General features: G+C 31.2%; 1 protein-coding gene across 1 annotated transcript; it reads left to right on the top strand.

Annotated features, from left to right (window-relative positions):
* Positions 1-3,032: 3,032 nt before the first annotated feature.
* LOC132738006 (angiogenic factor with G patch and FHA domains 1-like) lies at positions 3,033-22,357 on the top strand. Its single transcript, XM_060725419.1, has 14 exons — positions 3,033-3,160; positions 4,119-4,991; positions 6,658-6,757; positions 7,425-7,540; positions 8,116-8,280; positions 8,918-9,025; positions 9,541-9,663; positions 12,394-13,336; positions 15,053-15,204; positions 15,812-15,953; positions 17,218-17,300; positions 17,612-17,742; positions 18,288-18,387; positions 21,701-22,357. The coding sequence occupies exons 2-14, from the start codon at positions 4,125-4,127 to the stop codon at positions 21,914-21,916; spliced, it is 3,246 nt and encodes a 1,081-aa protein (XP_060581402.1). The 5' UTR covers positions 3,033-3,160; positions 4,119-4,124; the 3' UTR covers positions 21,917-22,357.
* Positions 22,358-60,948: the final 38,591 nt, after the last annotated feature.

Below are 60,948 nucleotides of genomic sequence, written 5' to 3'. Positions count from 1 at the left end.
TGCTTATCAAGCTTGTCACTCAGTGAGATTACTCGCTTTTCAATTTGTGAATATTACTCACCAAACAGCAAACAATTTACTGACGTAAATAATCACTTATCAACAAGCACTACTCACTCCGTGAACACTTCTTACACTGTGAACTTTACTCCGTGTATGTACATTGCTCACTAGGTAGTTTTCACTTTGTTAATACGTACATTTGTATAACTTTTAAACAAAATTACCCTTGTGGCTGAGAGGTTGCCTGTCAGAATTGCAGCCAACTGCGTGATTCGTAAGAGGAGACCAAATGGGTTCGAATTATTGGAGTCTATGGATCTCTTAGCTCCAGCAGTTAAGGTGGTTTTGGCCCTTGGTGTTGCTTTGAAGTTTGTAACATCGGAGGTGAGCCAAAATCATCTTTTCTGTTTCGACGCCATATGACCTAAATTTTGTTGGTGTCAAAACTTTCAGGCAACAGTTTACTGCTACTGAAACGAACATGATTAACCATCACTGAGCATTACTCACTCCATGAACGTTAACTACTCTTAATATAAGTATAGTGGACACTCGATACTGATTAAAACTCACATCATTAACATAACTCATTGAGCCCTTTTCATAACATAACGATTATAAAATGAACAATCCTTACAATATAAAAAAGTACTCACAGTGAGAACTACTCACTGACGACTAATTAACCGTAAATTCTTCATTTAGTCATTGGAAATAGTTCGAGATTCGAGAGCATAAATTTCAGAAGTTTATGTCCGCTTTACATTAAGTAATCTATAATGGACATAAAAGTTCTTCCGCAAATAGTACAATACGCATATCATTTTAATGGGTGTCTACTAGTCTGGAATTCAGGCATTGGTAGTTTTTTTTTTATTTTGCTTATTCATAATAATTACATACGCGCTATTTCGTAGTCGTTGGTGCTTTTGATAGTATGTCGATTTGGAGAACAGAATCACATAAAAAATCGGCAGACTGGAACCCAGACTAGGTGTCAACATGAAACCTGGAATACTTGCCTTTCTTTCTAATGTGCAGTTGCAATACAGTGAGTATTGTTTCCGGATCACATTTTGTAAAACGTGTGTTACATGAATGATAGCCGTTATGATATTATTTTGACACATTGGTTACCTGAGCTACGTAGATATTTTGGTTTGTGGTTTGAGTCTTGATTGTATATATATTATTAGTTATAAAGATTTTTTGACAGGCTATATGACCCTATATAAACGGTTGTTTGTAAATATAACCCGAACCGCTAGGCGAGTGTTATATTGCAAACAGCCGTTTATATACGGCCATATAACCTGTCAGAAATATTTATAACGAATTTATAATACAGCAAGCATCATTTTTAGAGGAATAAAGCGCGATTTCTTCATAAATCGACAGCAGCCGTGTATATTATATGTTATTTTGGTTTTGGAGTGATATATGTGGATATATTACCTGTTAAGATTTTATATCACCCGAGCCGTTAGGCGAGGGTGATATTTTATCTTGACAGGTAATATATCCACATATATCACTCCAAAACCAAAATAATAATTTTATTACCCTTCCCCTGCCGAGTTTAGACGATTTTTTAAAAAATCATTGCTGTTTCAAATGAAACGTCGAAATAAGATTCCCTTTAGGATACCTCTTCGTCACAACATGACGTCACATAAATACATGACGTATTTTTCCCGTACCTTACGAAAGTAAACAATAGAAAAGGAGTAGTCTGTTGAACGCACTTTTTTGTAATTAATATCAAGCTTTCACAAGGTCATATTTGTTTTCGATACTGATGGTTATATGTATCATTACTCAACTTTGGTAAATATTTATCATTTGACAGTTAAAAAGTGCTTTTAAATCGGAATTTACACCGCGTAAAATCGAACCGTACGCGCATCACCTCAGCGCATATTGTTTACAACGTTGGGTACCAAACGGGGAAATTTAGTGTGTATATTACCCGTCTGGCTCGGTTATATCAATTTCTTTCGGGTGATCAATATCCAATCAAAAAGGCGGAAAAAATCTGGAAGGGTAATAAAAAACTTAATTGACATTGACAGTTTTAGAAATTGTGAATGGAGTTGTTTCGATAGAGACATATGATTGATGATATTAAAAGTTGTTCATAATCGACTTATTGGTTTAAAGCTGCACACTGTATAGGCCTATATAATATTGACTTATTTGATGCAAGTATGCTTATGAAATACTAAAAAAGTAATAAAGTTTGGTTTGGTATAAACGACTGACTTAATTATAATAAGTGTTATGGCCTTTTCTATGCAAATTGTATAAAAAAGAAGATTTCAATGGGGTGACCTTTGAAAATCTGCGTATTTATTATATTTGCATCTCGTAGACTATTATAATAATTTCTATAGGGCCTACTCTACGTACTGTTTCAGTACACGTGTCAGGTTTGATTTTGATTATACGGTAATTTTCTAGGCCTTACAGATGCTTTTTGTGATAAAAATAAGACAAATAACGTTTGAAGGATTTTATCATTTGTATTTATTTTAGTAAGCTAGTATATTGATGAAGATTTACAGATAATATATATGGCCCAAAGATAAATGGTCGTCAGTCAATATAAGCCGAGACTGATCGTGGTAAAATTTCAAATTTGATCACAATATTAACTATTTACTAAGCCTTTAATGTATTAAATAAATAATTCAGAACCATTTTTTTATCAATGCTGAAGCAGAGTTAGCACTGGTCATTGGTTCAATCCTAAAAAAAGCAATTTAAAATACGTCTTAATTCCTTTTTATCATGTTATAATAATTATGTTTTCATAAGAAATTTTAAATTAAGACATAGATCTATTAGCACTAAGCAGATTTATATTTTTACTGAAATGAGTGAACACGGAGTAGCAATACTTATATTCAAGGATTTATAGTACATGTAATATAAATCCGTGATATATTAAAAAATACATGGTAAACCCGCAAATGACCACAGGAAAACAACACAATTTGTTCGATTAAATCAAAAATTAATAGTTTAACAATCAAGCGCACCATTGCCCAAAAAGAAAATAAAAAAGTCAATTTTTCTATCTTATTGTATGTATTTATCGATAGGTGCAAAAGAACCTTTGATATAGCATCAATTTATAAAAGTCTACATTTGCTCTGTAAGTGTTTTTGCCAAATTCAAATGTATAATACTATTGCACGTTAATGATTGTCTTGCAAAATTATTAACTTGTTTACATCGCGAAAACTGGTAACTGTCAAAATCTGGACATTATATAGACTAGTTTAGTGTCAGTGAACAGACTTAAGATTTGACTTTGTTATTTTATTCATTATTTGAACACCTATAAGTTATCAAAATATCTTTAGTTTTCAATGAAAATGAAAATATTTAATGTCAAAGTACCTGTACCCAAAGGGAACCGACACAGTGTTGGAATAGTGTAAAAAAAGTAATTCTAGAAAAAATATATAGTTTATAGATAATATATATTATATATAAACTATATATTTTTTCTATAATTACTTTTTAGCTCGACTATTCGATAAGAATAAGTAGAGCTATTGTAGTCACCCGAGTGTCGGCGTAACCACTTATGTTAAAGTTTTTGTAATAGTTCAAATATTTTCAAAGTCCATTGACATATGGCTTTGAAACTTTGCACACTTGTTCACCATCATGACCCCAACCTGTAGACAGGAGGAGGTAACTCTATCAAGCATTTTGACAGAATTATGCCCCTTTTTCGACTTAGAATTTACGTTAAAGTTTTTGTAATAGTTCAAATATTTTCAAAGTCCATTGACATATGGCTTTGAAACTTTGCACACTTGTTCACCATCATGACCCCAACCTGTAGACAGGAGGAGGTAACTTTATCAAGCATTTTTTTTTACTATCAAGCACTAAGAATAGTCGAGCGTTGCTGTCCTACCGACAGCTCTTGTTTACACTATCCCAACACTGTGCCGGGTCCCTTTGCCTGTACCTAGGAAAAAGTCTGATTGCATTGTTCTTATTATTTTTGTAAGAGTGCCCCAACTGAACAGCACCAGTCTTATCAAATGCATAATTCTGAGTTAAAAGTATTCAAAGATTTCTATGGCTTATTTTAGGTAAAAATGGCAAGTACGGAGAAGTTAACAGATGCTGAACTGCTTGGTCTAATCAGTCAGACAACAGGAGGGATACAAAACCAGGGAAGTCAACATATCACTACGGACCTGGAGAAAGTGCATGAAAGTACCTGTAGTAATGTGGAAAATCATGAGAATTCCTCTCCTCTTTCACTGGAAACCAAAGTGTCCTCTGTACTTGGGGGAACATTCATACATTCAGATAGCTCACAATCTGATATAATATTAGCAGCCAATGATTTAAATACGGAAAAACCCGATTCAAACTTATTTGCTTCAACAACACAGTCTGAATCTGACATTTCATCATCAAATGCATTTACAGTTCAGACAGCAAACCAGTCTGATTCAAACATTGTACATCCAACAGTTACACAGTCTGTATCACTATCATCTGAATCATCACTTGTAAATTCAATGTCACAGTCTGATGTAAAATTACATATAAAAGATGATATGCCATCTAATGTGAAATCATCTTCAATGTCTAATCCGAAGTCATCTGTCATAAAGTCATCATCATCTAATACAGAATCATCATCATCTGTTAAAATATCATCAACATGTGAATTAAAATCATCATCATCATCTAAAATAGAGTTGGAACCAGAGTCACCTTCAATAGCACAGCATGAAATTCCATCCACGCCGTGTCCACAGTTAGATACGTGCTTGAACAATGTCAGGAAAACCATGGATAAAAAATCAGACTGTACCAATCTGTCGAAAGAAGAGGCCATCAAACTAGTTCATGAATGCAGAACTGAGTTAGAAGCTACTAAGAAGAAATTGCACAGGAGTGAACGGCAGCTGACTAAGGCAAATGATTATAACGAGGTTTTAAGGAGTATGGTACTTAACTTTATATATACTTGACATTAGATATAACCACTTGACATAATATTAAATTATCTTCATATAATTTTCAATTAGATATAACCACTGTCTTTAAATAGTTTGCCATTTATTTAACAGAGTTTTCTACATGTATTTGAAAGTTTTGATAAAAAGTGATTTTCTTTTAACACTCTTTTAACTTTTAAAGTTATTAATAGACAGTAACTCTTAAATGATGGGCTACTTATGGGAAACACTATTTTAAGGGCAAAAAGTCCCCATAAGCAGGGCTCATCCGGAAGGGCGATTCAGGCGAAAACTTCGCCGTGTATATTTCCATTTCGCTCTCACAATTGATCAAAGAGAAGTCAACATCGCCGATAAAATCTTAATTCCCAAAGAATAATTACTTGGCGATGTAAAGAGCAGAGATTGTATACGCCCATATGACAACTGCTAATTATCATTATCCAATCAGAGCGTCGCTTTATACTACCCTTCTACCTGTATGCAAAGCGATAGACCGCCTACTCTAGACAGTAAATAATGTGAGCATCGGCCCGAAACGGGTAAAATTGTGTGACAGTTTTGCGAGTTTAATACGGGATTTGGCGATAATTATAGATTGTTTTTTCCCGATCATCTAAACACATGCAAATCTTCCCTATTTGATATACACGCGGTGTTTAACCCGAGTAAAGGCGATCTGCAATGGGTTTTTCACGGCTATCACAAAACTGTTAGTCAATTAAAAATAATCAATTTCATTAATGATCAGCGACCGGATTAAAAACTTAATCATAGTTTTGAATGATTTCAGTCTGTTAACATAAATTAGTTAACATAAATTAAAAAATTGTTATGTCGCTCACGTCATGGCTACAGGGCGAAATGCCCAAACCTAGAAGTAAAAGAAAGTTACTGATTCTGACGCAAAAATTTAAGGAAGCCAATTCGCAAAAATCTTACGATTGGTATGTTGAAGACAGTGAGAGTGTTTGGCATTGTTATCTTTGTAGAAATGCCAAATTTGACACAGCTTACGCACGTGGGCACGACATCCCGGAAAAACTACGAATCATGATCGGCATGCTACATATCAATCGTATATCATGTGAACATGTATATAACGGAAAGAAGTGTTCTTATTGTTTCAATATATATATTTGTTTTTATGTCATAAATATGACGCTCAGATTAAGATGTTTGAAAATTGTTTTATAAGCATAACTATATGTACATAAATATGACATTACAACATGCAAGATCATATAAGAATTTTCTGTAATCAGAACAGAATAGGCAGATTTTGTTTGAAACTTTATCTTCTATTAAAAGTGAGGAAAGTAAAAATATGAAATTAATTTATTCATCAAATTTTTTTTACACATTATTATCAATAAATCTACATGAAAATATATAAACAAATATGTAGAGAAAGCTTATAAATTAGCTGATAAATAGTTTAATTGTGTTTATATTATAGTTAAGGATGTATAGCCATGCATGTTAATGCATACACATTGGGCTGTTTCCCTTCTCCCTATTTTTCGCGAGGAAGTCACTTCTCCCTAAAATTTCCCCCCAGGATGAGCCCTGCATAAGGTCTAGTTTATAGGAGGATACTTCTGAATTGGTTCATTAAACAATAAAATTTAGTGATCACATGTTTATTTTACAGGTTGAGAAACTAAGTAGTGAAATTCACCGGGTGAAAACTGTACAAACATGCAGTGTACATGTACAGGTAGATAAGGAGGACTTTCTGAATTATACCACAGGTGAATTTTGTGATGAGGAAATAGAAAAAATAAATCTGACTATTATCATAGTAACTGGTGATGTAGATAATTCATGACAAGTTTGAAATATGTATGATTTAGTTAAGACACGTCAAGTATATTTTTTTGGTTAAAAAAACAGGTTAGTGTTTGTTAGTAAGTATATACATGAAATGAAATCTTGTGGCACAATGACAGAATTAATTGAATTCATGCTGACTTAATCAAGGCTCCCATAAGTGGGAGTTTGGGAGTAATTTACCCTTTGATTTTGGGTTGTGACTTCCAAAATGTAATGCTTTTTCTTCTTTACCTATATAATGTGACGTCCAATGTCGGACAATTTGCACTCTCTGACTTTAAGTTTGGAACTTAATGGAAGCCCCTACTATTTAGACAAGTTGTAGACATTATGTTTTGTATCTTTACACAGTATGATGCTCTTTTTGGAAGAATTTGAAAAATGGAACAATTTCATCGGACAAAATATAATTCTAACCAGTTATTATGTATGTTTTGTATGTATGTTAAGTTTATTTATAACAGATATTTTTATCATGTCAAATGAATAACTGCTTTTTTTTAAAGAGTGGATTGTTTTCACTGTTAGTGAGAAAAAATTAGATTTCCAGGCCCTGACTCTTAAATATTTAATGTTACACAACAGGAGTTGACACTATGCCAAAATGGAATGCCGATGATGAGTCAATGAAAATGTCTGTCGAGACAAGTGAGACACCTGATGTAGCTATAGTCACTCCTGAGATACCTTCTACACTGCAGGTACTTTGTATGTTACTTTTAAGCCAGAAAGTGTTGTAGATTTAGAATTATAGTAAATTAACTTGTATTGAAGGTACCATATTTGCTTGAAATGTTTGAATGTATTAAGAGCATTAAGTATTCCGAGATTCAATTGGCTTGCTGGGATTGTGGGTGTTACAAATGCTTAGTTACCATGGTGATGCTGTATTTCTTATACAAAGTGTCTGTTACTGTAACTCCAACATTAGTTTATTCATCAGGGCTGGCAAAATCAATTGTCCGTATTGCCCAGGTTGTCCAACAGCCTGTACAGACAAGTGAAGATTTTCAAGAATTAACTATGTAAATATCATACGGACAAAATGAAAAATGCTTCACTTAAAAACGAACAAGTATGTCAAAATCAGATTTTGCCAGCCCTGTTCATGTTAAGATGTTGTTTTTTATTTACATAGAAAAATGATAGAACGTTTGTTAATCAGTCATTTTATGAATCTGATAATTACTGTTACTTCACTGTAATTATCTTATAAATTCAGTCTTTTTAAAGAGAGAATCTAACACGAAATGGTTTTGCTTTGTTGTATTAGCAGGCAGGCTCAGAGATGGACGCTATCTCTATAGCTGACAGTATAAAACAGGCAGCAGAGGCTGTGGTACAACAACAACAGGCCAACATGCTGCAGGATCAAGGTTATGTGTATGACGATCATTCGGGCCTCTATTACCACCCAGCCACTGGTTATTACTATGATCAAGTTAGTATAAAATCTTAATACACTTTCAAGATTTTCAGATGAATGTCCTTTTTTTTCTGGTATGAATATGCAATATTGAATAGGCCCAGTAAACTGTTTTTCTTTCTTAGTTCAAACAACATACTATCATTTTGACAATTTTATAGAAGATTGGAGGTTGAAATACATTATCTTTCATCTTGACATAATGTCACATTACTAAGCTGGAGTATTCCAAATATGGAAGCTGGACAGGTCCAATTAATGAATTATTTAAAGGGTTAAACTCACAAAATATAAGTACATGACAAGTTTATTTTAAAAGAATTCAGCAGATAAAGATAGGGTTAGAAAGAGAGACATCTTTGAAATCAATCTGGCTAGGAACTTTGGAAGTTTTAGACAAGGAAGCATCCAGCTAGCTTACAAATGTCAGGAATTCTACTCAGGTGCACAAAGGGGTCAGCTGAAGTCTTCCACCTTTATTGCTGGAAGTTGCGACATAAAACCCAAAAAGAACATAAACATCATATCAAAGCTCTTTCTTAATACAATGCATTTCTTAAGATATAATGAATATAATATTAATCTGGTCAGAAATAATATTTTAAATAAAATAAGTATTTCATTCAAGTTTTATCTTTACCTCTATTTACAGCACAAGTCATTATTCTATGATCCTAAGACGGGCATCTACTATTATTATGACTATGACACTGGTGAATACCTATTTCATTCTCAGATAGAGATTCCTACACAAAGTCAGGTATGATATTTGGTTATTATCTTTCCTAGGACTTGATATTTATATGATTTTGAATTAAATCTATACACCATTTCTTGCTTCGTGGATTTTTTTCATTATGTCAGGAGTGTTCGTGGACGAGTGGTTAAGTTCGTTGATTTCAAACCACTTGCCCCTCACCACTGTGGGTTCAAATCTTGACGGGGACTTTGGATTTTTTTCATCTGAGGAAGCTATCCAGCTAGTTCTACTCAGGGGCGCGTTCCTTTCTAATGGGCACCTGAGGTCTTCCTCCACCAGTCAAGCTGGAACGTTGCCATATGACCTATACTGTTTCAGTGTGATGTAAAATCCAATAAAACAAACAAACAAACAAAATCATTATGTTATGTCAAATAAAACCTCAGTGGAGTTAATTTAAAAGTGAAAACAACAAAAGTAACAAAAAATTAATAAAACTAATAGTATATGACTGTAATGCTGAATTGTTAGTTTTGACTGAGAGCTATCAAAATTCTGCAAATTTATGTTTTAAGACAACAGAACAGCCAAACTTCATGGATCATGATCAGTCTAAGAAAAACCTTTCCAAAGTTAGAAAATCTAGAAATACAGCAAGAAAGAAAAGGGACAATGAGAGGCATTCAGCTGATGACAAAGTAAGTTCAACTCGAAACATAACAATTTATTAGGAAACTTATAATGTCTAATATTATAAAGAATTAATGAAAAGATAAAATAATTTTGACCGAGTGAAGTGGAAAAATGGTTTGAATTTTTTTTAAAGTTTGCCATCACAAACTTGTTTAAAACTTTAAAGATGAAGTTTAGAAATTGAACTGTTACATATTTAACTTTTACCATGCTAAATGTTATAACTGGAACTGTCCATATATTAATATGGACAAAACCAGTCATCAACTTAACTTAAAGGGTAAATGTTAAAGGCCCATTATGCCTCACAAATCCATATTTTTTAGCTCGACTATTCGATAAGAATAAGTAGAGCTATTGTAGTCACCCGAGCGTCGGCATAACCACTTATGTTAAAGTTTTTGTAATACCTCAAATATTTTCAAAGTCCATTGACATATGGCTTTGAAACTTTGCACACTTGTTCACCATCATGACCCCAACATGTAGACACGAGGAGATAACTGTATCAAGCATTTTGACAGAATTATGCCCCTTTTTCGACTTAGAATTTACGTTAAAGTTTTTGTAATACCTCAAATATTTTCAAAGTCCATTGACATATAGCTTTGAAACTTTGCACACTTGTTCACCATCATTACCCCAACCTGTAAACAGGAGGAGGTAACTGTATCAAGCATTTTGACAGAATTATGCCCCTTTTTGACTTAGAATTTACGTTAAAGTTTTTGTAATACCTCAAATATTTTCAAAGTCCATTGACATATGGCTTTGAAACTTTGCACACTTGTTCACCATCATTACCCCAACCTGTAAACAGGAGGAGATAACTGTATCAAGCATTTTGACAGAATTATGCCCCTTTTTCGACTTAGAATTTACGTTAAAGTTTTTGTAATACCTCAAATATTTTCAAAGTCCATTGACATATGGCTTTGAAACTTTGCACACTTGTTCACCATCATTACCCCAACCTGTAAACAGGAGGAGGTAACTGTATCAAGCATTTTGACAGAATTATGCCCCTTTTTTTTACTTAGAATTTACGTTAAAGTTTTTGTAATAGTTCAAATATTTTCAAAGTCCATTGACATATGGCTTTGAAACTTTGCACACTTGTTCACCATCATTACCCCAACCTGTAAACAGGAGGAGGTAACTGTATCAAGCATTTTGACAGAATTATGCCCCTTTTTGACTTAGAATTTACGTTAAAGTTTTTGTAATACCTCAAATATTTTCAAAGTCCATTGACATATGGCTTTTATGGCTTTGAAACTTTGCACACTTGTTCACCATCATTACCCCAACCTGTAAACAGGAGGAGGTAACTGTTTCAAGCATTTTGACAGAATTATGCCCCTTTTTGACTTAGAATTTACGTTAAAGTTTTTGTAATACCTCAAATATTTTCAAAGTCCATTGACATATGGCTTTGAAACTTTTGCACACTTGTTCACCATCATTACCCCAACCTGTAAACAGGAGGAGGTAACTGTATCAAGCATTTATTTTTACTATCAAGCACTAAGAATAGTTGAGCGTTGCTGTCCTACGGACAGCTCTTGTTTTAATTCTTTATAAATGTGAAAACCATGTGTTTAAAAATGTTTATTAATTTATTTAGAGCTAGTTTGATGTTAAAACAACTGAGGAAAGTACCACAAAATGTGCAAGGTTGAATAATGTAAACAAAGTAGTATTTTGACTTTCATACAAAATACTAATTTACTATATTTTTACTAATTGACACATAGCAAAGAAAGTAAACGGTAGTTCATCTTTATGGCAAATGTTTTTTTAGAAACTGTAACAAGATACCAATAAATAAAAGTTTTTGAAAAATGAAACTGATAGCATTTCTGAGGCATAATGGGCCTTTAAGATATTGAATGAATAGCAAACAGTGCTGTCATGATCAGATGGCACATATATGCTAACTGATCTTCAGGTCTGCACTGGATGCATGGGTAAAATGAGTTGCCACCAGTAGGCTAAACGTTATATCATATAAATAATAAGATAACATAATAAATGCTAATTTCATTGTCAAGGAGAAAAATGACAGAAGTGTAAATTTTTAACACATTGTATAGTTATGAATATCATCAAAAAATCATAAAACTTTTGAAATCATTAAAGTGCGTATACATTTATATAGAAATAAAATATTGTCCATGCCTATTTTATATGGATAAACATGGAATCAGAAAATTACAACAAAAAAAAAAGAATTCATTGTATGGGAAAGCAGTATTTGTTGCATATACATTGTAGTGAAATGAAAACAATTATTTTATGCCCATAGTCTGTTCCTTACATTGAGTAACAAAACAGTGGAATGTGTGGTATAATACAAATGACTAGATTTTAAAAAAGTATGCAATAAGCATTGTGCTATAAAAAGTATCTTTATTTAACTATGTCGTTACCATGCAAATATTTTATTGAATTAGCTTTAATAAAATGATTTCAAATTTTCTCTTGAAAGTAAGCAAATCAATTATGTTATTGAATAGAAGTTTTCAAAATTAAATAAATATCAGCCTTTATTTTCTCTTTTTCTTTTCTTCTGTCTATTCTCAGTGCAACAGAATGGATGATGGAGTGATGTGTCAAGTTTTGTTGGGATTGGAAGACTTGAAGATTTCACCGTATGCGAGAAATGCTCGGAAGCATGCCCTAGGTAACTATAATCAGCAGAGCGACCTTGACCTAGATTCATTTTATTTCAGGTGTTCAAAAACCGGAAAGAGAGAAGACAAGCAGAGAAAGAAAATCAGTTGAGAAATAGGTCACAGCATAGAAGAGACTCATATCACGAAAAAAGGGAAAGAAAAAGAAAATATACAGATATTGTTGACAGTGGTGAAAGTGGTAATGACAGACGCCGAAGGTCAGGTGAAGAAGGTTATAGGTCAGAGAGGAAGAGTAAGAGAGGTTATAGGTCATATGATAGAAATGAAAGAAGGGGCAAGCGGAGAAGTAGAAGTAGGTCTAAACGAAGACATGGCAAAAGGGAGTATGGAAAAGAGTTGAAGGAGATGCATAGTGATGAAAATGATGTTAAGGTGAGAGAAAATGATCATGGTGAGAGAACAAAAGTTAAGAAAAGAAATGAAAGGAAAAAACATACAGAGCCATCTGCCAAAATGACAAAGTCCAAGACTTTACAATCAAAAGACAGTAAGTTATCCGGTAAGGATGAAGTTGATGACGGTGATGAGGATCTTACAACAAATAGTGCTGAAGAGTTTGATCTTGACTCTGAAAATGAGTTTATTGTTATAGATGATGCAGATGAGGTTATTGAGATAGATGGTGAAGAACATGTTGATGATGATAATATGAATGATGCAAACGAATCTGATAATTTAAAAGATACTGCAGTAATCAATAATTTCAAGGATGACCATCAGTTAAACAGTATGGAAAGTAATTCAAGAAAGTCACATGAAAAGAAATCTGAAAGGAGGCATCATCATAGAGAAAGGCGTAGTGAAAGTAGTAGAAGTTATCGTAGTCATAGTGATGGTAGTGAGAATGAAGCTGAATCAGGGGAGCTTACTGACTCAGATATTGAACAGTCAAGTGAGAGTTACAGTTCTTACTACAGTGATACTGATGAAGATATGTATGAAGATATGGATGGGAATGAAAGCTATGAAGAAGAACAAGGTTTGACTGCTGTACTGTAGATATGTATTTATTATATTCACTTTTTTATCCCATAAATTAAAAAAAATATCTAAAAAGAGGAGAAAATATTTCAAGTTTAAAAAAATGACTCAATTGAAAGAGGTAAGTTTCATATGTATTGTAAATAACAATAGCACTAGTTGATTAAATTGTAAATAATTTCATATTTTAAACAACTTTATTAATTTTGTTATGAAGTTTTGAATACCAAGAACAAGCAATTGTTCAAGCTTGAAATAATGTACCACCAGATATATCCATAAACAAAACTGGAAAGTTTCCATATTGCATTTATTATGTCTCCCCCACCTCGGGGGGAGACATATTGTTTTTGCCCTGTCCGTCAGTCCGTCCGTCCGTCCGTCCGTCCGTCAGTCCGTCAGTCCGTCCGTCCATTCTTCGTTTCCGGACGATAACTAGAGTTCCTTTTGACCTACAGCCCTCAAACTTCATAGGATGATTGGTCTTATAGAGCTGATGATCCCTATTGTTTTTGGGGTCAGTAGGTCAAAGGTCAAGGTCACAGTGACCGTTGGTCAATTTCTCGTTTCCGGATGATAACTAGAGTTCCTTTTGACCTAAAGCCCTCAAACTTCATAGGATGATTGGTCTTATAGAGCAGATGATCCCTATTGTTTTTTGGGGTCAGTAGGTCAAAGGTCAAGGTCACAGTGACCGTTGGTCAATTTCTCGTTTCCGGATGATAACTAGAGTTCCTTTTGACCTACAGCCCTCAAACTTCATAGGATGATTGGTCTTATAGAGCTGATGATCCTATTGTTTTTGGGGTCAGTAGGTCAAAAGGTCAAGGTCACACTGACCGTTGGTCAATTTCTCGTTTCCGGATGATAACTAAAGTTCCTTTAGACCTACAGACCTCAAACTTCATAGGATGATTGGGCTTTATTGAGCAGATGATCCCTATTGTTTTTGGGGTCAGTAGTTCAAAGGTCAAGGTCACAGTGACCGTTGGTCAATTTCTCGGTTTCCGGATGATAACTAGAGTTCCTTTTGACCTACAGCCCTCAAACTTCATAGGATGATTGGTCTTATAGAGCAGATGATCCCTATTGTTTTTGGGGTCAAAGGTCAAGGTCAAGGTCACAGTGACCGTTGGTCAATTTCTCGTTTCCGGATGATAACTAGAGTTCCTTTTGACCTACAGCCCTCAAACTTCATAGGATGATTGGTCTTATAGAGCAGATGATCCCTATTGTTTTTGGGGTCAAAGGTCAAGGTCACAGTGCAGTGGGGGAGACATGCGCTTTTTTACAAAAGCATCCTCTAGTTATTTTCTTTTATAAGATTATTTTGTAAAAATCAAAATTATCATATGTAGCTAGATATACCTGTAGAAACACAAGAGAAGACAACTTTTGCTGATTTTTGACTTTCATATGTTTTAGTTTATTTAGAATTGATTTTAGTTATTGTAGAAAGCCAAGTCTCATTTTGTAATTTTTCCATGGAACCATCGATTGTAAAATTACCTGCTCCATGAAACAATAGCTTCCAACTGACAGGGTTTGAACCCAGTCAGCCATCAATCGTTAGATTACTAGTCTGATGCATTAACCACTCTACCACTGGTTATGTATGTGCATGCTTTAGCTAGTTTTAGCTAGTAACAGAACAAGGCTATTCAAAAAGTTGTCATAAATAAATGTAGAAATAAATAAATATATATTTTTTCAGAGGTGGCAGGAAGTTATCCCCCTTGTATAAGAATGATGGTCTTGGAGTCGGATTATCTCCCTGTAGGAACATTGCACATTGTAACATGTACTGGAGCAAAACTTGGCAGAGAAAACTGTGATATTTGTATACCAGACCTTAATGTTAGCAAGGTAAAGATTTTACTTTGGCCAAAAGATTAAGACATTGATCAGTTCTGCTTGGATGAAAGTTTTCAAGGAATATTTCAGAATTCAGGACAGTCCAACATCTTAAAATTTTCTTTTTTGTAATATATAAAAAAATGATATATTGTATCTATATTTCCTTATTTGAAAAGTAGTTAAATATTTGCAGTTGACAGTTGTGTTTAACTGATATAAGTATCAACTACACCCTTTATTATTTATTTGTTCTTAATAGATGTAAATACTTAACATCAGGTTTGGAAGAAATCAGTTGTTGCTTAGCTTGATATGGAAGATATATCTATTTATCACATTACGCTTTTGCGACCCTTGGAAATGGTATTACATGGCCCTTATACAAACAGAGTATAAAAACGTGCTAATTATAAGTATTACACTATAGGCATGACAATGAGAAAATGATTCTTTTTCACTTAAAACAGTCTTTATTTTGGGTATGTGATAAATAGAGTATTATATTCGTATAGGTTCATTACTGAATTTATTGAACTTGTTGAATAAAATATTAAATTCAGTATTGAACTTACACTCATTCAATATCCTGTATATATAAGGTATACTGTTATTTCAGGTACATGCTGAGATTCAGTACAATGAAGGTGCTAGTCAATATGAGATATATGATCACGCTAGTCAGAATGGAACTTTTCTCAATGATCAAAGATTATCACCTGTAAGTTGTAATAAAAAGTCTTTTATATTGTGGTTTTGTAGTTTAATTTTGTTGCCTCTAAAAAAGAAAACAGTATCCCTCCAGAACGTCCAAAACAACAAATTGGAAATGTTTTAAGCTTGGTTTGATTGTGCCTTTTAATGGGTCCAAGTGACTGTTCATGCCCCCTATCACTGGCTCAAGCAGAAATCAATATTTAATATGAAATTTTGTACATTTAGAAACGTTCTCAGATGCCGGTTGTCATTGAATGTTCAATATGACACATTTGCCATTCTTTGCTGTTTTTTTGTCCTAAGATTGCTTTTTGGTACCGTTTATAGTATGTCGTATTCCTTCTGAAAACAGATGTGGTTTACATATGCAATAAAAAGAATCAAACACGCTGTCAGTACATACAGAATATTAGCTTCAGTAAACGTTTTTGTGTCTTGGGGCTAATATTGTCGTCCAGAAATGTAAGATTTATACTATAAATTCTTCCAATAAAGTTTAGAATGAATATTCGTAATATCGGTAAATTTTCTGATTATAGACAATAATTGTGCATAGCTGTATTATGTCATAAATAAGTCACCCTCGCGTCTCTCAGGATATTATCTCCGTGATACTTTAATGGAAATTGGCAGGCCTTTTACAATGTTAAAATTACCCTGATAGATATAGTCTACCAAACAGTAAGTTCTTATCTATAAATCTCACATAAAGTTTGTTGATATAGAAAACATCAGATTTATAGGAATGACGTTCTACTATATTAAAATAGCATTCTAACAGCAAATTTTTAATTATTGATTAACGCCTTTAACAGATCTGAGTGAAGATTTGTTTTAAGTCAGATACATGTTAAGCCTACCAATATTCTAGTACTACTTCTGTAAAACATGTCCAGTTGAACCATGTACGTTATTGCAAGCATAAAGCAAGCAGCCACAGAATGGTACTTTTATTTTCGATTTTACCTTATTAAACTTAATCAACTAAATGAAAAAAAATTGTAGGCACACGGAAACTTTTTAAGGTCATATTGCGCCTTTACATCTGATCTGGTGGAGAAAAAACTTTGCATTATTACAGGGACAGGTAGGCTTCTGAATAGAACCTACAATATTCCTTAAGCTAGCTGGATAGCTTACTGACCTAAAAGAATCCAAAGTCCCTGTCACGATTCAAACAAGGGGCAAGGTCTGTCCTTTTCATAGTGTATTTTAACTCTTTCCCATTGTCTTTGAATAATTTTAGTTATTTAATTTAAGTAATAAGTTGATTAATACTTTTAAAATATTTATTTCATTTTAATTCAGAAATCAAAGTTTTGTCCAAGGAGGAAAGACTACGCCAAAAGAAGCAAGAATTAAACCAAATCAAGAAAAGATATGGTCTAAAGGTATGGATACATCATTGTAACAGGAAAGATAATAGGGATGAAATTTCATATCTGAATCATTATCATAGTTTATTTGATAATTAATTGTTTGATTGAATTAAAAAAGAAATTTCCAGGAGTAGTGCATTTTTTAACAAAGGCAAGAGCACAGAGAATTTTCTCAAACTTTGCATGATTTAAGATAATCATAATTGAAACAAATATTGATGAAATTAAAACTTAGGGGTCACAGTCCAACTAAGTTGTCTGCCCATGAAAGTTTGCTTAATTCTGTTGTTGTTGTTGACAATGGGCATGATCATTAATTTTAGAACTCGGCATATGAGAACAATGTAGAAGTGTTCAATAATCCTAACTACACGGACAAAGCTGAAGAGAGAAGGAAAATTGTAGGTAGTGATGTACCAGGTCAGAAACAAGAGGCACCTGCCTCTGTACATAGGTAAATTATACATTGTTATACCTCATCTTTTGTACCCAATCAATGCTTCGTATTCGTACCATGGGATCTCTTCAGGATCCAGTATATCCTTATTAAATTGTTGAGTGTATAAGACATTGTCCATGCTCGACATCCATTCTAATTTTCTGTCTGTTCACTTTTTTAGCCAACTAGGATGTTTCTATGATCTTAAAAGGTTTGATCATACTGCACACTGTTTCTAAGGAGGAACAAGGTTATATTGCTTAACCATCACATTTTCATGTTATATATAATGGAAATTTTTTTCAGTCATCTTGTATTATGTATTTCTGGTATAATCCTCTATGCCTTTATACAGCTCTAGAATTTCACTATTTGATAAAAAGGTAAATAGTGCCCACTCAGGCAGTTATTGTACTTTTTTATCAGACCGCTACTGACACCTGAAAATATCGTTCTATTTAAAAGTTTGAATATTTTTGCGAAACTTCAATAATATATGTACATGTATAAGGAAGGTAGGTTAATTTAAGGTATAATATTGTACTTTATTATCGTTTCAGACCGATATCAACAGGCAATGTGGGTCATAAAATGTTACAAAAGATGGGCTGGAAGGAAGGTGATTCTCTTGGGAAGAATAATAAGGGTATTCAAGAGCCAGTAAGTTTTCATTTACTGAATAATTCTATTTACTTAAAGTTCCACACCTCTAGATTTGTATCAACTTTTTTCAAAATATAAAAACTATTCAAATTTATAAATATATTTGTAAAGTGTACAAAAAAAATGATTGTAAGCTTTTACTTTTCATGTATGTAGTTTTTTTCCTATAAGGTGATAAAGAAGGAGCTTGGAATATTAGCTCCAAATTTTTCTAAACAAGAGCACTGACATTTATTACACTTGTATAGATTCATGCTGACTAGAAGAAAAGCAGTGTTGAAGAACTTTAACTCTTTTAACTCTGTTAAGTCCCATTCTTTTTTATTATGCCCCTTTCTGCATTTCCCTTGATTTTTTTCCTGAATTAACTTGAAACTGAACATTTTGATAGATGATGACTAGGAGAAGTGCAGTGCATAATATTTTGCTCAGCATTGTTCAATATTAGATTATCTTTTTTATGAAATACTAGATAGCTAAGCTGTATGATTATGCGATCATAAAGAATCGTAATGTTTCTTTACTTTGAAGTATGATAATCTAGGATTCTGTACAGTCTAATTTGCTGTACCATACACCCACTTAGCTCTAGAGGGAGAGCATGAGATAAGTAATCCATAGGTGCCTGGTTTGAACCTGAGGGCGAGGCATAATTTCTCCATGACAGATAATCTGGGACATTGAATATAATGGTCATTTGTCTCTCACTGCTGATTGAGAATTCATGTGGGATAAATAGCTGGTAACTTGGCCAGAAATTGGTAATGACTGGTTAGTTATCCAGGAAAGCCTGTTAGATGGATTGACCACTGAGATAAGACCAAAAACATGACTGTGTTACATTAAGATCCAGAAAAACAGACAATTACATTCAGTCAACCAGTGCTTCTTTGATTATTTTCAACTGGAGTAGATATTCACTGAAATTGTTAAAAGATGGAAAAATACCTTAATGTTAAACACCTGTAAAAATAATGAAGTAAACCAGGTTTTGTGTGATATTAAAACAAACAGAGTATGTTATTGTAAATATTTCAGCATTGTTTCACTCAATCATGACATGTCATTAAGACAAACATTATAAACTTAGGAAGTGAAAAACAATGTTCCGTTTATCAATTTGTTGTTTACAGTGCAATATAGGATCTACATCAGAGTGTTTACTTTATTTATGAAAATGTTACATATTTTGCAATACGGTACACACATTATGATGGATATTATTTAAGCTAATAATGATGCAACGCTGCTGTAGTTTAATTGTCCACTATCTTTGAAATGAAAAACAAAATAGTTTGTTTGAGACATTAAGGGTCAAATGTTAAATGGCTAACTACATCAAGCCCATCTCTCTAAATGAAATTAATTTTCACTACTTATGATCCCTTCTTTTCTTAAAAGAAAGACAGCCTCCAAAACACGGTCAGATAGCCGAAGTTTATTATGTTTTGTGCAATAAGCTATGCACAAGAATGTTTAAATTCCATTTATTATTTACATCACAATAAAATTGGCTTATTCCATGAAATTTATGCATTTTATGAATGATTCCTTTTCATACACTGGGCCAGATTTTTATTTTAAAATACAAAATTTATATAGCTGTTGAATATCTGATTCTGACAGTTTAATAGATTTATCTAAATGCTGTTGCCAGTGTTGTTGGACACAAATAGTGATTATAGAATGTCACTGTTCCCTTTCCTGGTTCTGAAATGTATGCTAAATGTTATTATGTAAAAATGACCTTTTAAGTGCTCAAAACAGAAACAGTGTTGTATGTAATTGAGTTAAGCTGTCTAAAGGGCATGTTAGTTCTGTTGACAGGGCATGTTGGTTTTGTTGACAGGGCATGTTTGGTTAATCATTGGTAGTTTTCTGACCAGAACATGAAATAAGATTTATGTCATTCACACAATCTTTCAATAATCAGCTGTTAATGTTAATTTATTGATTTTAAAGTGCTTAACCCTAAGATCAGTAAAATAAAGGTTGAAACAATTAAACTTAAGATAAATATATTTATATCTTCAAGAACTATATAAATATCTGTCCAAGGCAGTAGAATGTAGAATATGTTATACAAATAATGACATTATTATCAATGCTTATTTTTTTTTGTAAATTGAAAGCAGCAACAAGAAAAAATGCAATGAAGAATGCAATGACATTCAATTTTTATGACATAGTGTAATTTGAAAACAAATATTATCAAAAGTCTAAGGTGATAAAAGTTTTAGATGGCAAAATTAATGATTTGATAAACTAGGTGCATAAAATATGTTAGTATTAAAAATTTTGAAAATCAAAATAATTTATTACTTTATAAACTGCATTGCTTTCTTTTCCAAACGCATATTACATAACAAAATGTTTGATTGAAAGCTTGTTACGTCCTTGCAGGGTTCCCATGCCTTATGGAGGTGACAACAAGACTTTTCCCCATCTTTTCACTTTTTGTTTTTTCGTCTAAATTTTGCATCTATTTTTATTATGAGAGCTTATTCAATCTATTACTTGTGTCATTAGCAGAATTTCATAAGGGCATAGAATTTAAATGGTAATGCGTTCATTGAGAAAATAGATTCAGTAATCAAAATTTAAAACCAGACACTCCTCTCTATCTATCCCTATCCCAGCATGCTTCTGTATGTGATTGAATTTATAAATACACAAATCAAGTGCTTTTGTACCAAATCACTTAAAGGATAAAGCTACATAAGGCTGTCTATAGTTTGAAGAAGATTTGTTTGCACTTTGATAGGTATTATTCCAAATGACCTAGGTAAATAAAAAAAGAAGATAATAACTGGATTGCAGAAGTGTCACTTCTATGCATACTAAAATTGAATGTTTTGAAAGGAAACAGTTTTTACCCCAATCATATATACATTTAATTTGTGTTTACATCAGCTTTTGTTTGGGATTGAAGGGGAAGTAGTGGTTGGCTTTATTGAATATTCCCTTTTATATTCCGTAATAGGGATATTGTAAATAGGTGCATCCCTGGCCGAGTGGTTACATCGTTGACGTCGAATCAGAGAAGCTGCGGGTTCGAATCCCGCCAGTGAATTTGGATCCTTTTATGTGACGAAGATACCCAGCAAGCTTATGGAACATTAGTGGTTCTACTTCACTAGTAAAGTTGGAAAGTCGTCATATGACCTTTACAGTGTTGATGCCACGTATAGCCCAATCCAAAAAGTTTTTAGGCCCTGTAGGCATTTGTATAAAAAATAAGTAACTTAGAAATTTATAAAAATGAAAATTTCATATAATTCTAGTATGTCTTTCTGTTTGGTTGTTTTAGATTTCTGTGACATTGAGAGCTAGTCAGAAGGCAGGACTTGGATCAGCTAGTGCCGGGGCTTTTACTGCCGATGATGCTAATACTGTTGACATGAGAAAAGCAAGTAGAAGACTACAAGCGCAACAAAGGTTCAAACAAATCGAAGGAAACAGTGAGCAAAAAAAACAAACGGTTACAAATAAGTCATGGACAAAGGGAGACACAGAGTTTACTTGACAATTTAAATACTGTATTCCCTTTAAGCTTTGTGTTCATATGAAAAGGAAGCATACATCATGGAGAAAGTAAAGAATTCTGGGGAGTTTTCTTAATGATGCACATGCAAAATGGTGGAACTGAGGAGGTGAAAAATGTGTGGCAAAGCCTTACTTTCCTCTGATTAAATGGTACATTTTGAAAATCCATTTGCGAAAATCCACAAAACGCTTGATAATGTGATTCATAATTACATCAAGAACATTAGGATACCTACCATATAATGTCATTTTCGATGTAACAGTCAACCAGAATTAAGTTGAGTTACAAACAAACTGTTTGACTAGTTGTAACAGGGAAATGCTGAAAATATTCAGTATAAACAGCAAATATATTGTGTTTTTGTTATGACTACGATTATGTTAGCTTTTTATGTGTTTAAATTATAAATATGGAAGCCAATTTCTTGTTGTTTTAAATGTAACCAATAAAGATGTGTGATGCGTAAGAGGTTCTGCATGTGACCCATTTGTTAAATGTTGAAAAAAATAAAATGGACTTTCTAAAGGAAGCGAAACATGGTAAAAATAAATATGTAGCAGGCTTTGCATTATCGAGTATGATCAGAGACCGGTATGTTATAATCAAAGGAGCTTATGTCCTCTCATACAAGCACCTGATTAAGCAGTACATGTATTCAACATTGATGATTTATTTATTTGAGACATCTGCAAGATTTCCTTTGCCAATGGTCTTACAATTTCTATAAGTTCGAAGACAGAAACTATGAATTCTTCATTAGAAGAAGCTAGCTTACAGAAGGCCTGTGTTCCTTTAGAACATATGACCTCTACAATGTCTATATGGTTTATAACCAACCAAACAAGAATATACAACACCAAGGACTTTGTTCTGTCAAAATCTTGTTTGTTTCAGAATTTACATCGCACATATTTAATTTTTTATCACATACAATAAATTGTGATGAAAAGTGTAACCTGACTTAATGGAAACTATGATTTGGCTATACACCTAATATCGCTGCTTAGTCCAACATATTAATTGTGAACTAAACTAAACTGTAACTTTAAAGTCCAAGGTAAAAGATGAAATTTAATCAGTTTTACTTACGATATGTGACCGAGGTATACCCAAGAATAAAGTGTCAGAAGGACAATTGGAAATAATTAACTGACTAGATATGATATGAAACACATTTAAATTAGATAAATGGTGATATTGGTGTACTTTGAGTTGCGTTATAACCAATCAAAATTGATTTTTGATATCAAGGAGGGATTTTCCAGAGACTTTAAATGTCGCCGTTGTAACTTATGCAATTCTGAATGCAAGAATCATTAAGTGTAAAGCCAATATTAGTAGCTAAACGTGTTATTTATAAAAAAATCATTGCATTGGAATGGCTTTTTATGCCAACGGGAGGGGGAGGTGGGGGGAGTTCATATTTTTTTCAGAATTTTATGATTATAGTCAGTAATAAAAATTATGACAGTATGATCAATTCATTAGGCTGATTTATGAATTTTCAAGGTAACAAATGCTTTCACTAACAGAAAATGTAAATGCAAGTTAACAGTTAGATCTTGTTCGAATAGACATTGAAAAAATCAAACGTATATTTTTTCATGTCACCACATAGATTATTATCAATTTGCAGCAAGAGTATATTAATGTCGTATTTCACGTTTCATACTCCTTATACATTAAGGTTTTTTACGTTATGTTGACAAGATAAACAATAAACATCATCAAGTGTTGTTGATCTTGTTTATCTTGTCAACATACCAGTTTCCTTCTCTTACAGAAGATATAAAACGATCCCTGTCCTTAGTCATAGAGCACCGTCAGTTCAGCTTTCGATTATGTACTACTCAACTTTTGCTAAGCACCATAAGTTAAATATTATATTATCACAAGTATAAAACAGATTTTATTTCCAATTTTTGAAAATTCTGATGTAGCCAATGCTTTGAGATAGTCCCCTGGCATGAATCGGTGTTGACTAATCGTTGCACATCGTCTAACATGGAAAGCATGCATCCCAATATTTTCCTGTTTTTGATCGGGTGTACAATCACATGTGACGTCTTTTGCTATATTGCGACTACCGGCTTATTGGTGTACACCACACCGTCTGGGAGATATAATGGCTATATGGTACGCCCGCCAGGAGGATGCTGGAGATAGGAAAAGGGCCACACGCCAGCTCAGCATCGGCCTTTGGTAGTTAAGGCACGTCGTGCAAGGTTTTCGACAGCAACTTCTCTTCGAAATTACCTTGCTAATGCTTCAGGGTCCGTTTTGTCACGCAGACGGTACGTAGAAGGCAGCATGATGCTAATTTGATATCGAAAACACCTTGCATACGTATCCTCATGACGCGTTTACATCGCCAGACCCGTTTGTAATGGACCATGGAGCATACACGGTTGACCATGCAACACTGGAGACACGTTCTTTTCACTGATGAGTCAAGGTTCTGCCTAGACTTCACAGATAGGCATGATCGACACTGGAGAAGACGAGGTGAACGGTTGCAGGATGACTGCTACGGAGGTGGGTCAGTTTTGGTGTGGGAAGGCATCAGCTGGGATGGATGAACCGACCTGGTTGTGCTAAGTAGAGGCACATTGGCAGTTCAGCGATACATAGACGGCATGTTAGACAATCAGGTTAGGTTGTATGCTAGTGCAGTCGGCGATCAGTTCATTCTAATTGATAATAATGCTCGCCCCATAGCGCCAGGATGGCCCAGGACTTCCTAGAGAGAAAGTCTATTGATCGCATGGACTGACCAGCTCGCTCACCTGATTTTAATCCAATAGAACACATGTGGAATCAGCTGCAGGTTAGAACTTCATCTCGTCAGCTGCAACCAATAACTATCCAGGACCTTGGAGCCATATAGGTCCAAGAATGGGCAGCCATATCCGTTAAAACGATCAGAAATCTAATAGGGTGTTTGAGAAGCCGCTGTTAAGCTGTCAGTGATAGTCACGATTCACAAGAAAACAAGAAAAAAAAAAATTTGAAAAATACGCTGCATGTTCTAAAATCTTTAAAAAGGGGATCCTTTTCCCTAGCACAAAATCAGAGTAAGACTCATTTATATGGTTAAATTCGTTCTTCAGCTGAATTGATAAAACATTAAATCAACATTAAATAACTTTCTCACGGCGTTAATAAAATTATCCCAAAACATATTCACACTCAAACATATGGTGCTTAGCAAAAGTTGAGTACATGTAGTATATCTAGCAAAAAAAGTTGAGAAAATATGTTATTTTTTGTTGAGAAAGAATTGTAGTCAAATTGTTATAAGTTTGTTGAAAATGCATAATGTCACTGAAGATCTTCCACGGCAGAATTTCCTTTTTTTGTTCTAGAGGGAGACGAGAAAATTCTTTGTTATTAAGAAAATCAATTATATAGAAATTTGAGGACTTGATAATGATACATGATTATCTTACTTAAACCAAATGACATTCAGATTTTATTGTGAAATAAGTAATAATTGGACTATGCAGTGCATTAAGGTCACCATGATAAGTATCAAATTGTCATCAAAAATTGTCCATGGTCATTTGCAAGAATGTCATTGATAACATTTGATAGAACTATACTTTAATTTAAACTATGAAATTCAATGGTAGATTCAATCATTGCTATGGAAAGTTAATTCCTGCTGGTGAAATTTACAGTTTGCTATGCAAAGCCAATGGCTGTTTTAAAGTAACTGGTTGCTATGAAAACTAAGCTTAAGAGGTCTAAGCTTTAACTCTTTGGCCTTTTTCATTTTGTTTTACCTATAAACATATAAGGAAAATCAAGGAGCCAATAGGGGGGCAGTTTTGACCCTAGGGCTTTTATTTGATGAAATTTGGTAGACATCCAGTAGAGATATTTCATTCTAAATATCTTCTAAACTTTAGGTCTTTTGGTTTTTTTAAAAAAGAAGATTTGTTTTCTATATGCATATCAAGAAAATAAATGACTACCTTGGGTGGGGCAAATTTTGACCTTGGAAGCGATTTTATTTGAATTAACTTAGTAGACAGCCACTAGGAAAAGTTTCATGCTAAATATCTAAGTTTTAGCTCTTTGTTTTTTTAAGAAGAATTTTAAAGTTTTTTCTTTCCGTTCTCATAGTAACCAGTTCAGCATGGAGTTCAATTTTTTGAGCAATATTTAAAAGGTGACCGCCCAAGGAACACACCTGGAAAGTTTAAATGAAATTGGCTTAGGGGTTTAAGAGGAGGTGTCGTTTAAAGTAAAAGTTTACGTACGGACGGACTGACGGACGACTTGCCCTCACAAATTGTAATCATGTCACTTTGTGATAGGTGAGCAAACTATGCATCGAACAAAAACAAATGCATCAAACAAAATCATTAAAAATATTCATAAAAATAGGTTACTATCACTTCAAATTACTGATACATTAACAACTTACAGATGAAAGAAATATAATATTGTAATATTATTTATCATAGCACGTATAGTTTGAACATGATCATCAAGCACAGTCCATAAAAAAATGATCTCAGGTAAACAATGGTAAACTGCAAGTGATTAACCAAATACTTACTTTAAAAAATATACAAATTATACTTAATGAGATATCATCTTCGTTTGACACTATAGCACAATATTTAGCGCTTATTGATATGACAGTGAATTAAGCTAGTGAGTTCGAAACTTTGTGGAAATTGTTTCATTTTATTTCTTTTTTTAAATTACATACTGTCTGACAAAATAAATACATGATTACGCATATGAACTGAAAGATATTGTATTTTCGTTTCTCTTAAAATGTCTGCCTCTGTCTGGAATAGGTTCTTTTTGAACTTAGTGTTTACCGATTGAGCTTTTGCGACGTTTATTACTTACTTTTACAATTATCAGTCAAACGTACAATCACTTAGATGTGCAACAGTTGACTTAGTACCTATATAGTATTTATATGGACTGTTCCGCACTATAAATAAATATGAAGAAACATCTGTTTATCGTGCTCGGATTATAATACACATGCATAGAAACCTGAGTAATCTTAGGTAAGAGCACAAACTATTTTAGTGTTAATTAACTGTTTCCTGTTGTTGCGCAAGAATTGCTTATGAGAAAAACAAATATCGTTAATATGATTTTAAATGAACTAAAGAATATACTTTAAACCACAAAAATGTATCAAAATCATTTTTAGTTTCAATCACATCAAATCTCTGACATATTAAAAGCTTACAGATGAAAGAAACTGCAATATTATTTATTTTGGCTTGTATGGATGGTACCTGTGCAATCTAGGTAAGAGAACAAACTATTTAAATGTTAATTAACTGTTTCCTGTTAATGCAAAAGAATTGCCAATGAGAAAAATAAACAAAATAATTGATGCCAGATTTGTTACATATTGAACGATCCTGTCTATTTCTGAAACTTTCCATTTCGTCAAATCTTGTACATGTAAATCACACATGAATAAAACAAGTTATTTCATTTTGGAAATAATATTTATATTATGAAAGAAATGTATTTTAAAAACTCGAGGTAAAGATTCTTTTGAAGTGTTATCATCTTATATTGTTTTCTTTTTAATTTCAAGTATTCACTTACGTTATTTTTTATAACACAGCAAGGAAAAAATAAAAATATTTGTACTTTCAATTAATCATACATTATACGTTGAATTTCTTCAAAATAATAATTGGCATAGCTATCTGTAGCTTTGTAAATATAACGTTTTCTTGTTTTGGATTTGTACCTATCTCAAAGTCACGACCATGTGAAATATAAAGAATTTTATCATGTTAAGTGAAAATATATTCCATATTACTCGAAAAATGTCAAAATAACCAGTTTACATATTAGGAAAACTCATCTTTTTGCCGTGCAGTTGCATTTGTACCGTAATATATTGATTAATTATAGGTGTGTGACGGTGTGACATGGTTCAAATTCAATACACAATTTATCATAGTTTCGCCCACTTTCATATTTATTTTTCATATTTCTTTTCTCACAAATGTAATCTTAATCTCGCTAATATAGCACCATATTTTAGGGGTAAAATTTAATAAATGATTATATTACAAAAACCAAACGTTACTCCTTGGTAATTTGCTAAAAACAGTTTTTTTTTTGCTACGAGTATTATGCCCTTTTAGCTTTTTATTGTTTTTCTGATCTCTCCTTTTTAGTACTTGTGAATAGCATTTCTTTAACATTGCATTTAATGTAAATGATTGACGTTTAAAAAATTATTGTTCCGTATAAGATCAACATGACTACTGTTGATTTACAAAATGTTTGAAATATTTTATTACTCATTTTCGAATTACAGTACCACTGCTTATCATGATTCAGGTCAATCTCAAAATAATTGTATGATATCATGTCAAGGTATTTTTTAGATTGTAAAGTTTCAAGACTTAATATCATATCAATAAAAATATACTTTTGGCTTGAAGCTTTGTGTTTATAATTGAGATATGGCAATCATAACTTTTTCTTCTTCATGACGTAAATGCAACTCTTAAAATTAATCATTAGATTGTGTCACTTCAAATAAAGATTGCATCAATTATCGATAATTGTAAGAATATGTTACAAAAGCACGAACCACGAAATTGATACTTTGTCTAGACAATTTATGATAACCTACTTGTAGAAATTACGGAATACCCCCTTCTGGCAACAGATTAATTGTTTCTATAATTTCATTTGTATTAGAAGCGGGAGATAAATCCTTTTCAATAATGACATCACAGTTTCGAAGCTCACAAATGAATTAGTATATAAGTATAAGATATATAACTCTATTGAAGCTATCAGCTTTTCGTTGCCACATGGACAGGAAAATTAAGATATCTTCAGAGATATTGAATGACAAGCTTAGTATCTCAGTTTGTTCTACTCGAAAATTACTTCTTGTCAAATATCAAGCGTTGATTATTCAGTTGAATGTCAAAGGCACAAGCTTATACTTATCTAAAAAATTGTATTTTGTTAATTATTTGGGTATTATGCATCAAAATTGCATCTTTCTTGAGAGGGATTTATTTATTTCTGTTTTATCTTGTTGCGAAGTAAAAAAAAATATTTGCATTTGATTGTGTTTTTTTTCTTTTTAATTATTCTATGTTTTGTTTGTCTTTTCATTTTTTTTTATTTTGTGTGGTTTTGTTTGGTTTCCGTTAGAAGAACACTACAAATTTATCCCTTTTGAAACATTATGACCATTACACTAGTCACTCATTTTTTATTTGTAATTGTTCTTAATCTATATATTTTCTTCAAACCTCATCATATGTTTTGATGTATGTGAATCCATTTTCGTCATTAACTAAAGAAATAAGTTCTTACTAAATGACTTAATTCTGCACAACAAACTAAAAATTAATATTCATTTGAAAGAATGAAGAAATACTTATGGAGAAGTACTCTTGTAGCTAATAAAATACAATCAATCAAACAACCACAACACCAACAACAAAACAACACAAAAAGTGTTCAGTGGTATTTGCAGGATTTGCCCCTAATATAAGTCTATGAAATAAAACAAATCGTCATATTGTATTCGAATACACGTATTTACTAAAATTCGATATGCTTCTAAATTACAAGCACAATTGTATATATTCAATAATATGGGTTAACAAGACAGACATTTTAAACAGTGCAGTAAAAAGGTAGCGGTGCAAGTCACGGCGTCTTTTCGACGTCAACATGATTCAATAAAATTATCTCATCATGAAGGCTTTTATTCCATTCATATCGTCTTTAATCAATAGCTAGGGTCCAAATATTTGTGTCAATATTCTGTGTACAGAACTTTAATTGATTGCTGATCAGTCTGACGTAACACATTTTTGCTGGTCTTTTTTTCCTTGCAATATTATCGCTGTGGATTAATGTTGTTCATAGTGCTCGGAAATTTTAAAATTTCTGATGCAACATTGTAAACACTGTACTTATTAAATTTTCCATTTACCGTTGTTTTGATCGCCTGGTTGAGATATGCATATTTTTTTGTTGTTTGCGAAAGTGAAATCACGACATTTTTGTTTAAATTTTTGAACAGGTTAAGTAAGATATTCCTGCTGCACAAGTCAATATTTTAAAAGAATGAACCAGATTCACCAGTCGTTGAGTTATATAATATTAGTTTACGTGGTACTGACTATTAATTGTTTGTAAGAAAACACAATTTGTCAAAACAAATCTTTGCAAAATTTCGATGTTTGCTGCAGGAATGATTTACTGAACCTGTTGCAAAAATGCAATAATAGTAATGATTTTTTATCCGTAAGATTTGCCATATAGTAAGACATTATGATGAAAAATAATAATGGTAATCATGCGTTATGATTTGCGTGTGTGTGTGTGTGTTATTTTGTTGTTGTTGTTTTTTTTGTTGTTTTTTGTTGTTGTTGTTGTTGTTGTTTTTGTTGTTGTTGATGTTTTCTCTTTTCAAGATTTCATGAACAATTACCATAACCACGGATTTAGTATCAATTGTGTCAGAGACTATATTACAATTATTTAATGTCATGCATTTCTGAATAAGAAACATTGTCAGGTTAAAGGTTATCATATAAACTTGAACAACAAATTCAAATTTGAATTGTGTTATTTTCAAATGATCAAAAGACATCAAATCTAACGAAAAAAAAGAGAAAGAGAAAGTCATCAAATGGCGATAATTAAATGTAGTTATTGTTTTAGGTGCAGTTATTTTGAAATTTCAGACACAAAGTCACATAATTTTTTGTTAAAACAAAAAAAACAATTTTGTTGTTTTGTACAGACGGATGTCAGCAAGGTTGTTGCTTGATATTATGACTGGACTTATAAATATAACATGTACTGCAATTTTGTGTAAACATGTACATGCGCATCATTTGGAAAACAGGTTGTATATTAAAAATGATAAAAACAATCAAACTATTCATTTTATCTACAAATGCATAATAATTTTTTTGTGCAGTCTTAATATTAACACCATTTAACAAGATATTTTTTTAACGGAATTCCTTGCTTAAATTTAATGATTCCATATTCCTGGTAACTGTGCATTTATGTACAATGGTAAAAAATGTAAACAACCTAATTACATTCGATTATCCAAGGCGTGTCTGTTATAAAACATATGCCCAACAGAAAAATGTTTCAATACATTTTGGGTCGGAGAATGAATACTGTTTAAGCCGATGTTATGATGTGCTTGAAATGTCAGTCTTTAAGTTGCCTGTCTTGAACATAATCAATCGATCGATTTATCCCAATCAATCAAATAATCAATCAATCAACCAACCAATGTCTGCAGTTTTCGAAGTTGTATGTTTTACTATATTGTTTTGTTTATAGCACTACACTTTGCAATCTTTCCTTTCATTTGCATATAACGGGAATTAGTTTACTAACGTATTTAGTTAATTGAATACAGTTTAAAGATATCAAGTTTGAAAATCAGTATCAGGGCGCCTTAGGTAAAGTGCAAAGAAAAGTTGAACATGTATTTCATTTAATGATAAATCTGCCTGTTTCGTAGTCAGTAAATACATTTTAATTAACCTTTTACGCAATTAATAATACATTAATAATATATTACATATATTGCTTGCCAATTGTATAATTAATCATTACACAAAACATAAAGACACATTACAATAGACTTTAAATAGCTATTTAAAACGTAAGAGCACTTGGGTATTCAAATATCAGCAAGTCTAATAACTTTTGCAGATCATATTTAATTAATGGATACAATGACAGTTTATCATCTTCCATTATGGTACAAAAAGAATGGTAAGCATGTAATATGTGCTTTGAGTGCAACATTTAACAAGATACGACAAATCAATTCCCTTTCTATTACAGCATTTTGTTATCTAAATGCAATAAATTAAAGCTAAATTTATAACTGTTCTTATCCTATCTGTTCTGATGGTAACACTCCTAAAATTGTAATAAAATTCATTAACACTCCGTAACCATCTGTTTAGTTAACTTCTGGGCAGAAATATGTTTTATAGTCTGCAAACTGGATTACTTTTTCACTTTTATTGCAAATCTTATTTTCAACTTATGATTTACATAACAGAATATAATAAGTCACTATAAGAGTATAGGAAATGTAATATACAAAAAACTAAACTAGGACGAACTACGAATTAAAAGTTAAGACAATGGTCCATTTGTTTGCACTATGAAATATATTTCCGTCAGTTTGTTTAATACAGATAAAGTTGTAGATTGTTTTCATAAACAAGTATTTGAATAAACATATCACTGCACATTGAGTCTTGTGGCTTAATTTTAAAGGACATACAATTTTTTTTTATAAATTAAAGTCATATTACGTAAAAATCACAGAACTATTTCACATCATATCACTGATATTTGGAATTTTATAGGACACCATTTTCATAACGTATTAATTTAGTTGAAATACTTAAAATAACACATCATATCCCTTCAATTTGGATATAATGACCGCATTTTGCAGGACATTAGATCTTTTATAATATATTAAGGCAAATGAAATACTTACTGTCACTTGGATGTTACTTTTATACCTTTTAGAGTATATAATTGATATATGTGTAAAATTACTTTAATATAAATGTCTTTAATTTGTTTTCACAACGTACACACTGTCAATTTAGACAAATATCTTTCCTATTTATTGTGAAAATCTTTATTGATCAATTTTATTGAAGAACCTTTGATTACGCAATATTCTTTTTATATTTTGCTTTCTTCGTATTGTGTTAAATAACATCAAATATTGAAACTGAAAATGCAAATGCAGACAAAACCTGCAATTTTGAATTCACAAGCAGATCATTATTTTATTTGACCTTTATAAAGACAATAAAATTCCCAACTTTCAATTGTTTTTTTAATTTTGTGGTATTATTTCTAATTTAAAGTGTTTTAGTCAACAGGAAAGGGTTTATACATATGAATGAAAACAAAAATGTTTTTTGCACAGAAATACAAAAAAAAAAAAACATCAAAAAAAGAAACAAACAAACAACTATGACATAATTATACGTAAATTGGCTGCTGCGAAGGAATGGTCTGCTGTGCATTGCCTACGTAGACGAATGTCTGTGTAGATGTGCGCAGTTGTTGAATTTAAAGGCAAAGTTCATTACGTCGTACTAGTAGTACTCTTGATATACTGTGACATGACGGGTACGCTACAATCAATGTCGTATTGTGCCGGGAATCCGACACCATGTATCTTATTTATAACTTGACAGACGTGACACGCTCGTAAAGCCTTGGTTATTAATTATTTTTATCCCAATTAAACGATAGAGAAACTTTTCTTAAGCAATTGACCAACAATAGAAAAAAAATCACCAAATCTAACCAACATATAAAAAACCATACACGTGTGACCTCATTTTACCATATAAAAGGCTGATATTAAAGTTTTTGAAGCCACACAGCACTATCCAAATCATCTCAAAAACTTTAAAATACATTCATTTAAATTTCTTCAAAACAAGCTTTTTTCCTAATTTCAAAAAGTCAACGAAAAATTCAGATGTTTTATTTCTATCCAATGCAAAACAAATGCGTTATGTTCCATGTGAAACAATTCCCCTTTATGTAGAGACCAGCGCACTTACCTTAATATTTGTATTTCATAGATGACAATGTGTTTACGCATGATTTTAAAATTTTCAGCATGGTTCCATGATACTTGTAAGTTCAATCATTATCTACATCTTCCTCCGACAAGCAGCAAACGGCTCTCTATCCACCGCTTATACGACGAATACTCAACCGCCGCTCCGATGAGCAAAAGCTATAGCCAGTGTTAATATATGGCGTGATGAAGGTACTCTTTTAATGAAATCTTTAAAAAATATGTATCTTATACTTAAAAATAATTATTTCTTATTATTTCTTTTCTCTCACCGCTGATTCTGTCTAATTGAATCATTCGGGTTAGTAATAGAAGACATTTCTAATTACTTGACGGTTTTCCAGAAAGTCCGTTTATGTGCACCGACAGCTAAAATATGACAAAACGTGTTAAAATCGGCGTACAAATCAGACAAAAAACACAAACAAACAAGCCAGAGAAACAAACCAACAAAACATAAATTCTGCATTAACAGAACAGTTTCTTTCTGCGTCAACTGAAAACAGTATCGAACGAAATGACCTCTCCCAAAATAAATATTGAACATGCAGTCTCACAATAAATGTAAATCTTGATCTGATTCAACTACTTATTAACTTCTGCTCGTAGGTAATTTTGCAGACAGTTGAAGTGAAAGTTTCAAAACAAATGCTATTAGGATAGCTTTGTGTTGTTAAAAAAGAAAATCAAGATATCCAGTTCAATGTTAAATACCCGAGACAAATATTAATTCAAATCCTATTTACGTTTTAAGCTTGTTTTGTCCAAGATAAAAAAATGAAAGCTCCCTATTGTGAAAAGCACAGATCAGTCTTGAGGTATATAGTTTTTATCCGTTTTAATTAAAACATTTTATTGTAGAAAGACGAAATAGACGAACAACCAAGAAATTCTCATTATTACTACGAGGATGCTGCTATGCTTCACATATTAATCAAAGAATAACATGTATCGTCTTAACAATAACAAGTAAGGAGTCTATGGATAAAAGCCAAACATAAAGCAGTTATTATTTTCTGCAGACAAATTAAATGAACGCAACACTTACCGAGCAGCAATAATTACTTTTAAGTTTAGCTCTTGAACACGTTTATTCAAAGTACGGTTCAATCACACCTTATAAACTGATCAAGGTTTTATATCACCATCTGTCAAATATAGAATTTTATAGATTTGAACGAAAGTATTAAATGTTATGCAGTTTTGCAACAGCGGTCTTCCCAGTATACTTTACACGGAATAAGTACAAAAAGTTCGTTTAAGTGGTTAGAAGGAGAATTATGATAAATGGTTTAACCTACATATCGTACACTTTTCTTATCTGTTTCCATTAGTTTTAACAAAACGACCTAAATACTCTGGAAGTATAACAATTGCATTTTTTGTAGCATCAACAATTTGCATTTTTTGTAACATAAAGCAAAAAAAAGAATATCTTTATGATGTATCCTTAACTTAAAGCGTTCTGACGTCAACTTAAATGTCCCAATTACCCAATGTGACTAATGTAGACCAAGTTAACAGGCACACATGTGCCACTTTGAAATATTCATATGAGACATAAGTTTAAAACGTAAAGTGACACTTATTCGTCCGTAAGACTAATTCCCCTAGTTACAAGACGTAAACTGATTTTGGTAGCAACATGTTTTTGGTTGAATTTTACGTCGCACCAACACAGTAGAGGTCATATGGCGACTTTCTAGCTTTACTGTTTGCATTATTTCAGGCAAAAGCGGGTACCTGAGTAGTAGAAGCCCTAACATCCCATAAGCTAGCTAAATAGCTTCCTCAAATGGAAACAATTAATGTTCCTTATGGGATTTGAACCTACAGCGGTAAGGGGCAAGTGGTTTGAAGTCAACGACATTATTCACTCGGCAACGGAAGCCCTTATATATTTTAGTTTCTTTTCAATAGCAATAAATGACCAAAACAAATCGTAAGCGAACTGTATTTATATGCATCTCTTCGATCACTGAATCTTATCCTGTTATGTAAATGATAAAAACGGAATCCCTAAAGAACGTCTAAACTAACTAGCAATATTTAAAATATTGCAGGATCGGTTGAATTTAGTATGTTCCATTGAACGGTACTGGAGAGGTAAAGCATCTGTCTACGTCTTCTAGCTCCAGCTTAAGTAGAATTTGATATACACTGGTAAACTTTTGAATTTACAAACATCCTCAGATGTGTTCATAAGTGCTATGCCATGAAAAACGGGTTTTCGGCCCGGAATACCAAACGCTTGTCCCCTGATCAAACACAATCGAAACTGAATAAAATAGAATTTTGAAAGAGGGTCAGAAAAACAAACAACATAACCTAAGGGTGATGAACAATATTTAAATGATGAATACTGGAAATTCCAAACTAGATAAAAATACAAACAGAAAGAGCTTTAAATACAACAAACACACCAATATTGTCATGCAGAACGATATTTAAGGATCGGAAATAAAACATCTGTAATAGAATGTACATCGCAAATGTTAACGGCATTTACACAACACAAACAACGATTGTTTTTGAAAGTTTAAAAGCGTGGATATTGAACACATAGACTTGCAATAAAAGTGCAATTAGTAAAGTTTTAAGACTAATAAAGACTAATAAACACCCTCTTCTCTTCCCAGAAGTAAGATTACCAGACGGCTACGGTTTGTTATAAAATTTAATTACGATTTTGAGCGTTTAGAGTGCTTTATTTAGATCAGTAGATATGAGAAAAGCTATAATTTGTTAATGTATTAATTTGGATTAACACATGGCTACAGTAAACAAGGATGAAACTTTCTCTCAATTCTTTAGCATTCTCAATGTGTGTAACAGCAATAGCCTTTCAGTTTTCTTTTGTTAATAATAGCCTTTACTTGTGTTGGTTAATAATAAGAGAGCATAAATGTTGCACACATATTTTCAATTTTGTCTTTACCCTTTATCAATTTCATTATTTTAGCAGATGACGTAATATTGTCCCTTTAGCTTGAACTCATCTTTCACAGCTGTTTCTAGTTGTATATGTATTATTAAATACTTTTTTTGCTGTATCATCAAGGTTATTACCACAAATAAAATGATAGTTCTTTATAATAGGAGTCACCTTAGTATTAAAATGTCATTTGAAGATTGTATCTTTTAATGATCTCTACATCATCTGAGTAGAATTAAAGACCTTTTGTACGTTTCTGGATAAACGATTAACCTTGACTTTCCTTTTATATTATAAATATATATTTATTTTGTGGATATTGACATACATAACAGAGAAAAATAAACATGTCTATTTGCATTTTGTTGAGTATTTTTTACTAAGTTTGAAAAGACAAAAAAAGAACAAAAAAACCCCATATAATTGAATATTTAAAATATCAACAGTTTTACTTAAATTCATTTTTTTTTATCTCAGCACATATTTTCAAACACAATCTGAAAAAGCTGCACTTGAATTGAATTATACGATTTCTTCCTTCGTTATGTTTTGCACTTTGAAACAATTTTATCAATTGATAGATATTAATTTGTGTTAGTTGATTTCCTGTTCTGAAGATTACACATACGACTTTCCAATTTGATAGCACCGGTAAAAGGGATTGTTTCTTACTGCTTTTTTATCTGTATCCAATTATTAAGTAGACTCTCTCTCTCAATTACGATGTATATGCGTTTATTTTTATAAAAGTATAAAGTAACAATAAACGGATACAAGTTTTTTTTGCTAGTCATTTTCTTGATTAATCAACAAAATATATGTTTAGGAAAATACAGACATGTCAAAGCAAAAATAAAATCCTGAATTCATATATACATGTATAGAAACAGCATACATTTTACTCACATATAAATATATAACAATGTTTTGTTGTATTGAAACTTTGAATCAATATCTTAAAAGGAATTTTATTTTTTTCTGTCAAAGAATAGGGAAAAGCTCCTTTTAAGAGAATAAAAAATCAATTAAACATAATTTTCAAAATATGAAATCAATTAGAATAACACTGTTTGAGGAACTTCAAGATTTGCATTGAAATCGTGAGTCAAGTGTTTTGTTTTACTTCTTAACATACCAGTTAAATGGGTATAAAATCATACCCAATATACCTGGTAATGTGTATAGCGTTAAATAATCTAAACAAGGTTAAAGACATTTGACTTAGTACCTATATATTATTTAGATGGACTGTCCCGTTCTATAAATAAATATAAAGAAACTACTGTTTATTGTGCTCGGATTATACACATGCACAGAAATCTGTGCAATCTTCACTGTTTTAGTGTTTATAAACTGTTTCCTGATGTTGCACAAGAATTGTTTATGAGAAACAAATGTCGAAAATATGATAATAAATGTAACAAAATCATTTTTATTTTCAATCACATTAAATCTCTGACATATTTAAAAGCTAACAGATAAAAGAAACTGCGACATATTATTTATTTTGGCTTGTATGGATGGTAACCTGTACAATCTAGGTAAGGGAACAAACTATTTAAATGTTGATTAACTGTTTCCTGTTAATGCGAAAAATTACCAATAAGAAAAATAAACAAAAAGATTGATGTCAGATTTGTTACATATTGAACGACTCTGTACCACTATTTCTTCGACTTTTCATTTCGGAAAATCTTGTAAATTATGAAAGAAATGTATTTCAAAAACTCAAGGTTAAGATTCTTTTTAAATGTTTACAGTTTTTATTGTTTCCCTTTTAATTTCAAGTACTCACTTACGTTATCTTTTAAAACACAGAAAGGAAAAAAAATAAAAACATTGACTTTCAATTAATCACACATTATCCGTTGATGTTTTCGAAATTATTCAAACGGCATATCGATCTGTAGCTTCTTTTGGGTTTGTATGTATCACAAAGGACCATGTCACTGTATCATTAATTCATAATTTCATTTCATTTTCTGTCTGAACAAATTTCACATGCTAAAACATGCTCTTTTTTCTTGCTTTGCGCTTTTCTCGTTACATTAATACATTTGATGTTAGTCCATGGTGCACAAAAATTATGTAGTATCTTTATCATTTCTCAAGCTCTGCATGTCTTGATGCATTGAACTTAATGTTCATCACAGTCTTGTTTAGTAAACAATATCCTTTTATTGCAATGATAAGGCATCTAAAAGATCTTATATTTTCGTTTGAGTGAAATATGGAATATATTTTCACGAAATTTGATAAAATGCCATACATTTTTACGAGCTTAAACGGCGAGTGAAAAATAAAGAATTTAGCACGTTAATGGAAAATATATTCCATATTTCTCGAAAACTGACAAAATAGCCCTTTAAAAGTTCACTTTCCCCTTTGGTGCCAAATTTTAAAACATTGTTAATAAATTTAACCCCATCAAAATCTGGTTACAAAATTGATTTTAAAAGCACTATAATTTTAAGGTAAAATTAAATAAATGATTATAAATTACAAAAACCAAACGTTACTCCTTGGTAATTTGCTAACTAAAACAGTTTTTTTACTACGAGTATTATGCCCTTTTAGCTTTTTATTGTTTTTCTGATCTCCCCTTATTATTATTTGTGTATAGCATTTCTTAAACGTTGCATTTAATGTAAATGATTGACTTTTAAAAAATTATTGTTCTGGATAAGATCAACAGTTCTACTGTTTATTTACAAAATGTTTGAAATATTTCATAAGTCATTTTTGACCACTGCTTATCATGATTCAGGTCAATCTCAAAATAATTGTATGATATCATGTCACGGTATTTTTAGATTGTAAAGCTTCAAGACTTAATATCATATCAAGAAAAATATACTTTTGGCCTGAAGCTTTGTGTTTATAATTGAGATATGGCAATCATAAATTTTTCTACTTCATGAAGTAATTGCAATTCTTTAAGTTAATCATTAGATTGTATCACTTCAAATAAAGACAGCATCAGTTATCTATAATTGTAAGAATATGTTACAAAATTACGTACCACGAAAATGATATTTCGTCTAGACAATTTATGATAACCTACTTGGAGAAAATATGGAATACCCCCTTCCGACAAAAGATGATTTTTTTCTATAATATGTATCAGAAGCAACATCGTGGGTGATAAATCCTTTACATGACATTTCAATGATGAAATACATTTTCAAATGATTGAAGCTCACAAACGAATGATTATATAAGTATAAGATATATAATTCTACTGATGTTATCCACATGGACAGGAAAATTAAGATATCTTCAGAGGTATTGAATGAGAAGCTTAGGAAAATTACTTAATTATTGCCAAATATCAAGTGTTGATTATTCAGTTGAATGTCAAAGGCATAAAACAACATATTTCATCTACAAATTTGTATTTTGTTAATTATTTAGGTACTTATTATCAATTTGTATCTTTCTTGAGAGAGATTTACTTCTTTCTGTTTTATCTTGTTGTGTTTGTTATGTGTTACGAAGTAAAACATTTTAAATCTGCATTTGATTGGTTTTTATTCTTTTAATTATTGTATATTTTGTTTTTCTTTCCATATTTAGTTTCGTTTGGTTTCGTTTGGTTTTCGTTAGAAGAACAATACAAATGTACCCTTTGAAACATTATGACCAATAAAAGAGTCACTCCATTTTTATTTGTAATTGCTCTTAATATTTATACTTTTTCTAATTTCATCATAATACTCTAATGAATGTGAATCCGGTGTCGTCATTAACTAAAGTAAAAAGTTCTTACTAAATGACTTAATTCTGAACAACAAACTTTATAAATTAATATTCATTTGAAAGAATAATGAAATACTTATAGCGAAGAACACTTGTAATCAAACAAGCACAACTCCAACAACACCAACAACAAAACAACAAAAAAGTGTGCAGTGGTATTTGCAGGATTTGCCCCTAATGGAATAAAAACAAATCGTCATATTGTATTCGAATAAACGTATATACTACAATTCGATATGCTTCTAAATTACAAGCACAATTGTATACATTCAATGATATACGTTAACAAGACAGACATTTTAAACAATGCAGTACATATGGAGCGGTGCAAGTCATTTTGACGTCAACGTGATTCAATAAAATTATCTCACCATGAAGGCGTTTATTCCATTCATATCCTCTTTAATCAATAGCTAGGGTCCACATATTTGTGTCAATATTCTGTGTCCTTTAATTGATTTCTGATCTGTCTGACGTAACACACTTTCGGTGGTCTGTCTTTTCTTAGTCTTATTATCGCTGTGAATATATGTTGTTGATCTTGCTCGGAACTTTTGAAAACTCTTATGCAATTTTGTAAACAATGTACTGATCCAATTTGCATTCATTGTGGTTTTTATAATTTGGATGGTCTCATTTCATTAGTTTTATGAGATACGCATAATTTGGTGTTGTTTGCGAAAGTGAAATCATGACATTTTTGTTTATTTTTTTGGAATAGGTTAAGAAAAACATTCCTGCAGCATAAGTCAATATTTTAAAAGAATGAATCAGATTCACCGGTCTTTGAGTTACACAATATTATTCTACGTGGTGCTTGAAGATGACTATTAATGGTATGTAAAAAACACAATATGTGAACAGTAATCTTTCAAAATTTCGATGTTTGCTGCAGCAATAGTAACCTGTTGCAAAAATGCAGCAATAGTAATGATGTTTTATCCGTAAGATTTGCCATATGGTTAGACATTATGATGAAAATAATAACGGTAATCAAGCGTCATCATTTGTTTGTGTGTGTGTTTTTTTTGTTGTTGTTGATGTTTTCTTTTTTCAAGATTTCATGAATGATTACCATAACTATGGATTTAGAATCAATGGTGCCGGAGACTGTATAACAATTATTTAATGCCATGCATTTCAGAATATAAAACATGATGGCAAGTGGAACGTTTTTATATAAACTTAAACAACAAATTTAATTTGACTAGTGTTATTTTCAAATGATCAAAGACATTAAATATAACGAATGAAAAAATAAAATAAAGTCACCAAATGACGATAATTAAATGTAGTTATTGTTTTATGTTCAGTTGTTTTTTAAATTTCAGACACATCGTCACAGAATTTCGTGCTTAAACAAAAAACATTTTGTTGTTTTGTACAGACGGATGTGAGCAAGGTTGTTGCTTGATATCACGACTTGCATGTTGTCTGGATTTATAAATATAACATGTACTGCAATGTTGTATCCGACGGTTTTGTTGTGAAAATGTACATGTGCATCATTTAGAAAACATATTTCATATAAATAATTATAATAAGAAAAAAATCAAACTATTCATTTTATTTACAAATGCATAATAAAATGGTTTTTGTGCAGTGTTAATATTAACACCATTTATTAATCAATTTTTCATTATTAGGGACGTTTTCACTTCAAATGTAAGGCTAATATGAAGTTCATCACGGCATTATGGAACAAGGTCATTATGAAAAAAGTACGGCCTTTATAGGAAAGTTCGGCTATTATAAGATTGGAAAATTTTGACTGGCTCTCCAGGTCGGCCATTATGAATCTTTATTCATTGAAAACGTCGCCATTTTGAATTGCTGCAAGGTAGGCTTCCGATACATTTTTTGAACAAGAATCTCATTTGCCATATCTCACAACAACGGGATTTTGCATCAGTTATTTTTTGTTCACCAAGTACTTAACCTTTTAAGATGTGTAGTTAATTAATAAAAAAGTCAATAATTAAGTGTTTTCATAATGGGCTTGTTATTGGGCTTAAGAGTGTTATATTAGCCTTCAGCCTTTGGCCTCAGGCATATTTGTTAATTACAAGGCCATTATGAAAACACTTAATTATTAACATTATATTAACAAGATATTTTTATAAACGGAATTTCCTGCTTAAATTTAATGATTTCATATTCCTGGTAATGTGAATTTTATGTATAATGGTTAAATCATGTAAACAACATAATTACATTCGATAATTAAAGGTGTGTCTGTTATAATTTGTATTGAGTAATTGAAAACAGATTAAAGATATCAAGGAATCAGGGCGCCTTAGGTAAAGTGCAAAGAAAAGTTGAACATGTATTTCATTTAATGATATATCTGCCTGTTTTGTAGTCAGTTCATAGATTTTAGTAACTTTTTGGGTAATTTATAATACATTAATAATATATTACACATATTGCTTGTCCATTGTATAATTAATCATTAATTTACACAAAACATGAAGACACATTACAATAGACTGAGTCTTTGAATAGCTCTTAAAACGTAAGAGCACTTGGGTATTCAAATATAAGCAAATTTGATAACTTTTGCAGATCATATTAAATTAATAGAGATGATCTGCCATGATGGTGCAAAGAAGAACTGTAAGCATGTATTGTGTGCATAAAAATTAGCTTTGAGTGCAACATTTATCCCATTAATTTTATCATCATGAAATGCATTTTAACAAGATCAAACTGATAAATAATTGTAGCTACAAATTATTTCCCTCTTTACTACAATTTGTTATCTAAATGCAATACATTATAGCTTAATTTATACCTATTCTTATCCTATCTGTTTTGACGGTAACACTCCTTGAATTGTAATAAAATTTATTAACACTCCGTAACCATCTGTTTAGTTAACTTCTGGGCAGAAATATGTTTTGATGTCTGCAAACTGGATTAATTTTTCACTTTTATTTCAAGTCTTAATTTCAACTGATGATTTACATAACAGAATGAAATACGTCACCGAGTATAGGAAATTGAATTTACATAAAATAAAATTACAACAAAAACTAACCTAGAACGAACTACGATTTATAAGATAAGATACTTATTCATTTGTTTACACTATGATATATATATCCTTCAATTTGTTTAATACAGATAAAGTTGTACAGATAAAATTGCTCTAATAAACACTGATTTGGATAAACATATCACTGCACATTTGGTCTTATGGCTTAATTTTAAAGGACATTCAATTTTTATAAAGTCATATTACGTAAAAATCACCGACACATTTCACTTCATATCACTGATATTTGGGAACTATGCTCGCACTTAACAGGACAACAATTTCATAACGTATACATAATATTAAGTACTAAAATACGTAAAATATTACATCACATCCCTTCAATTTGGACAAAATGGTGGCATTTTGCAGGACATTTAATCTTTTATAACTAACTAAGGCAAATGAAATACTTAAAATTGTATATCACTACGATCTGTGCGTAATGATCTCATTTTACAGGACACTGAAAGAAACTTTCTTTTTCACGTTGATGTTATTTTTATACCTTTAAGATATATAATGGATGCATGTGTAAAATAACTTTAATATAAATGTATTGAATTTGTTTTCACAACGTACACTCTGTCAATTTAGACATATGTATATTTGAATAAAAATGCAAGATCAATGTTATCTTAATTTAGGTGTGGCATTCTCCCGTAAAGGATTGAAACTGGACGTTATATCAGTGAAACACCAGAGCAGAGAATTTTTTTGTTTTGTACCGATAATAAAATAGAAGATGAAAAAAGCACTTTTTAGTCCAATGTCCCTTTTACAATAACATCAGAGTAGACATGTGTAGTGAACAATTTATGAATGCAGATTTTATGAACATGGGCGATCATTTCAGGCTTTGGTATGACAAACGAGAAAGGTAATAAGTTGACACTTTTTCATTTCGCCAAGTTATCGAAAAAAATGCAATGATTATAACTTCTTGCAATTCAGTACCTAATAGAAACTATAAAACATTTTATTGTAGAAAGATGAAATAGACGAACAGTCAAGAAATTCTCATTTTTACTACAAGCATGCTGCTATGCTTCACAAATAATGAAAGAATTACATTTATCGTCTTAACAATAACAGTAAGGAGTCTATGGATAAAAGCCAAACATAAAACATTCATTATTTTCTGCAGACAAATTAAATGAAAGCAACATTTACCAAGCAGCAATAATTTCTTTCAAGTTAAGGTCTTGAACACGTTTATTCAAAGTACGGTTCAATCACACTTTATATATTGATTGATCAAGGTTTTATATCACAATCTGTCAAATATAGAATTTTATAGATTTGCACGAAAGTATTAAATGTTTAGCAGTTTTGTAACAGTGGTCTACCCAATATACCTTTACACGGAATAAGTACAAAAAGTTCGTTTAAATGGTTAGAAGGAGATTTATGATAAATGGTTTACCTACATAACGTACACTTTTCTTATCTGTTTTAATGAGTGTTTACAAAAACGACCTAAATACTCTGGTAGTACAACAATTGAATTTTTGTTGTATTAACAATTTGCATTTTTTTGTAACATAGAGAAAATAGAAATAACTTTATGATGTATCCTTAATCTAAAGCGTGCAGGCGTCAACTTAAATATCCCAATTACACAATGTGACTAATGTAGACCAAGATAAACAGGAAAACATGTACCACTTTGAAATATTCATATGAAAAATAAGTTAAAAACGTAAAGTGACACTTAATCGTCCGTAAAACTTATTCCCCTAGTTACAAGACGTAAACATATTTTGGTAGCAACATGTTTATGGTTGAATTTTACGTCGCAACAACACAGTAGAGGTCATATGGCGACTTTCTAGCTTTACTTTTGCATTATTTCAGACGGAGGCGGGTACCTGTGTAGAAGCCCCGACATTCCGTTAGCTACATGTAGCTATATAGCTTCTTCAAATGGAAAAATAAGTTCCTGGCGGGATTTGAACCTACAGCGGTAAGGGGCAAGTGGTTTTGTAGTCAATGACATTATTCACTCGGCAACGGACGCCCCAATATATTTTAGTTTCTTTTCAATAGCAATAAATGACCAACAAACAGAAAAAATCATAAACAAACTGACTTGAGTGTATTTTAATGCATCTTATGTAAATGATTAAAACGGAATCCCTAAAGAACGTCTAAAATGGCAAAATTTAAAATATTGCAGGATCGGTTGAATTTAGACGTATGTTCCAGTGAACGGTACTGGAAAAGTAAAGCTTCCGTTTACGCCTTCTTGCGCCAGCTTGAGCAGAATTCGACATAAACTGGTAAACTTCTGAATTTAGAAGCATCCACAGATGTGTTCATACGGCATTTAACATTGAACGTAAGTGCTATGCCATAACAAAACGGCTTTTGGTACCAAAATATCAAATGCATGTCCCCTGATCAAAGACAATTTGCGAAACTGAATAGAGTAGAATTTGGAAAGAGGATCAGAGGTTATGAAGTCTGCGTATGACAGATAAGCTGGCAAACGACAAATCTAAAAGCAAACAACATAACCTGAAGGTGATGAACAAAATTTAAATAAGGAATACTGAAAAATCTAAACTAGATAAAAAGACAATCAGAAAGTGCTTAAATACAACAAATACACCAATATTGTCATGCAGAACGATATTTAAGGATCGGAAATCAAAGTTTAACATCTGTAATAGAATGTTCATTGCAAATGCAAATGCTTACGACATTTACTCGGCACAAACAATGATTGTCTTTGAAAGCTGATCATTGAAAGGAACCGTGGAACCGTGGATATTGAACACATAGACTTGCAATGAAAGTGCAATTAATAAAGTTTGAAGACTAATCAATACCTCCCTGCCCAGAAGTAAGATTACCAGACGGCTGCGGTTTGTTATAAAATTTAATTACGATTTTGAGCATTTAGAGTGCTTTATTTAGATCATTAGTTATGAGAAAAGCTATAATTTGTTAATTTATTGATTTGGATTAACACATGGCTACAGTAAATCAAGCTGAAACTGTCTCCAATTCTTTAGAATTCGCAATAGGTGTAACATCAGTAGCCTTTCTGTTTTCTTATGTTGATAATGCCTTTACTTGTGTTGGTTTATAATAAGGAGCATAAATGTTGCACTTGAACGAATATTTTTAATTTTGTCTCTACCATTTATCATTTTCATTATCTACGCTGATGACGCATCATTGTTCCCTTTGGCTTGAACTCATCTGTCACAGCTGTTAACTTTTTCTAGTTGTACATGTATTACTAAATACCTTTTTTGCTGTATCATCAAGGTTATTAAAACAAATAAAATTATAGTTCTTTATAATAGGAGTCACCTTTGTATAAAAATGTGATTAAAAGAGTGTACATTTTTAAGATCTCTGTACATCAGGCATATTTTCAACTGTTTTTATCTGATAAACCTAAAGATTTTCAAACACAATCTGAAAAAGCTGCACTTGTATTGAATTATACGATTTCTTCCTTCGTTATGTTTTGCACTTTGAAACAATTTTATCAATTGATAGATGTTAATTTGTGTTAGTTAATTTCCTGTTCTGTAGATTACACATACGATTTTCCAATTTGATAGCACCGGTAAAAGGGATTTTTCAAACTGCTTTTTTATCTGTATCCAATTATTAAATAGAATCTCAATTACGATGTACATGTATATGCGTTTATTTTTTATAAAAGTATAAAGTAAAAATAAACGTTTTTTTGCTAGTCATTTTCTTGATAAATCAACAAAATATATGTTTAGGAAAATGCAGACATGTCAAAGCAAACATAAAATCATGAATTTATAATATACATGTATATAAACATCATACATTTTACTCACATATAAATATATAACAAATTTTTGTTGTATTGAAACTTTGAATTGATATCTTAAAAGCAATTTTCTTTTTTTTCTGTCAAAGGATATGAAATAGCCCCTTTTAAGAGATTCAAAAAAACATTAAAACAAAATTTTCAAAATATGAAATCAATGTAAAATAACACACTTTGAGGAAGATTTGCATTGAAATCGTGAGTCAAGTGTTTCGTTTTACTTTTTAACATACCGATTAAATGAGTATAAAAAACATACAAAAACAATGTACCTGGTTATGTGTATAGCGTCAAATAATCTTAACAAGGTAAAAGATTCGAAATGCACACCATGTAGAAAGGGGAACTATTTACAACTATCACACAGAACTGAATTTGCATGACTTGTATAAACAATCTGAAAAAGGAAGATCCCTCAAAAACATTAACACCAGTACTCAATAGTTCAAAATTGCAGACCCGACTTTATTGAGTCTGGATATGAAACATTATGGAAAGTGCAACATTTCATATAAGCAGGACAACATCAAAAGCAGTTTTTATGAATCGCTTTTTCAGATAATGAACTCGTTCAACGTACCTTGTAGCGTTGACCGAGTGGTTGATACCTTATGCGACATTCTCCAATAATTTGCCTGCTAAATAACATCAGAACTGTTTTTTTATGAAGAAGATATATGTTAACTTCACATTTAATCACTAAAATCAAATTATTATCTTACAGATTTGCTTATTTGAAAACAATTATAATCTTGCCTACAATGTGAGTTTTCTCGAACATGAACAAATGTCGTCGTACATAATTTATTTATTTGATAAGCACTTTATATAAAAATAAATAGTTTTAGACGAAAGTGAAATGTAAAATTAATGTGATATCGACACTCAAATATTTACTATAAAGCCGAATTAAAATGCTATTCTCCTCTCGATGGTTGTTTTCTTTCCGTATGGGCTAAAATCTTCAATGCGTTTGATGTACGTATCTTAGAAGTTGATGTACTCGTACTTGATATTTTGGTTGTTTGACACGTTGCAGCTCCCAAAAGATCAAAGTTTATTTCTGGTAAAGTCGGGTTTGTCGGCGTATCCGGTTCTTGTTCATTAGACAAACTTGACTCGAAAATCATTTCTGACAGTGCAGCTAACGTTTTTTCAGAGATATGCTTTTATCGTCTTCTTCTTTTGACACTAAACAGGGGTTGTTGGAGGTAGCTCATGGCTAAATAGCATTGTTGTCACATGCATTGTTGTTTCCTGATTACGTTTGTTTAAAGTTTGTACAGATTTTATCAGGTCAAAGAACTTATAGAAGAAACTAATGCCTTTTACTTCTGCCCTCCACATCAATTCGCTATATGACCTTCACACTATGGAGCCTTTGTGCCTGAAATACGTCGGAAGTGGTCTTAACAGTGCTTTCATGTACCTTCTATTTGATTGGTGTTTACTGTTACCAGTTCACCTGTAGTTTAGGTTTTATACATGTTTGAAAGAATACATGTGTATAAATGTAAAATGTTCATACCCCATTTTATTTCAATCCATATAAGCCCTCCACCAATCACTTCCAGTTTCACATGGAAATGAAATAGAATGCCACGGTCATCTCAATCTAATTAAAATCAGCTCTTAATATATCTCCGCTTTTAGATCTGACCGTAACCTAATACGAAGTCATTTCTGGAGACCTTTCACACAGCTAATCATCGGCAAGCTTTCATAATTTTGAAAGCGATGCGGTCTCTAATTTTAACCCTGGGAAAACCAATACTAAGTTGGTAAATTTCCTTATAGCATTGATGCTTAAAAAGAAGGACCTTTCCCGGCAAAAACTTCATTTCGTTATTTCATTGTCACATGCATTGAATAACTGTTGTTTAAACATATCTATGTTGTGTACTGTTACTTGTTTGCACGAGCCTAAATGTCAATACTGGGAATGTTTTGCAAACATTCAATATCGCTTATGGTGCTATTTTGTAAATAGTTTACTTATTCTTATTTTGACAAAAAATCACTTTTACCTGCCGTGTGTCATTGCGGAATCATGAAAGGACAGTTGGGCAATATTTCTAAAAATATATTGTTTATAGCAACTAAAAATGACAGATAGTATTTAGTTATTATAAATATAAAAAGCAAAAAAGTGAGAGGACAAATATTTAATATTTCAAGGACAACTTTGTAATGCTTCTGTATCACTTTCTCATCAGAATCCAGATTTCCCTTCATCAAGACATCATTGAATTTGTCCGTCTGTAGTAAACAACAAAAAGTCCTATATGCATGCAATAATTCCAGTCATTAATTGTCTAATGTTTCATCTCATTGCATGCACACCATTAACAGCATTTTAATCATAGTTAATCATGTGATACATATAGCCATTCTTTTGCCTGTTTGTCTCCTTTTGTAATTAGATACTTATAGATTCATTTGATTATATGTGTTATTCATATAAAACATGATCATTTTCTTCAACATCAGTTATTGAACTGAAGACATCACTGATACGATGGGTGTTCAAATATGATAGCAACTGTGCAAATTTTCATAAGTGCTTAACAAACAATGCCAAAAATAATTATTTCAATCCTTCAAAATACTCACCACCATGTGATAAACAAAGTTTTGGGTTTTTAAACCATTTTTTGAATGCATTTTCATTTTTTTTTCGAAGAATACTGTTCAGACACTGGAAAATACTAGTTGCCGATACGAAATATTTCGCGTTTGGTATTTGCTTCCAATAAGGTTTTTTTTGAGTGCCGGAAATAGGAAAATGTCACAAGGGGCAAGATCTGGCGAATAAGGAGGGTGAGTAAGCGCGACAACCTTTTCCTGTTACAATGGTCGCTTTGTGTGACGCAGAATTGTCATACAACAACCTGACACCACGGAGACCAGTTGTTTGTCGACGGTTTTTGAAATATTTTATTAATTTCAGAAGGACATAGCCTTTGCAAAACTTGACTTTTAAAGATTTAACCCTTTGTACGACAATTTGAATAGTAGGACCTTGATTGGTTAAAACAGATACATGCATGACCTTATTGATGCCCATGGTGCGTTTTGCTTTGCAAGGTCTTTGATTTCCTGCCCATATTTTCGATGTAAAATATAAATGTAACCACTTTAAAATGTTATTTTCAACGAAATATACATCAAAGAAAGATCTTATTTGTGATTTACTTTTTGACACATTTCCTATATGCTATCAACATAAAAATTCCAATTAAAACATGATAGATTAAAAATTGTACCAAACACTCCCTTGGATTTGACCCAAACAAATTTTTTAGCTCGAATAAACATATTTAATTTGAGCTTTATAAAGGTAGAAATACATTAAAAATATTTAGAACAGATCAAATTGATTTAGTTTCAAGACTGTAAACAAAGGTTGTTATTTTACTTGTTTTCAAGTTTTTGAACCTCAGCTTCATATATTGTTTCAGATGTTATTAAGAAAAACAGAGACAATTTTGATGAAATTCAGAACAGTTTCTTACATTTAAAATTGTAAACACGGTTGTCCTAAGTTTAGGCCGGGTCACCGACAAATGATAGATCCATATAATTCAATACTTTTTATTCGTGCTCAAGTGTGTAATAAAAACATCAATTTTTGAAACACTACTTCATTGCAGTAACACAATTGAATTTAGATAATAAGGACGTAAAAATAACAAAAGCTGTTATTTATTATTAAAGAGTTTACATCATAAATATAAATACGATTGAACTTTACTACGATACACTATTTAGATAGCATGTTCAAAAGTAAATTGGTGAATGAATATTTGATGGTTGTATGATAGGTCCATATAGTTCATCACTCCGCCCTTGTGCTCAGGAGTAGTAGCAACCATCAATATTGCAACACTTCTTCATTGAAATAACATAATTGATTTGTAATAATAAGGACATGAATATACATGCATTATAGCTGTAAAGATATAATCAACGATATGATTTCAGAAGATTTTCACCAGACATATAAATACGCCTGGAGTTCACTTCAATGCACGATTTAGATAACATGTTCAAAAATAAATTGGTAAATTGATGTTTGAGTGATATTAAAGATATGAAGCTTCAAGCATCCTTGCAAATCATCTAGGTATTAATTTATAGTTTTGTTTTATAAACAGGTCTTAACATAATAAGAAATTATTTCAGTTCGATTGTGTGAAACTGGTAGGCACACCTAAGAATATATTTCTGAAATACACCAGTACCGAGCAATAAGTAATAAAGATTCTTGTTCAAGGAAATCAACTTCTAACAGCTACATTATCAATGAAATACATTTAATTAATTAATAATATTATTAATTGCATAAACTTGTTTAAGTATGAACTGATGACTTTGAGAAATTAGTCCCCAATTTACCATCAGATTCATCAGTGGAAAGTGCGCAATGTACCAGAAATCATGTCGAATGCATGCCCAAATTTTTCTAAGCATGCATTGAACCAAACTTGTTGCAGCATATTCACAGGTCTTCATACGAGATAGCTACAGATAACTGTTATCAAAATGTACTTTAAGATAAACCAAACATACAATTCTACCAGAGGTAATTTGATTATGACATATTCATTATCAATTCATATCATTTATCAGGAATTTATATTTGTTAATTGAAAATAAACATGCCAATTGAAGCTTTCTTATTAATCTATATATATTTAAAGATGGTTTTCTTAAAAAGCAATGGAATATGATAGTTATCCACATTATTGATGAAATGCAAGGCCTCGTACAGTTTTCATAAAACAGTCATTTACTTTTCCGTTATGTTTTTGTAAATTCACATTGAAATATTATTCTAAGGGCTACTTACTTGCACAATACATATATTGAAATACATCAGTTAATGGCAAGAAAATTCATATGTCAAAGATGTGTTAAATAATGATTTATATTATATTAGATTTTTAATAGCTGAAGACAGTAGAACTGAATATGCAGTAATGTGTCGTCATGGTAGCAAAATGTGAACAAAGTAGTATTTGGCTTCCATAAAATATATATATATACCAACTGCCAACAGAGCAAAAGAAGGAAAGGAAGTTCATGTATATGGCAAATGAGTGTATTTTGGAATCTGCAGCAAAATACTTAAAATAGATAGTGTTCTTTAGAAATAAAAGTGACAGCATTTATGAGGCATAAAGAGCCTTCGAAGGACAAAATTAAGTATAATGTAGTTTCAAAGCAGAGAATTTAAAGGAGATATTCAATAATTGAAATGTGTGTGAAATGTGTGTTCACATGTTGTCTTTCAAGGAGCATATGTCTTTGATTTTGTGATTAGGGTACTTAACGACAGATTTAAAAATTTAGATATCTGTTTATTTAATTTTGTACAATTAATAAATTGGGTTTATTTACATATATTTATTTCGTACCGAACAAAACTAATTAAAAATCAGTATACCAATAACATTTTTGGTTGCAATATAGTCATTTTCATGTACATTTGCTGCTATCAGCCGTATACTGACGTGTTGTGTCATCACATATTTGCAGTGATGTTTTTTTTTATACTTTTACACCTTTTCTAAAACAATTCTTAGGTTTGTATTATCAGATATTATATTTACAATATTTTTAGTTTAACTACCTTACATATTTGTACCACTGCAATTACATACATCTTTTCCCAGATGATTCATTGATTTTTGCAATAAATGTAAAAATAGTTTTTCATTGAAATCGTTTTATTTATTAAAGAATAAATACATGCTACAATGATGATCACACATCACACATTTAGTAGTTTGGACAATTTCATTTTTCAAAACGCTTTCACCTTTTTCTGATATCAAAGATTTAGCGAAATGATTTTGAAATGCCGACGAAAACATTAAAAATGACTACTTTTACATTGAGCGTTCTCTTATCTGTTTGTTAAATGAACCTAATATTAATATATTTTGTTTCTCAACAGGAAGAGGTCAATCATTTTAAACTTTTCATTTTCCTACCTAGTTTAAAGAGATTTTCACGCATACGTACAAAATGAACGAGCTATAAAACTATTATTACAATTACTTTCAGGCTTTAGATGATAATATGCCAGATATTTGTGTAATAGAAACTCAATTACTTATGAGAATTCTTATGATTGTGTTGCTTTTATGTTTGTCTTGTATGATTAATCCTTGCTTGATTTATGTACAATTTCATTTAAATTCATATACTTATGTGTTGTGGTTTGTTAATGGAGATGCACGATGTTACAAAAGCAGAACAGGGCTTATTAAGCTTTGTTTTAATATGTAGACATCATAAAATGTCTTATCTCTAGGAATTGCACAATACGGACCAATTACCTCATAGCGATATAGTTGTTTAAAATTATCATGTTAACACGGTCTATGACAATATCTATACCAAAATTTGCTCTTAGAAGAAGCAATATACGCTGTAATGTCGGTAATAGCGTTTCAAAAGAGGATAAAAGGTAAAAAAAAATGTAATTACAAATTTAGCTAGAAAGTAAAATAATTGACTTGAGAAAGTCATACTTTCAAAATTTTAAATTCTATGTTTGTTTGTTTGATTGATATGTCATTTGTAAGCATTGATAATATTTTTGAACAAATTTACTCTTACCTTACTCCAACAGAAATTGATTAACTTTTGCTATAAGTATAGAGCCAGACTTGTTTGCACGTCTATGACAAGTCTTTTACAAAAAATTAGCATGTTAAGGGTTAAATACATACATTACCCGACAACAATTAAACCAGGTTTATCATTACGATATTTCAGTTGTACTAAATGATTTCGGATGTAAGGAAGTTATATGAAACAAGGAGCATTATGTTATATATTACATTCCATTATACGATATATATTGAAACTGGTAGAAGCATGCGAGTTCTTATGATGCAGTTTTTCAATCAGCCTCGATGTTTGATTTATTATCTCAAGGCCGGATAGAATTAGTTTTGTTTGCGTATCCAGACGCATGTATTGTCTGTACAAAATGTAACTATTATAGTAAATTAATTAATTCTGTGTAGGTTGTGCATTGAACTTGGCATAGTAAATGTCAGGTCAAACAAGTATTAATGAATGGCTTTTTTTTTCTGGAAAATAGAAATGATTTAGTAATTACCTATTTAATTAACAAAATATCATAAAACATGTCATTTTCATTATTTATTTTTTTGTAAGTGAATTGAAAAAAAGACAATCAAGTAAAGGTTTTAAATAATGTAGTCTCGTTATTTGTAAACATTATATATAAAATAAAATTTATCAATGCTTCTTTAATAATTGACAGTCATTTTTCAAATATATTTAACGTGTTTGGTTTGTCATTCAAATGTAATATAAGATTTATACAGTCATGAAAATTGCCATCTCAATGTATTGCATATGGTATTAGTTGCAATAACCTGCAATCGTTCTAGTATGTTAAGTACAGTGTCTTTCAGAAAGGGCAAAAGGTTTTTCAGTTCATATCTATCAAAAACAGATTTAACAAGTGGCTAGACAGTTCGTGGTGGTCATTACCTTATTATCCGACATTTCATAAGTGTATGACTTCATAAATATATCTTGCTGTTGACAGACGGTTATTGAACTGACGTTTTCGTTACGTATGGAAATGACACAATATCATCCGATAATCGGAACAGGTTTTGCATCCCATTTTTGTATTATATCTGATTCAGTCTTTATATTTAAAATATATGTAACATAGAATTTACTTTGTATTCGATTTATTACTGATGAGTTTTACCAAAAATGCAATTGATGATAATCTTTTATGCGTATTTTTAAATACTAAACTAAAGAGTGCGCTTTTACTACTTATTCAATAGTTCAGGCCTTTTTTCTGCATAGGCTTTGCTGTGATATTTACCAACTTATTTGCTTCGGCTTTCAAAATAAAAAGTTATATAAACTCTACATTTTATAATGTTTTTACGGTGATGATACAATCATTTCTTTGTCTACTTTTAGCCAGCTTAAATTATTCATGGTAATATATACAAGTCTCCATTCACTAAGGATAAAACAATAAATACTTGAAAAAGACACATTTTATTTGTAACGTAAATATTAACAAAGGTCATTTATTGTTACATCTCATAGTGAATGTTATATTTTTGGTTCAATTAATAAATATTTCTGTTCATAACAATTCACATTGTTTGCTAAGAATTCGGTAAATGTGCTTATAGATAGGATACAAAATTTAAAACGAAATTGTAGAGAAAGCCCTAGTTTGTTATAAGATTGTTATTTTTAAGTACTAGGAATCTGGATAAATCATTTCATCTAAAAAGAAAATAAAGTTAAAAAATAAATCGTTCACGTGTTTTAATTCGCCAACTAAGCATGTCAAGTAATGACAAAACTATTGATATTGCTCGGTATGTCTGACATACTTTAAATGTTTGATTTGTCAATTGCAAAATCATGTTTTATATGAAAGAATGGTTAACGTTAATACATTTTAACCTTTTTTCGTAATTTCACTATCAAAACAAGAAATTTATTTCAGCGACAAGATGAGAATGTCTGGCAAGAAAAATCCAATTTCAATTTAATGACCCCACCTCTCTCCATCTAATGTTTTCATATTTCAGCATCAAAACCAGAAATTTATTTAAGCGACAAGCTGAGAAGGTCTGGCAATAAAAATCCAAATTTCAATTTAATGACTCCTTCTCTCTATCTAGTTTTGGCTTGTTCAAGCATCAAAACCAGAAATTTATGTAAGCGACAAGATGGAAAGGTCTTGCAATAGAAATACACTAATTTAATGACATCCACCTCCGTCCCACTAGCTTGACGATTGTTGACATCTTGTAAGGCATCTTATAGTTGCGTAACTTGTATAACAGCTTCATGAATACCGCCTGACATGTAAACTTTGTTTCGAAAATCTCATTGGCGTTTTATCCGTATGAATATTTATAGTATCTAATTCTTTTCCTGCAATGCCATGTTACTGGTTATGATAATATGAAAATTTATTTATATGCATTACCAATGAAATAATTGTGTTAGAAATATGAAACATAAATTGTCAAAACCGCACATGTTGTAAAATTAATATCGAAATTTGCTAAAACTATAACAAAAACCTTCAAAAACAATAATTTTTTTTTCTATTTCCATATGCTTTTGAACATATTTGCAAAATCTATTGCATCATTTTCTTAAATAATAGTTGCAATTTAATAATGACTGAAAATTTATATGCACTCGCAATACGAACTTACTTAGGAAATAGATATCAATTCTTAGTGCGTTGTTTAAGAAATAACATCGGCCTGAGAGGTGTATATCGGCTATTTATCACCGGTTTTGTCGTTTTGATGCGTAGGAATTGACCACGAAGGCCGTAGGCCGACACGCCTTAACAATGTTAAAAATAGGCACAAGTCGATTGTTGTGCAATAAAAACATAAGTACAAAAATACATAAATGTATAGTTTACTCGATAGCATAACAATTTGTTCATAAATGCAAATTAGTGCAACACAAACTTGCATAAAGTAAATACATTTGTACCACTTATGTAATACAAGATCGATAGACTTATTTATGTTTGACAATTCAATAGCGGAAAAATAAGCTGGGAAAATCATTTTTCCAGCTAAACAAAAAATAGCCCAATATTTGAACCAAGTAACCTGTATATAGATAAAGCAGTAAGGAATTTCATTCATAAAATCCGATATTTTGTGAAATGCTGAAGAGCTAAAGATAGTACTCTAATTTTGCGCAACTTCTTGTTGCGCGACTTTGCCATATTAGCATGCCTTGGAGCGACCTTTACTGGCGCGCGACGATTTAGCTGCGTGACTTTACCTTGTTTGGAATGAGGAATAATCATATTGAAAAAGAACTGAGCTGTAACAATGACCTAGACTGTTAGTAACTCAATTGTTTAATAACAAAATGTGTTAAAGATAACCAGCTTAAAAATTTGGCTAACAAGAATTGAAAGGATTATTAACCGAATGAATCACTGTTCGTAGTGTTAAATGCAACGTACATGTAAATGCTATTTTCTGATTTTTCCTTTTACTGATTCGTCAATCTTGATGTTATTTTTTTGTTTAAGAAAAGTCGTATTTTGAAGCGTAGAGTGCGCATAACAATGTTTGTAGACTGGTTCTAATGATTTTAAGCTTTAAATGAGATTTATTAACTGTTATTCGATAGGCAAAATGGATGCTGCAAGCATTCATCCTCAACACGGTGGAGAGGTCTAATGACCTGTCTGATAACCGGATAATCCAATTTCACTTTCATTCCTATTAAAATGCGGTAATTAATCTTTGCTGTAAATGTAGGTTATACATGTTATAAAGTTTCACTATTTCCCAGAAGAACGGGTGAGAACTCTCAGACTAGTAATTTAAACATTATAAAGTCATCCTTATGTTTTGTTTGAACATCTTCGGAAACAGGTCATAAAGCGTTTTCTTTTACATTTTCTTTTTGAAGTACTCCAAATGTTTTTTTAATGTTGATGATGCGCAATTACTGAATGATGTCAATGAATCATGTTATCATAGGCCTTGTCAATTAAAAGATAATATTTGCAAAGAACATTGTCAAAGCGCAGTATATTCCCACGAATAAAAAAACAAAAATGTTTCTTGTGTAAAGTAATAAAGAAAAATTATCGGCAACAGTTACAAAATGTCTTTGAACTATGAATAACAAACCAATTATTTTCCTTTTCAGCTACTGTTACAACGGCTTTTCGAAATATAATCCTTTTTTAAAACTTAATTTAAAAGAAAATTTAAATGTAAACGTAACATATAATGCACTGATACAACTACCAGTTATTTTTTGAAACATGCCTTTAATTTAATACAGCTATAAAAATATAATATCTTTACTCTTTTCAATATATTCAGAAATGAATGTGTAGTTTTTTTTATTAAAAGCAATTAAATGATAGATTAATTATATACATTTGTTACGAAAACACATTGAAACTTACAAATAAAGTATTTTAAGGTTGGTAACACAAGGTGTAATACTAAGTAAATACCTCAATAAATACTTGAAAACGCGTAGCGTAGTTTTCATGAAAACATAAATATACTTATCAATATTTACAACGAGCATCAAAGAAATGGATAAAAGTTCAAACAGTGGTAAACTATTACATTAGAATACATGATAAAAGCAAGTAACTCTGCGTTGGTATTGCGATCAAAGAACATTGATGACAACAGATAGACAGTTATATATTTTGCTATCATTGGCAAATATGACACCAATGTATGAAAGAAAAAATATTTTTAATAAAATATTGGTTTTTGTCTATACCATTTGATATCATATTTTTCTATACAATAACCTAAAAGGCTGCTTAAAAAATAAAATATTAAAATCTTTACATTGCAATATGACTTCTCAATATCTCTATTAATAAACTACGGAAGAAATAGAATCAAGCTGATTAACACCAAATGGCGCTTTTTGAGATTTACCATCAAGTTAATGTTACTTTACTTATGTTTGAATACTGGTATTTGTAAACAGTTTCATGTCATTGACATATAACTAATATCTGACTTCTGTCTTATTGAGAACATTGGTATATATCATTGTCATCACAATCACTGAAATAATAAATCAAGAAAAAAAATTAAGAAAGGAAACTGAAACAAGATCATACATTTACATGTGGGATGACAAGAAATATGTTGAATAATACAATGAATATTTGACAATAAAAGCAATTTATCTGTCTGTCTGTCTGCCTTTCTGTCTATCTGTCTGCCTGGCATTCCCTGTCAGCCCATTTACCTACCGACCTGTACCTACCAGTCATTGATTGATTGACGTATTAATTGATTTATTTAATCAATTTATTAACTAAAAGGTACTTAGGGTATATCACCCAATGTCATTTATCTTAATTCGAGTATTGTGACTTTTGTCGTTCAATACGTCACTGAATTTCCAATTTTGCAATAACAGACATCCCAAAAAATTAATCTAAATAACAACAAAAAATAAATAAAGAAAAACCCGCAAAAATTGCAACTCGATTTGACTGAGGCCTGTTCATGTAAGTTAAATGTACGTAAAGCATATCTTCCCTTCCGGGCTTAAGCAATATTCAATTTTAATTGTTAGTATACAGTATGTATCAGATTCAATAAATATACAATCTCGATATTAGAAACTATTACATAAAACAGGTGTAATAAAAAAATAGCAACTTATCAATTATATTGAAAACATCGAAACAACTCAAAGACAAATACATACAAATTGACAACCTCATTCTGTTCAAGGAAAAATTGATATATTAGAATGTTGCGTAGCTTGTTTGCCATATCTAATTTCATACGTGCATTTTGTATATGGTGTGACGTATTATTTACGTACTCATGAATTGTGATATTGTTAAACATCTCATTCTTGAAAGTTCATTTTGGTATTTTTACAATGTAATCCATTCAATTACTCGTCGTTTTTTGGTCGATAATTCAATCCATGTGCAAAGCATAAAATGCTTAACGAATCAAAACGCATCAGAACAGCAACTGAAATTGAAAACAACAAAATTGCAAATAAACGATGGAAAGATAATCTTTAAAAGAACATACACAGTACATCAACATCATTAAAAAACCTAAGAGAAGTTAAGTTAATATAATTCAGATAACTGGCATATTAAAATATTGTAATATTTCTATTTATAGATCGTACAAATGTATTAAATCTGTGAAATGTCGGTTAACAACAAACAATTTAAGTATTGATTAACCGTTTTCTTTTATTTTTAAAACACTAAATGTTTATGAGGGGGAAAACAACAAAATAAACAATTCATTGTGAGATTTATTACACATTGAAAAATTATTTACCAGTTTTCATTTAGTTTCATTTAGTTTCTTTCTCATTTAGTGCAATTTGGTGAATCAAATCCGAAAAAGTTATTGCATTTTGACATTGACCTGTCATGATTAAAATATTATTGTGACATACATTTCAGGGTACTCAGGTACAATTTTCAAGTAGTTTCCATTTTGCTAATCTGTTCATCTGGAGAAAAACGAATTTATGTTATTGCAATGATAGCCACTTTAATAATAATAAAAGCAATAATACTAATAAATAATAAGAATAATTATTATACATGTAATTGTTATTTTTATTATTATTATTATTTATTACTATTATTATTATTATTATTATTATCATTATTATTTTTATTGTTATTATTATTATTATTATCATTATTATTTATTTTTATTATTATTAGTATTATTATTATGATAATACTGATTTAATTTTTTCACAAATATGATTTCCATTATTTATTGAATCATTTACATTTTTCTTGATCTTGTTGATATTTATGAAGACGCATCATTTTATAGTGTGTATTTTTCATTCATTTTTTTAATCACATAAGCCCAAAAATTGGCTTCAGTATATCATAGTATGTCATTGCTTATAGGCTTACTAAACAATTTAAGTAATTTTTATGTTTGTCATGAAAGCTATATTAAAATATATTATATCGCGAGGCACGTTTATATTTTTTACAGTACAGTTACATGAATAAATAACATAATTATCACTTAAATACAATTAAAGACTGCAATACTCAAACATGAGATATAATGCGGTTATTATACACTGTAAAAGTACAATACTGAATTCTATTGCACTGGTTAACAGCTGTAAATCCTTTATTTTACTGTATATTGTACGAGTCCAATAGAATCAGTTTTTGTAAGAACCATATTAAGTTTAATCTTAGCTACCACAAGTTTGTAAG

This window comes from Ruditapes philippinarum, unplaced genomic scaffold, assembly GCF_026571515.1.
Source record: "Ruditapes philippinarum isolate M1 unplaced genomic scaffold, ASM2657151v2 ctg788_1_1_1_1, whole genome shotgun sequence".
Lineage (NCBI taxonomy): Eukaryota > Metazoa > Mollusca > Bivalvia > Venerida > Veneridae > Ruditapes > Ruditapes philippinarum.
Note: the sequence above shows the minus strand (reverse complement) of the source record. Positions and strands in the feature narration are given on the sequence as shown.

Excerpts from the sequence above, each read along its gene's own strand:
- LOC132738006 (XM_060725419.1), top strand. The coding sequence starts at position 4,125 with ATGGCAAGTACGGAGAAGTTAACAGATGCTGAACTGCTTGGTCTAATC. Across the intron at positions 7,541-8,115 it reads AGATACCTTCTACACTGCAG|GCAGGCTCAGAGATGGACGC; the intron begins GTACTTTGTATG and ends TTGTATTAGCAG. Across the intron at positions 9,664-12,393 it reads GGCATTCAGCTGATGACAAA|GTGTTCAAAAACCGGAAAGA; the intron begins GTAAGTTCAACT and ends ATTTTATTTCAG.